Here is a 72,089-nt window from a genome sequence, read left to right on the forward strand (position 1 = left end):
CGGACGGCAACATGTTGGTCAGAAAATGCGAGATTTACTTACCTGAACCTGTCCATTGTGGGCATGGCCTTCTTGATCTGTGGTCCTCTTTGCAGACATTAAGGCACAACACTGAGGTCTATGGAGGATCCCACAAGACCCTCCATAGATAGTCAATTCCTTGCAACAATTACTGGTTATGGCTGTTGGGATTGACACCTACACCCTTAGCAGAGTTTGAGCAAGTCAAGGGGAGGAGAAATACAGAGTAATCCCTGATTGGTCTATATTCATTGACTGGGTTGGAGTTTCAGTTAAAGGACCACTCTAGGCACCCAGACCACTTCAGCTTAATGAGGTGGTCTGGGTGCCAGGTCTAGGGTTAACCCATTTTTTCATAAACATAGCAGTTTCAGGGGGGCGTGGCTAACCGCCGAGCTTAATGGTCGCTTGAACCCGAGCTCTGGCTACCAAGGCCGACAATCCACGACAATCCGAACGCTTAGGACCTGTTTATTGCTAAAAAAAGAACATGGCACAAGCTAAAACGAAGAAGAACTCGACAAAGAACGAAAAACTAAATTTCTTCAACAGCAAACAACTAGAGACCGCGGAGCAAGTGAGGCCTTCGCAAGATGGCGACGCCAGCCCGAACCCCCGAGATACAAGACTGCCTATGACAAAGGATCAACTTACCAAAGATGACTTGCAGGTAGCACTTGCAGACCAGTCCCAGAAGCTAATTATGTCTTGGCAACACTCTATGGACTCGCTTAGAAGAGAGGTCCAAGAGATCAGTAAAAAAACCACGCATGTCGAATCCAAAATGGACGACTTTGCTGTGGCGCATAATGACCTCGCGAGCCATGTAGAGCAACTGGAACAAAAACTTACGACAACGGAGATGAAATTAGCGGACCTCGAAGATCGTTCCAGGAGGAACAACCTACGACAGAGGAATCCCCGAAACAGTCGGACCGGAGGATCTGCAGGCATTTGTAAGAGGCCTACTCAAGGCATACGCAACTGATATACCAGGGGAAATGCTGCTTCTGGATCGAGTACATCGGATCCCAAAACCAAGGTACCTGACAGAAACCGTGCCGAGAGATGTACTCACACGGGTACATTATTATCACATAAAGGAGCTGATATTACGTACCAGCAGAAATATGTCGGCACCACATCCAGACTACCCAGCAGTAAAACTATTTGCAGATTTGTCCGTCACAACGTTAAAGAAAAGAAAAGACCTTGCTCACATTGCTGACGGTCTACGAGCCAATGGCCTGAGGTTTAGATGGGGGTTCCCGACCAAAATGATTATCTCCCGAGAGGGTAAACTACACACCGTATCCTCACCTGAGGAAGGGGAGATGCTCCTGCAAACCTGGGGTATAATAAGCAAAAAGACCGAAAAAGGGGTGACATCTTCACGACGCCTGCAGGTGGATTGGAATAAAATACCTGAAAAAAAATAAGATCACACCTATTGCTATACAAAGTTTGTGACCCGTATAAGAAGCCACATCAATACCACACAGGCATACGATATGCCTTGACCCTCTGGAGGATCCCTCTAAAGCACAAGCCGATAACATCTGAAGCACGACGACGATCACAACGATCAGCGCACAACACTGACAAGAAACACAGGACATGGATATCATACTCACCTTAAGAACATCAATAGACTCGGACAGATACTGTGACATTCCTTGTCATGAGTACAGCTAATGATAACACAGAGAAGCCCTAACAAGAACTGAGATCATTGAGAAGCATAAATGCAAAACAATTACTGCTTAAAGGTTCAGGTATTGTACATAAGCAGACTGCAGGCTGATATACGGTATCTGATGACTGTCAATACACTATCCCACACACATAGAGTGGTAGGATTAAGAAACATATAGTCACTGGGAGGGTAATAATTAAAAAAAAAAAAAAAAAAATTAACGACGATGACTGAACCCTAAATACTCACTTATACTACCTAATGCGAGTATGTAAATTGATAAAATGTGTTACAGTTTGGATACGAAATGCATACATTCCAAAAGTCAGACATACAATAGACAGGTATTAATACTATGTAAACTCTCTATGATGCTAACTGAAAGAATGCTTTGTTGTGCACTGATTTCCATGTTTTACGCTATGGTGTTTCTATTAACTGCTAGTAATGAGGTTTCCTCCTTGAGGTCACAATAGGATACAAATGGGTCGTCACTCACAAGATAAGGTCCTAATCTAAAAATCTAATATGTTAAGGCCGTTAGCCACCCACACAGATATTTCGATATCTACCCCCCATGGCTCCGCAGCTAGGTGCCATGACCCCAACTGGGGTAAGTTCTACAGATCCAAGTTATATACCCCCAGGTTATCCGAAACTTTCCTACCCCCCCCACATTCCCGGTAAAGATGACGCTACAACAACGTACTTGCCTTGTACTGTCTATTGCCAAGCATCACACCTGACACACTTGTGGAACGCACTAACACAAAGCAGACTAACCAATAGACATATGGTATGGGGTTCGGAACAACCTATATTACCTGACCGCAATATTTTAAAACCCACCAATGAGTGTGACAATACAATCCCATAACGTAAGGGGTCTCAACACCCCGCATAAAAGACGGGTACTTTTAGAAACAATGAATAGAACTCACACGGATATTATGTGTATACAGGAGACGCACTTTAAACATAATAAGGTCCCAGTTTTTGGCATGAAAGATTTTCCCACCCAATATCATGCAACCCACTCTTCCAAGTCCAGGGGGGTGTCTTTCCTTTTTCATAAGTCCCTCACGTTTGAACTGTTGCAACTCAAAAAAGACACACAAGGTCGTTACCTTATAATTTATTGCACAATCAACGCTGTTAAATACACGTTGGTGGGTGTATATAGTCCAAATGTACATCAGAGGAACTTTTTGCTCAAAGTCCTCAACAAGATTCCACCCACGCAAAAAACATCAATGATGCTGTGCGGTGACATGAATCATGTACTACACCCGATAGAAGACACCTCCTTAGCTCAGGGTGCTCCCAGGTCAAAGATCCTCATACAACAATGTAAAACACTAAATAAAGTAATTATGGAACACAACTTGTATGATATTTGGAGACTACAACACCCAACCGAAAGGGGATACTCATACTTTTCCCACATCCACAAAACTCATTCTAGAATAGACATGATTCTCGTCACTGCTGACCTCTTACCAAGAACAACGAATAGTGAAATAGGGGACATAGTGTGGTCTGACCACGCCCCAGTAACAGTAAAACTCCAAACCAAATATGATCACAAGGGGAAACCCCCGTGGCGCTTAAATGATGCTCTAACTAAGCACAAAGACTTCTGCACCCAACTAAGCCAGGATATTAGGGAATATTTCCATAATAATACATTACCAGAATTAGAGCCTACCACTACCTGGCAGGCTCATAAGGCAGTGGTCAGAGGGATTTTTATCAGCAGAGCGGCTTACCTAAAAAAAATTAAGGAACAAAAATACCTTGACTCATTAAAAAAATTGAGAGATCTACAAAAAGCACACCACTCAACCCCTAAGATAGACCTGTCAAAAGAAATAGCCTTAATCACAACTCAAATAAATGAACTACTCTTAGACGAAACAGCGCACATGCTTCAGAACTTGAAAATACGCACCTACACACAGGGCAATAGAGCAGGTAGGGCTTTGGCATCGCTCTTACGACAGAAGCAAGCCCAATCAAAAATCCCATATCTACATAACCGTACAGGGGGAAAAGTGCATGACCCAAGGGAAATTTTTAGTAGAAATTGCAAATTTTTACGAAACATTATACAATATAAGACAAGACTCTCAGACACCTCAACCGTCCACGCAGGATATCCAAAACTTCTTGTCTAACATTTCCTTGTCTAGCCTCACAGACGACCAAAATAAAATGCTTAGTAACCATATCACCCTGCCTGAAGTTCTACAAGTAATAAAATCGCTTCCTCCGGGCAAATCACCGGGCCCAGATGGTCTCACTAACTCTTACTATAAAACATTTAGCCATATCATAGGACCACACCTGGTAGATACGTTTAATCACATAATATCCACAGGCAATATGCCACATGAAATGCTGATGGCACATATAGTTACGCTGCCAAAGCCTGGTAAGCCACCAAATAAACCTCAAAACCTACGGCCCATATCCCTCCTAAATACGGATACCAAAATATTAGCCAAACTATATGCCACTAGAATAGCAGATATGATACCCACGATTATTAATCAAGACCAAGTGGGGTTTGTGAAGGGCAGACAGGGGGCTGAAGGAACAAGGAAACTATACAATCTACTATATACCAAGCAACACCAAGGGGAACCCAGTGTATTCCTGTCGCTCGACGCTGAAAAAGCGTTTGACAGGTTGCACTGGGGCTTCTTACGAGAAACACTACAGAAGTTCAATTTCCCACAACAATTCCTAAAATTAATCGCGGCACTATATTCCAAGCCCTCGGCTAGAGTGACAAATGGAGGGTTTGCATCGCAACCCTTCTATATTACTAATGGAACAAGGCAGGGTTGCCCACTGTCACCACTACTATACATATTGGCCTTAGAGCCACTGCTACAAGCCATAAGAGATGAATCACAAATCTCTGGCATCGTAAGAGGGGGACGAGAATACAAAATAACAGCATATGCTGATGATGTCATGCTATCATTAACAAACCCGCAAATTTCCATCCCAACCTTCAACACGTTACTAAGAGCATATAGTGCTTGCTCTTATTACAAGTTAAACGTGTCTAAGACACAAGCAATGAGTCTCTTTACAACGCCCGAAGCAACTAAATTATTACAGCAATCCACAGCCTTTGAGTGGAGACAGGACCACCTCACATTTCTAGGGATAAAATTTACGACACATGCACACAAATTGTACAAACCCAATTATGTCACACTCCTTCAATCTATTAAATCTCAACTTAGAAGCTGGGCAAACAAATATATATCATGGACCGGAAGGATAGCCGCTGTTAAAATGATGATCCTTCCCAAGCTCCAATACCTATTCCGTACCTTACCCATTCAACTGAACACGGCATACATTAAAGAAGCACAAAACACAATTAACGCCTTCATTTGGGCGAATAAACGTCCTAGAGTTGCTGCAAACATACTGTACCTATCGCAAAAAACGGGGGGTATGGGTCTCCCAAACCTAGATTTGTATTATAAAGCAGCAGTGATTAGCACACTAATAGCAGCACTACACTCCCACTCCATGCCCCCGGCGTGGGTACATCTGGAGGCCTCGCACACAGAGGGATACGAAATTACAACTTTGGCAGGAATAAGCAAAACACATAGGAAACATTTCAATGAAATTCTTCCCACAACATCCTTAACCTTAAAAGAATGGGATAAATATACCAAATTCCTGAATCTTGATAAAGAGCTGCTCCCAAACATGCTCCTACGCTCTTTTGAAGTCTTGATCCCACATCTAAATATAAGGAAATGGTCTGACACAGGCCTAACTCACGTATACCAACTTAGGGATAAAGAAGAATATATAACCTTCGCCTCACTACAAAAAAAGTATAAGTTGCCAATCACGGCGGAATATGCACATAGACAAATAATTTCATGGATTGGGAGAAATAAGGGATCAACACACACCACTGACATAAAGAGGAATATGATAGCCTTAGAACAATTATGTACTAAAACTAAAAAAACATCTGGTATACTCTCCAAAGTGTATAGCAGCTATCTACCCGAGAAAAAGATACGGGACCTGACTTTCATAAAAAAAATGGGAACAGGATATAGGGAGACAATTGCCAGAAGAAAACTGGCAGAAGAGCTTTGTGGCACACAAACACCTCACACTATCCACAACCCACATAGAACTGTCTAGAAAAATGCTGTATAGATGGCATATGGTGCCCAACAGGTTGAAACACATTGACCCGAAACAGACAGGAGCATGTTGGCGCTGTGATCACGACACGGGTGACGTTATACATATTTGGTGGTCATGCCCTGCCATCACAAAACTATGGAAGACTATACAATCCCTTGTCAACCAAATAGGAAAGGTGGACATAGAATTCAAACCTGAGATATTCCTTTTACAACACATACCACGGGACCTTTCAAAATCCCTTCAATACCTCATCTTCCATATAACCATGGCAGTATTAACAGCCATAGCCAAGATGTGGCTACAAAAGGATCCTCCATTATTGAATACAATTACCACACACCTTGACAACATTAGACTATATGAATGCACTGTCCGAGCACATAGAATGCCAAGGCAATTCTGGATAGATGCGTGGAGCATGTGGGACAAGTACAGAAACCCTGTGAAATAGGGCACATAAACAAATAAATTACAAAAGGTACAGGGAAAACCCTAGACACTAAATTGAAGAGCTAAAAAAAAAAAAAAAAAAATTCCGGGAATATGGGTCCCCCCCCCTCTTCCCCCCTTAACACTCCCACCTTCTACCCAGTATTCCTTCCCCATAGTTTCTTTGTTTTTGTTTTACTTTTTGATAACAGAAAGGTTCTTTATATATATATATATATATTCAGAAAACGGGTACAAACGGAATGATTATCATAAGTAGGAGGAAATAGGAGGAACATTACCTTCCCAGTCTATTATACAGTGATGGCACCACAGACAATAGGGACAAAGTACACTGTACTTAAGGCAGTAAGACCATTGATACTAAGCCTTCCATATGCGCCATTAGATCCTACCTGAAAAATGATGCAGCTCAGGGTTACAATAATGCAATTACTCGAATTAGGAAGGACATGCTACTAGATTCAACTCGACTTGTATTGTAAAAAAAAAAAAAAAACAATAGATTTGATGTATGTGCCTATGAAATTGGAAGACCTAAGTAACTCTGAAATGTATGGATACTTTGAAATCATAACGGATTAATTATATCTGATTTGTTATATGTTAACTGTTGTGGCCATCAATGTGTAAACTATTATATGTATACTCCAACAATGTATATTTGGTGTTTGTACCTTATAAACTATAATAAAAAAAAAAAAAAAAAAAAAAAAACATAGCAGTTTCAGAGAAACTGCTATGTTTATGAATGGGTTAAGCCTTCCCCCTATGTCCTCTAGTGGCTGTCTCATTGACAGCCGCTAGAGGCGCTTGCGTGCTTCTCACTGTGATTTTCACAGTGAGAGCACGCCAGCGTCCATAGGAAAGCATTATGAATGCTTTCCTATGTGACCGGCTGAATGCGCGCGCAGCTCTTGCCGCGCGTGCGCATTCAGCCGATGGGGAGGAGAAGAGGAGGATCGGAGGAGGAGAGCAGAAGGAGATCTCTCCGCCCAGCGCTGGAAAAAGGTAAGTTTTTACCCCTTTCCAGAGCCGGGCGGGAGGGGGTCCCTGAGGGTGGGGGCACCCTCAGGGCACTCTAGTGCCAGGAAAACGAGTATGCTTTCCTGGCACTAGAGTGGTCCTTTAAGTAAATTGAGAAGAAAAAAGTTCTAATAGGTTTATCTAAACATTGTTTTGGCATTATTAATTTTATCCATTATGAAACTGAAAGAAAGCAGTTTGTAGTGTCAAGGGAAGAGAAAAATGAAATATAGAACATTTGAGGGGCAGACTGCCCATTGAACATTTACAAATAAGAGCACAGGTTAAGAGTGCATTTCAGCATCCACAGTCTGGATAACACGAACACAAATAAGGCAGCCGTGGGCTTGCTAGAAAGAAAAATAAAAGAGAACAATTTTAGACATAAAGGGGCATGGGAACCAATACATATAAATATATATAGTTCAGACCGGCTTTGGTTATAGAAACCTATGCAAATTCAAACTTACAGCACGATACGAGATTGCACCATAAAAATATAAATTACAAAAGCAGTATTCAAATATTTTTACACCCTGAAACATGTCCATGGTTTTATAAATGGTGCTTTACAGCAGTTATATAAAGCATGCTAGATAAAACATTACTCATAGCAGTCTGAGAAGACCTGTGTGCAGTATTATACATGAGCACAATTTACTAAAATGTGTTCACACCTGTTACGGCACAGGATGACCCAGACAGGCCTATCCTTTGTTACTCTAGGTCAGGGTAAGGCTGTCTGGTACAGATGTACAGCCCAGGAGGCAGCAGCAACCAGAAGCCAGGTCCCAGACCATATGACAGTCACACACAGAACTTCACCACTTGTTATATCCGTATTGGAAGGATGCTTACAGATTTATAGCCTTTCTATAGATGGGTTTATTGGGTAAAGGGAACCACAAAAAAAAAACCAAAACAAAAGTCTATTATCTTATGGCTGTGTTTACACATCACACTAGCATGATATCTTTATGAAAAAATGATAAGTGGGTGATTGAGATGAGCCTAGAACAGAAGCATGCATTATTGCTGAAATGGTTTGTAGTCATAACATATGGGAGAGGAGAGAGGGGGGTGCAGAGTTTCAGATGCACTGTGTAGAGGGTAGTTGCTTTAAGCACCAACATAATGATCAAGCAGTCCATCTTGTTACTTACCAAATGTTAACCTGGGAACATGCAGAGTGATTCTTCAGTGAATTAAGCTACCCTAAAGAAAAAATAAAATAAAAGTAAATATGGAATAATTACCAACATTTTCTACACTAAATATTGAAGTCAGTCCATTATAAGAGCTGTGTGCAGTACTATACATGAGCACAAGATACTGTGATGTGCTCACACCTGTAACTGCACAGGTAGACGTCTGGTCTATCCTGGGATTTTATCTAGGTCCAGGTTAGGCTGCCTGGCACAGACCCACTGCCCAAAGACAGCAGAATCCAGGAGCCATGCCCCAGACCACATCTTGCTCCTTCACACCAGTATTTACCATTTCAGAGTTTATGAAGGGGTGTGGATATAGAACACAATTCTTTACATCAATGTCTCCTTTAGTAGCACACCCCAGCTTAGCGTGATACAGATTATTAAAACTGAAAAGGAACACCAAATGCAGGAGCTAGATGTTCAACAGGAACATCTGTTGGCTCTCCTGAGTTAAGCCCTGCACAGCATAAATGTTAGCCAACAGAAGTTCTATCTTAGGAAGTATCAGCTGTCTGGAGATGGTAAAAGCAGTCTTGGGCAGACCAGATAAGAGGTCCAATAATTCAAAAACATTGTAACCACTAACAATCGTATAGTAACGAACCTTGCTGTGGATTTTCCTACATACTGTCCATCATCATGAAGAACTTTCATTTAAATACATAAAGGGAATCAACATAGTAAAGGAGGAGTCTATTTAAAAGAAGAAAAAGCTACCACAACAAGGAAAGTCTTAAATTAGAGGGGCAAAGGTTTAAAAATAACATCAGGAAGTATTACTTTACAGAGAGTATAGTGGATGCAAGGAATAGCCTTCCAGCTAAAGTGGTAGAGGTTAACACAGTGAAGGGGTTGTTTAAGCATGTGTGGGATAGGCATAAGGCTATCCTAGACTTAAGATAGGCCAGGAACTAATTAAAAGCATTCTATATATCGGGCAGACTAGATCGGCCAAATGGTTCTCATCTGTTTGTCACAAGGAAGCAAGTGGGATCAACATAATTACACCATGTGCTCTAGAATAGCCTGATTTTGCAACTTGTGGTATGCATAAACGAGGGGATAAGCACACCTAAAGCTTGCCAGCTGGCGGCCAAAGCAGAGTAGGCCTCTGCTTACTTGGGCAGAAGATGCCAACTCAGTTATAGTTTCCAGGGAGAAAGCTTTAGCAGAGCAGCAAGGGAGCTGTAACCTCTGCCCTTTCAGCACGGATCCCTCTCCTTGTAATGACGCCCAGGAGCAGAGTTATGATGTTGCCACATCATTACTAAACATATGAGGAAACAGAGCAGGAGTATCAAGATGCCAGTCACTAGTCCCATGGAAATGATCAGTGGATCTCAGGGAAACGATAGCCTCCAAACAAGACCTATAACCACATAGAAAGTCATGGTGTAGAATGTTTGCAGAGGATTACACAGAATTAAACATTGGGAAATGCTCACACCTGCTACCAGATAGTTTTTGAACATAAAGCACATTAAATATTATACATACTAGTCTTAAGTTTACTCACTAAACACAGAATTTTAGCTATAACCTTCATGGTATATTTGGGGAAAACTTTTCCAATTGGGCTATAACTTGGCAATATTAGCCTGAACATATACATATGTATTACCTGCTTAGTTAGTTAATAAAACTATGTTTAAAGAACTGCAAAATCTAAAATTGCTGTAATCTCTTACCATGTTGTCGACGTCCTCCTCCTCACTAACACGTGCAGCACACTGACAATGCACTGGGACTTCCTTATTATAGCTGGCCAGCCAGACATACGTCATTACCGTGCGCCGGGGAGCAGCCAGTAGCACGCCGAGAACGACCTGCTGTCGCGACTGTGCGTTCCAAGGGGCGGAAGTGACTGCTTGATCTTGGCATTCCATGTGTTAGACAGCAGTGGTTTGTTAGGGGGGCACTGGGGGTGTCAATACTCTTCTGTAAAGAGAAATAAAGTTCAAACATTCTATCTATCGCGATTTATAGAATTCCCTAAATAATACAGGTGAGTACACATCAATTCCTGTTTGGGGGGAGCTTATTAATGGCTATCTCATGTTTTTATAAACTATGGAAGGGGATCTAGAATTCCAGATTACTGACCACTTATCTGTTGTAATCACAATCCTTTATAATTAAGAGAACATTAACTTAAGATCCAGTTTTTGAAATTTCTAACACGTGCCCCAATTTAACCCAGTTTCCTTTGAATACAATATTCTTCGATATTATTATGATTATTATTATTTTTGCATTTATGTAGCGCCAACTTATTCCGCAACGCTATACAATATTATAAAAAGGGTGAAATGTAACAATAAATGAGTCGACGTCAGAATGTTACATGAACAATAGGTTGATGAGGAACTAGAACGCTAAATGTATGAGCCAAATATTTAATTAAATAAGATGACATACTAAATTGTGTGCCTTATACTGAGTGCATTCTTTTCTATAGACTGTGAATATGACAGAGAAAATCATTGTAAATAAGGAGGACACAAGCAATTGGACAGACATTCAGGTTCAGGAGTTTGTTACCAAGGTGAGACAAGCATTACACCTACTCAAGCATGAAACTTGCCTAATTCCTGACGGAATCAAGTATGGTTTACAAACTCATTTTCCTGGCACTATAGGGTCATTAGGTCCCCCCCCCCCCCCTCCACCCTCAGGGCCATCCTCCCACTGGGCTGAAGGGGTTAAAACCCTTCAGCCACTTACCTTTTTCCAGTGCCGGGCTCCCTTGGCGCTGGTGACCTCTCCTCCCCTGCCGACGTCAGCTCCAAATGCGCATGCGCGGCAATACCCATGCGCGTATTCAAACCGCCCATATGAAAGCATTACTCAATGTTTTCCTATGGAAGTCTAGCGTCTTCTCAATCTTACGATTTCCTTTGCTGGAAGTCTTTACTCTACTAGGGATGAACATTACCATATTATCTTTGGAAGAGAAAGTGTGTGAGATATGTAAGGGATTGCCAGAGATACCTGCTGGCTTTGGTTGTATTTTTGCACACAGAGAACTTTACATCCTTTTTAATTTTCTCTTTCTTCTTCTTATCTTTTTATTGTTTTATGATTCAATGGTTTACTTTTGTAAAAGTGCTTGTGTTAGTTTAAAAATCTTTAGTATTTGTTTACTGATTGGTGAGTTTTTGTAAGTTGATTACTAACTTACAGCCCAAAACGAATTAAGGAGTTGTTGACCCCAAATTAATATTTCTATTAGAAGGGACACTTCAAACACCATCATTTCCTATGTTCTACAGAAATTACCTTTCCTTTTCCCATCAATCTGCTATCTTTTTCTGTTCTATTAATTATAGCTACAACAATTTGCCCTATAGCTATATATTTTTTTTTTATCTTTTACTGCTCATATCTTGAAGTATTAGCCTGAGCAATAATGGGCATCTGTGATTGGCTGAGAGTGTCAGCTGACTGCTTTTAGCCTGTCAGAGCTCCAACTGACGGTATGAATGGGTATGACAACAAGGAAGTGTGTAATCTCTGCCTTAGCTACACATACAAAAGGGGCTGGACTGTGGGTGGCCAGGGACTCCTATTTTGTGGCATACTGCACGAATATGGTGCAACACTGAATGGAGGGACAGTGCATGGGCACTCCAGGCACAATAACCAATTCAATGAGATGAAATGATTATAGTGACTACAGTGTCCCTTTAATAAATGAATAAATAAAACTACTTAAAAAGATCCTCCAATATTTCAAAAAAGATCTGACTGTTTTTGCTTTTCTACTTTTTACAGCTTACTGAACAAAAAGTAGTGGTGGATGAGTTATCGAACTTGAAAACGGAGCGGGTGAGTTATCAACATTTTAACCCCTTGAGATTCCCAAGCTGTCCTTTATAGCAATTTGTAAAGCGTACTGAAAATGTCCCATTTCACCCGAACAAGTTTGGCAGTAACCGAATGTATACTTTTATGTCTTTCGTTTGCAGAAGGTGTACAGACAACAGCCCAACAGCAACATTTTCTTTATTGCTGACAGGTCTCAAACATTAAGTGAATGTACAAGTAAGTACGTCCTCTTTGGAAAACTCCATCTCTGAAAGTTCCCTATTATTTCATTAATCTTGTTATTTACTTGAGACTGGTAGGTGAGAAAAGCAGTGGCCATAAGTACAAGGGGAGTCCCTACTCATTTGCTTACTGGTAAACTGGTCAGGAATTACCAGAATATTGACAAAGAGAGAGCTCCTGCAGGGACCAGGACACGGCTAATATTTAAAAGCCAGCCCTGAAATTCCCACAGGAAATGGGAGTGCTCTGCGTAAAACAGGAAAGTTGACTCAAAAGTGGTTGGGCAAGTTTGAGAGATGTTAAATTGGCTTTGTGTTTTTTTTTTTTTTTTTTTAAATAGCTGTGCAAGTACAGTGTTGTGTGTGTGCTTGTGTTTACATGCAGCTTGTACTAGTTTAGCAAACAGAGAGAGAGAGAGGTAAAGATGCTGTAGAACATGAGTGCCCAATAGGAAGATCTCCAGATGCTGTAGAAATAGAACTCCTGTGATGCTTTGTCATTCTAAAGGCATGCAAAGAATCATGGGAATTGTAGTTCTACAACATCTGGGTATCCTATTGGGCAACCCTGCTGTAGAAGACCTCAAGGATGATTGGACAGTGTAGCTGCAACACTTTTCAGTTGATCACTGCTAAGCTAACCAATAGCATCAACACAGACAGAAGATAGGAGGTCATTGCATCATAACCTATGCAGGAAGTGGTTCTAGTGCTGTTTGTGTCTACTAAAAAAACATAAAGGAATGTTCTACCAAAAACATACAGATTGTATTTAAACACACAGCACCATTTATCAATCTATATTTATGACATAGGTTATGGAGTAAAGAAGTTCCTGTCTGTCACTGAGTGGAAATTGCTGTAGGTATAAGTCAACCACCTCACCCAAAAACCACACAGGAGAAAGTCCAAACTTTACCCGTCAAGTTCTTGTATAGCATGAACTTGACTGATGGTTGCACAATATGCAAGTCTGCATCATAGTGCAGTTGCTGTCTACTTAGGTTACAGTTTTATGTTATCTGATGTATAGAACGTTTTGAAGTGCTTTCTACACGTGCCATAAACCCCCTCTAGACCTGTGTTAATGAACATGGCTGCACGGTTGTCATAAAGTGCCTGGTTTGAGTAGAGCTCACTGCAGGGAGCTGAGGATCCTTAGAGAATTTCAAAGGTCTGAATCCTGTTACATGCTGACATTTTATTTAGCTTTTTTATAATTTGTGTTCTGTGTATCATCACAGTTTATTATATATAAATGGTTGTAAAATGTTTTCTTTTGTTTGACAGAGACATTGGATGACATGAATCAGACTTATCAGGATCTCGCGAAAAAGGCCCAAGTCAAGAAATAATCTATTATTTTTGTGAAAAGAAAAATGTGTGGGATATGTTGTACTGTCAGTTTAATTGCTTGTCCTGATGACACATTAATTTCTGAAGATGTCGCAAACATTAGGCGACGTGGACCTAACAACAGCCACCACTTAATTAAGTGTGATCCTTCTAATGGCTACAGTTGTTTTTTCTCTGGACACGTTCTTCACCTGAGAGGACAACTGACTCCCCAGCCTCTACAAGACAAAGATGGCAACATATTTCTTTGGAACGGAGAGGTATTTGGTGGAATTGAAGTTTCTGATAGTGAGAACGATACTCAAGTAATGTTTAATCACCTTTCCTGCTGTAATGATGAGCATGACCTATTGACACTATTTTCCCGTGTCCAAGGTCCCTGGGCTTTTATTTTTTATCAAGCTAAAAGCCACAGTTTGTGGTTTGGTAGAGATTTCTTTGGTCGACGAAGTCTTTTATGGAAATTTAGCCAGAATCCTCAGAAAGCCTTGTGCCTCACATCTGTAACAGAGTCATTTTCCACATCTGATCCCATTCAGTGGCAAGAAGTTCCAGCATCTGGAATATTTAGATGCGATCTTCAATCTTGGGTAAATTCGAAATCAATGACACTGTCATGGTATGCCTGGGAGTCTTCATCGGTTGATGTAGTAACAAAAGAAGGAATGGTGAATGAGGAACAAAACCGTATTGCAAAAAATTTGCCATCATTTATCACTGTCCAAAAGAGTGAAGAAGAAAAACTCATGACTCCAGTTGCTTCTTTGAATGGAGAGGTCCCTGAAACATTAGCTGAACATCACTGCGTTGCTGCTTCTACCAAAGTCACTTTAGAAGACCTTAAAATGTTAATTACAGATGAACACCAGAAAAATGCCAAGTCCCTTATAGATGTATTAAGTGAGTCTGTTCGAAGACGAACTTTATGCCTTCATCGAAACAAAGACGAGCTCTTGTCAGATGCTGAAAGAAAAGCAAATGTTGCAATCCTGTTTTCTGGTGGGATTGATTCCATGATTCTGGCTGCCCTTGCAGACCGTCACGTTCCAAAAGAGGAACCTGTAGATCTTCTTAACGTGGCTTTCATGATGAACGTCCCAAATGGTATGAAACCTTGCTCCAAAAAGAAAAACAAGGTTAAAAAACAGTCTGTCTCTGCAGCTCAAACCGATAAGTTGGATCTCTCAGCTTCCTGTAACGCTTTTGATGTTCCTGATCGTATAACAGGCAGGGCAGGACTGGAGGAACTGAAATCCATAAGCCCATCAAGAACCTGGAATTTTGTGGAAATTGACATAACTCCAGAAGAGCTTAAAGAAATGAGGCGGCAACGTATTTGTCAGCTCGTTCACCCACTGAATACTGTCCTAGATGATAGTATTGGCTGTGCTGTCTGGTTTGCTTCCAGAGGTGTAGGCACACTTGCTATCAATGGGGAAAAGAAACCATATGTCAGTACTTCCAAGGTAATTGCCACTTGTATTCAGATGATGCCTTGTTGAGAACACATTGGCTTAATAAAATGGAACCTGTAATTCCTAGCAAATCCCCTTTGTCCCTCCTTGAAAGTCCTTTATTCAACTCTCCACTCATCTCCAACCTCTATTCTCTCTTATCTCTGCCCTGTACTGTTTAGTAAAGCCTCAATTTGTCAATCAATCCTCTCTTTACACTATTAACCACATGGATAAAGTGGGTCCAACCTTTACTCGTTTTATAGACAGACTAGATTGTAGGTAAACTCTTCCCGACCTGTGTAGTTGGAGGAAGTCTCACTGAACTTCTGACTTTCTTTTCTATATATTTCAGCTCTTAGATGCCGTGGAAACACACATCACTCATACTTCAGCCAGCCTTTTTCACCCTTCAGCTTGTTACATTGACCGATCACCTTCCCCTTCACTAATTTCCCACTAAAAAGTTTCAAATGTATTTCTATGGCCCGAAACAACTCAGGCTTTCCCAGCCTAAAATCTACTTTTGTACAGTTCTTGTGGTATGGAATAAACCAGGGGTGCCCAGATCCCCAGACGCTTTAAAACTGCAGCTTCCATGATGCTTTGCCATTCTATAGGCATGCAAGGAATCATGAGAATTGTAGTTCTCCAACATCTGGGGACGTACCTTTTGGGCACCCCTGAAATAAACCTTTTATTTGCATACAGTGGCGTACATACCGGGGTAGCCCTGCGACCCGGTATGTACCCAGTGTGGCCAGACTCTTCTCCTGGGGGGCCCAGGAGTTGACCACCTCAGGGCCCCCCGAGGCTGGCCCTGGTATCACCTGGCTGGCTGGCTGGCGGGCGCGCGAAGGAACACTGTCCCCCTGAGTGCTCCCTCGCACACCGCACTGATACCGGAGCCGGAAGATGACGTCATCTTCCGGCTCTGGCATCAGTACGCAGCGCGCGAGGGAGCTCAGGGGAGAGAGCTTCCTCGCACGCCTGCCAGCCAGACAGCCTGCCCGGTGACCGGCCACCCAGGAGCCCAGCAGCACCACTGGACCCCGGGGAATCCTCTCAGCACTCCAAAAGGTAAGGAGGCTGGGGGATTCAATTTAAAAAAAAAAAAAAACATGTGTGTGTTAGTGTGTTGGTGTTAGTGTGTTGGTGTTAAGTGTGTGAGTTAGTGAGTGTGTGTGTGTGTGTCTGTTATTGAGTGTGTGTCTGCTAGTGAGTGTCAGTGAGTGTGTTACTGTGTGTGTCTGTTACTGAGTGTGTTTGTGTGTTTGTCAGTGAGAGTGTATGTTTTGTAAGTGAGTGTGTATGTATGTCTGTCGTTGAGTGTGTCTCTGTCAGTAAATGTGTGTGTCTGTTAGCTAGTGTGTATGCGTCTGTTCATGAGAGTGTGTGTGTGTGTGTCTTCAGCACTTACCTTTCTCCAGCGCCGGACTCCCTTGGTGCTGGGGATCCCTCCGCCTCTCAGCTCCGAATGCGCACTCAAACCGCCTATAGGAAAGCATTACTCAATGCTTTCCTATGGACGTTCAGTGTCTTAGAATCGCGGAAGCTCCTCTAGCGGCTGTCAATGAGACAGCCACTAGAGGCTGGATTAACCCTCAGTGAAACATAGCAGTTTCTCTGAAACTGCTATGTTTTCAGCTGCAGGGTTAAAACTAGAGGTGCTGATGTGAGCTGGGTGTCTGTAGTGGTCCTTTAAGTGTGTGTGCCCTGCAACCCCTGCGACCAGGTGCCCGCCGCCATGTGTTGCGGCCCCGGCCTGCGCAGAGTAAGCGCGGGGGGGGGGGGGGGCACGGATCAATTTTCGCACGGGAGCCCCATGTGTCATGTGTACGCCACTGTTTGCATACTTGTACCTTTTATGCATTAGCAGTGTTCTCTCCTGGTTTTACTTATATTTGCAGGATTATTTACTAAAGTGATAATTCAAAGTGAATTTAAAATTTAAGGCCAGGGAAATTGACTTAGAGGATTTTTCAATTTTTTAACTATTTATTTTTACCTAAATTTGGAATTCACCTTGAATTCTCACTTTAGTAATTAACCCTGTATCTTTATTTTATTTTACTATTATACGTGACCTCAGACTGCCTTCTCGGGTATTTCACTGTCTGTGCCTTACTTGATCTTATTCATTTGGTATTTATATATTTATTTTTTAATTGGTGCACACATTCAGACTCTAACGGCTGAACAAATTGATGGGAATATAACCAAGATGGAAAGCCCCCAGCTTTGCCGCATCTTCAATCAGATGTTACCACTTAGAGGAAGCAGCACACACAAAAATAATTTTTTGGTTTCAATACTATTTCAACTTGTTTACCTTCAGCACATAAATATGGGTAGTAAGTCACACCGTACAGTCATACCATCATTATCCCACCACTATTTACAAAGAACTCTAGTATCAGTGGGACCATCATGGGATCTAAACAAGCTCATTGCAAAACCTATTGCTTGAACTGCTTCAAGAGGCTTTCCTCAAATTTATATTCTCCTGTGATCATGTGTATTGGGTCCATATATGGCGACTAAATCCCCAGGTTTATTTGCTGAAGATAAATGATTTAATGTAGCTTTGTAAGATTTAACTCCGCATTTGTTTTTTTTTTATTTTTTTGGACATGTGCTGTATGCGTGATATAAATTAAGGTCTTTACAGCAGCATCGCTAATATGAAATGATTGTTCTGAGTGTGCCACTCAGTTCCTTTTTTTAAATATGAAATCTTACCAAACCTGGAAGAAACTAAACCAGTGATGAATTTTCACTTAAAGGGTTTATTCAACCTTTTTTGTTTTCATCAATATAATGCACTATTGTTCTCAAAAGGGCAAATTAAAATACGTTTTAATTACCTTAATCTAGCATCGGGCGAAGCTCACGGCACTGTCCAGCATGTCCCGTCGGTCATCTCTGTATTCCTGATGCTATAGTCATGATGCCACTTGTCATCTAGGTCTACCCCTCTGTAAAAAAAAAAAAAAAAAGTGAAATTAATTTAAAAAAGAAAACTAATTACTACCCTTTTCTCCAGCACAGAGTCTTCATTGGCGCTGCCAAACCTCCTCCTATGGGTGTGTCATGACGTACCTCCAGGCTGATGAGCCAATCTAATGCTCTTCAAAGGGGACCATAGGCGCATGTGCGGTGCTCACTGCAATGCGCCTAAGCTTCTGTCATAGAGAATCACTGAATAAAATGACACTGCGCATGATGTCATGATATGTTATGGTATGAGAATCAGGAATTAAGATTTCCAACTCTCAGAAGCCGCGCATCCAAGCCCTATAATTAGTAAAATCAAGGATTTTGGGAGAGGAGTTGGGCAGGACTGCAACATCAAAATGAAAATGAAGTTGTTAAAATGCCTGCAGTGTCCCTTTAACATACTATCACTCTGCCGATCTTTTTCTGTAAACAGTGCTTTATGGTTACCGCAAAGGTTTCTGGGAGTTGTAGTTACATTGTCATGACATCCCACAGAGCAGTGTGTAAACCGGTGCCCGTAGTGCCTTTTTACGTTTATTCTACACTTGACATTAATCTGACAACGGCTAGCAAAGGCATTTAAGGCAAAATCTGTTTTGAACTCTGTTCCACAGGTGGTGCTGACCGGGATTGGGGCAGATGAGCAGCTTGCGGGTTATTCCCGTCACCGAGTGCGTTTCAAAACAATGGGATACTTGGCTCTGCTAGAAGAACTGAGCATGGAACTGGGTCGCATCGCTTCCAGGAATCTTGGCCGCGACGACCGCGTGATTGGTGATCACGGTAAAGAAGCAAGGTAAAAACACTTTACAGGAAGTAAGATTTTTAAAGTAGAGAGACAGAAACAACTATTAAAGAAAAGGTAAACTGTACCAAAATGAAATTTCCAAATAATGTAATAATAATGTAAGGGAGATATATTGCGCTTAAAAGAAAAGAAAAAAAAAAGAAAAAAAACACAACCCTTTTTAAAATGTTTTAATAAAATAACGAGTTTGAGGTTACATACCAAGGAATGGTCATATCAGATATGTATCTTTTTTTACTATTTCATTTTCGTGTTAAAATTAAATTGCATTAGACTCACATTCTATCGGTGTGTGATCAGAAGCGTAGTAAAGGGGGGCGAAGCCTGACCTCGGAGCTGCACAGACGTGCATGCCGCGAGCTCCTGCCGAGCGGGCGGAATTCGAGGCGAAATCAACGGCTACTGAACCCACAGCACAACCAGGGTGCTCTACCCACACTGAGGGAGCACCGCTGAACAAAATGATGCCTCACAGATGCCCTCACCGCATGCGGCCTAATGGCGATGGAGCTGGGGGGAGGCGGCTGCTCTCCCCAGGGCCAGACCCAACAATCAACGCTGATGGTCTCCTATCCCCCCCCCCCTTTGGGCCGGTGGGGGTTATCCCGGTCCGCACTGGAAGCCCAGCTCCCACCCGACCGCCACCGCATACCATGCATAGCGGACACATGGCGGAGCCCAGACCACACAAGATGGCGGAGGGCCCCTATACAGACATCTCAAAACCCCAGCCAAATGCATGAGACAAACCTCGACTACTTTGACTCCAGGCTGGAGGCAATCTTCCAAGCCTTCTGGGACAAGCTGCAAGCAAGTACCACAATCACCCACCACACAGGAGGTATGAAGAGAGGCCCACTGGGGATGGCGGGAAAACTTCCCACTGGTGGGACACTCACCCAGGCGACACAATATGCCATCCACCGTACCCCCAGGCAGGGAACTCACCCGCCGCATAGACCGCAAAAGCAGAAGATTCCTCGCCGCAAGTGGCGCCAAACACCCAGGAGACCCAGTCACACCACCTCTAGAAAGGATCCTGTCATAAGCCCTCAAGTCTGCAATTTCATCAGGTGGGCCCAATACCTCAGGACTACACTCACTCGTTTCCAAGTCTTGGCGTGGGCTGAGCGAGAGCTACTGGGACTAGGACTGACAACATGTTGCCTGCCATGGAGACACCCTATCGACAAGATCCTGACTTAATAATGAGACTCTCGTTTCCCATCCTCGGGCATAAGCTGAAGCAGGCTCGCTACCTACGGCAGTGTCACCCTCATGGGAATAACCACGAACAGCAGCTGTTAATGAGGGGACCTCTATACCTAACCCATAACTATCAGCCTACTCGTACCTCCTATATGCGTGCACACTGCGGCAGTTTGATCTTTATGTTTTATCGTTTTGTATTTTCTATGCTTTCTAGGTACATCATATATTCTAATGCTGTATAGATACAAAGCCAGTGGTCTTTACCTTCACAGAATTAATTAATGTCTAGAAAAAAACTTTCAATAACTACCCAAGGCTCAGGGTTTAGACATATATGCAATCTTGAATAGATCTCTACATAATTCCATGCCCATCTCTATATATGCTTAGAACGTAAGCAGCTCATTAGTGTGAAGGATTTCATGCAAACACCATAACCGAGCTGAACGATACTATGTACCGTACCTTAAAAGCGCCACTCTTGATCTCTTGACAAACATGTGCGCAGTTAGGCTGATATGCCTACTATGTAAATCTTAGCTAGTTAGGCAAAGCCTAATCGTTTTTAATCACCACTATGCACGTTGGAAGCATGGTATGATCCTTGCCTTAAGCTAGTCGACCCCATTGTGACCAACACAATAGACATGCAACGCTAACCTGTACTTAATATGTTTATAAACGTAAAAATGTTTCTATCTTATTTTACCTAAAAAATGTGCTGTTTATCTCTGCCATGACCGAGTATGCCTTGAAATGCCTGAAACCGCTGTTGTGGCGCTACAGGCTGGTCTGTTATGTTTTCCAATGCACAAGAAAAATAAAGAATTAAAAAGAAAAAGAAGCGTAGAAAAAAAAAAATCTGAGCAGGCTAAATAGGGCTGGGCACTGCGAATTAAGGCAACACTTTAGCGTCACAAACTTGTAATCCCTTTAAATTGGAAATTCACTTTGAATTCTCACTTTAGTGAATAACCCTGATAATCAAACTTCTCCAAAAAATTGAGAAATTACAGTAAATCCCCTAGTTTGCATGTTTTTACCGCACTTTTTGGATAACTGCTATTTTTTTTTTTTTTAAATATGCCTATTAGGTTTCCGTTCCTTGATGAAGATGTTGTATCCTTTCTGAACTCTCTGACCATCTGTGAAAAGGCAGATCTTACCCTGGCCAGAGGCCTTGGTGAAAAACTGATTTTACGATTAGCAGCGGTGGAACTGGGACTTACTGAGTCTTCTGTGTTGCCCAAAAGAGCTATGCAGTTTGGATCCAGAATCGCAAAAATGGAGAACCGGACTGAAAAGGCCTCAGACAAATGCAGCAGACTCCAGACAAATCTTACTGAATAGCAGCCTTTCATTTTCACCTTTTGGCGTTTAGAGGAAATCTCTAAATTTTACTGTGTGTTTTACTTTAATAAACTTTTTGAAATATTGCATTTTATGTTGTGTTTGTGTAGACATATGGGTGATATAGTTCCCGAGCTGCCATCAGGGACACTGGAGCGCATCAGACCCAGTTGCGATATGCTTGACTGTGGTCTCTCAGTTCTTTTTCCACTAGACCAGACTGCACCTCTCTTCTTCCAGGCAGGTATCTACTCTTCTGCCTACAGTGTCTCCAACAACTGCCTTTACAAAAGCACATGTGGCTCTCAGGCCTAGCTCTATTTTAACACATCCTGGGAATCTGGTTCCAATTCAGCCAGCCAACAGGTCTGAAGACTCTTACTAGGATCCCTGAACAAACCACACAAGACACACATTTTTTTTTTGTTTTACTTAGGGCTAGCCTATATCCGCATTATATTTAACTTCTAGTGACACACTCAATCTACATATAACCAAAACATGGGGAAAAATACAGGTACTCATGGTATACTTATAAACAATTATATATTTATAAAGGGGTGGGAAAGACAACAACAACAAATAAATATGACCCCTGCTTGCAGAAACCATAATATGCAAATCTGTCTAAGTATGCAAATTAATGAGCCTTGCTATTAAGTGCATATAGTTGTTTGAACTAACCAACAGATGGCGCTGCATGGACTCCACAGCCAAATCTACCTAGTTGGTAGAGGGTATTAGCAGAGTGTTTCTGTTGGAATTTGTACCCATTAAACCAGTAGAGCATTTGTGAGGTCAGGCACTGATGTTGGACGAGAAGTCCTGGCTCGCAGTCTCCATTCCAGTTCATTCCAAAGGTGTTCGATGGGTTCGAGGTCAGTGCTCTATGCAGGCCAGTTAAGTTCTTCCACACCAAACTCAACCAACTATGACTTTATGGACATTGCTTTGAGCAGTGGGGCACAGTCATGCTGGCTGAGTTTCTGCTGTTCCTAAACACTTCTGCTTTCCAATAACACCACTTACAATTAACCATGGAATATCGTAAAAGAGATTAAATTTCACAACCTGACTACTTGCAAAGATGACATCCTATCACAGTAGGATGCCTACTGAGCTCTTCAGAACGACCCATTTCCCCCCACAAATGTTTGTAAATGCAGACTGCATGGCTAGGTACTTTATTTTATACACCTGTGGCAATGGGTCTAATTGAAACACCTGAATTCAATAATTAAGAGGTGCGTCCCAATACTTTTGTACATATAGTGTACTCTTCATCTTTAGAGAATTACATTGAGCAGTTGTGTTACAAATACATTTTTACGGCTTGTAAAAAAAAATACATTTATTTGGTCCTTCGGCTTACTAAGCACCTCTTCTTCAAGTGATACAAATATATTCTGTGAAAAGCACTTAGTAACCCTGAAATGTCAAATAATTTATTGCCTGTATACAATTAGGACCCAGTTGCACTTCTTTCACTCCTGTTTGGTTTATGCTTAGTTATTTGCAGCAAACAGCTGCACTTTGTACCTCCTTCAGTGAGTTGCGCCTGAGCCAAAAATATATATATTTTATTATTTTCAGACTCTCTGTCTCCATTTTTTTTTCCTATTGGTGAAAATTTACATCTGCTGCTAAACGGCTTGAGATATTTATTAGCAGAATAAATTAGCATAATATTCTGTTGCTGTTGAATTCCAAAAAAAGATTGATTCGTCCAGGCAAATGTCCAAGTTTTTGAAGGCCATTTGTGAGAACATTACATAATCTTTATGCTCATTATTATCCTCGGTCTGTTAGCACAAAGGAAACGATTGATAAATTATTGGAGGAATACCTTAATAGCATTTAAAAAAAAAAAAAATATCAATTTAAAAATGATTAATGGGCTTATTTGTATGTTTATTTTTTATTATTTAAAGTGAAAAATGTAACCTGTTCATCGTGTTTATGAAATTGCCAGTAAATTAATAAATGTATAAATATATTTACCTGGAAATTGTAGACTTTATAAGTTTGAGAGCTAGTTTAGAATGCAGCGGGTGAAGTTCAGCTTGTTGAAGTGGTTTGGGTGCAGTGTCCCTATTGCAATTAGTGCAGCAATATAAAACATTGGAGTTACAAATTGCAATGTTTATATTGCAGCAATAAGTCTGCCTCTATTGGCAGTCTGCCAGACACCCACTGGAGCTGCTTCCTGGCTAATAACAGACTTTTGGTTTAGGGGTTTAGAAAAATACCCCTTTCTGTTTCATTAGAGATTGTTACCTTTAGCTGAATTAATTGTTAGTGTAGGACTCACCTAAGAGGTTTCACCCTGATGTGGAAAGTGAGCTTACACTTGAATGGCCATTGCAGTGATATTAAAAATGAAAAAAAGACCCCCCATGAGTGAGAGGAAACATTATAGGACGCAAAACGAAGAAGCTGAAGCCTGAAAAGCCAAGGACGGGCTTAAATATCCAGGACTTTCTGCGACAGAAAGATGGCCGATTACCCTGAGACATACTCCAAAATCTCTGACGACATGTCACCAGAAGAGGAGGCAGAGGATCACCCTGCAACTCCATGTTTAGCTCCAAAGTACACTGAACACGACAACTCACCAGTGACTACTGCAGTGCTAAAAGCGCTCCTGGCAGACCTCCAGAAGAGTATCCAGACGGATGTTGCACTACTCCTAACTGACTTGCAGGGCTTATCGGCCAGACTGGCGGTGGTGGAAGCTGCATCCAGCGACCAATCACAACAGATTGTCTGGCAAAACTTAGCCACTTCAGACTATAGAACCGTGTCTCTAAAGGTTGGCCTAAACACTGCTGCCATATTGTGTTTGAATGTAATTTGCATCCTGTATTGAAATGTATGATTGCCTGTATTCATATAGTATTCGTATGCTAGCAGCCGAAAGCCGTTAGCATTTACATGGTTGTTTCACGAACAGCAACTTTAACGGCTGTTCGTGAAACGAACTAAGGACCGAACCCAAGCCCACACACTGAGGGTCGTGTGGCACCAATTACCAGATTGTTGCAATCGGTAGTTAAGTGCTTTCCTGGGTGGCCGTCGTTCGACTACCGACCACGCGGCGGTCTGCTATCTTGGATCCTTTGTCTCCCCCAGCGGTGTTTTGTCGTCGAGTGCCTGGAACTGAAAACGGCTACTCGACGGCACGAACACCGCTGTACTTCCAGGCCGTTCGGGAGCTCCGGTCTTCTCCTTTTGTGGTTCCCCATCGGTGTTTTGGGATATTGCCTTACTTTTCAGCGCTTGATTGTGGATTACCTACTGTACCAGCGGAGATTGTGGATTTTAATATTGCAGCTCCGCTACAGATTGCGACGTTACAAAAGGCAGTCCAGGGGCTCCAACAGCACAGCGAGCTGGCTGAACGCGGCTTCACCGCCATCGAAGACTGGAGGCGAAAAAAAACCAATGTCAAAATATGGGGCATCTCTGAAGAGGTACCGACGGCAGAGATCCCCCATTTCCTGATGCGCCTACTAGTTAATTTACTTACCCCAAGACAGGGCAAAATGGTAGGAATCAACGGATTCTTTAGAGTGCCGAAGTCTCCCCGAGTGCCGGACAACGTGCCGAGAGATTTGGTCCTCCAGGTGCAGAGTGGTAAAGATAAGGCAGCAGTGCTGGCGGCGGTCAGAGACCACACACCATTCAAGTTTGAAGACGTCTCTCACGTTTTTCCCAGACCTGTCAGGGAGCACAGTAGCCTGGCGAAGATCGCTCCAGCCATTTACCTCTCTCCTAAGACATTAGCAGATACCGTACCAGTGGCGACTAACCCGCACCCTAATGGTCCAGCAGGGTGGAACCAAACACCTGATCCATAACCTCGCGGAAGCAGCAGCCTTACTGCCCACTCTAAACTTGCCTCCAGACACCCTGACACCAACCGGGGCTGGGGCAGCAGCCCAGACGCCGCACCAGTGGAACCCAGAGACTGTGATCCCCTTCTCCCCTCGACAGATGGCTAAGGGAGGATACGCAGCGGCCACTACCTGATAAGGGTATTGGGACTGACCACCTAATACAGCCTTAAAGCACAACCCAGGGTAGTAGAGTTAATACAGCTTACGTTTTCTAGTTTAACTTTATAAGTAATGGTTTTATTCAGCACACAAAACATGAGAGCACACTCGACTTAAACCATATCTGCGGGGACTAGTCCACCCTGATCAAGCGGGGTTCGTACCGGGAAGGGAAGCCAAAAACAACACGACTAAACTGCTCAGCCTCATCTACCACGCAAAAGAATGCGAGGACCCTTGCCTCATTCTCACAATAGACGCTGAAAAGGCATTTGACGGGGTGGACTGGTCCTTGCTGGCGGCCGCGATACAAGCCATGGGTTTTGGCCCTAACTGGCTGTCGTGGCTCTCTGCCATCTATTCCAAACCCGGGACAAAGATAAGGGTCAATGGCCAGCTCTCAGACAAGGTGCACATTTCCAACGGTACCAGACAAGGGTGTCCCTTGTCCCCCCTTCTCTTTATCCTAACGATAGAACCCTTTCTACAGGGAATCAGGGACAACCCAGACATCCAGGGTATACAAATAGCTGACCATGAATACAAAGTATCTGCTTTTGCAGACGATCTACTCTTCACGCTAAGAAACCCGGAGACGTCACTACCCCATCTAATGAAAGAGAGAGACTCATACGGCCCAGTGTCCAATTACAAAATGAATAGCAGTAAAAGTGAGATCCTACCCCTAAATATTTCGGAAAGGACCAAATCTCGGCTCAAGCAGGCATTTCCCTTCCATTGGCCACAGATGTCAGTGAAGTACCTGGGAGTCCAACTGACTGCCTCTCTAGATAAACTGTATGACCTCAAATTTCCTCCATTAGTAGCTAACATAGACAAGGATTTAAAAAATTGGAATAAACCGCAATTCGGCTGGCTCTGTAGAGTTCATATCTTAAAAATGGCCATCCTGCCAAGGTTCCTCTACATCCTACAAACGCTACCCATAAATGTTCCGGCCACTTTCTTCACAACCATAAAACGCAATCTTTCAAAATTTCTCTGGGCAGGAAAACATCCCAGGATTCCTTACACACTCTTAACAAGACACAAAACACAAAGGGTCTTGTGGTGCACCAGATATTGAAACATACCACAAGGCCACGATCCTCTCCCGAATCTATGACTGGACAAACTCGTATAATCAGAAACAATGGGTACGAATAGAAGCAATTAGCTTGAAAGTCCACATAAGTACATTACCATGGCACAAATCAAGCCTAGAATTACTGCACCCAAACCACATGAACCACCCAACGATTATACCTACACTAAACTACTGCTACCGCCTCAAGAAACGCAAACATATTGCCCCACACCCATCTCCATTATTTCCAATAACCAGGAACCCGCATTTCCCCCCGGGCCTTAGACAAAAAGCCTTTCGGGATTTTAAGACCCAATATGAACATCTACTCCTGAACGACGTTTTAAACTAAAAGGGAATTCTTCCGATTTCGGAACTCATTCCCACACCCACACACTCAGCAATGCAAAACTTCAACTACACACAGCTCTCGCACTATATTCGAACACAACCAGACCTCTGTCAGGGACTCAGACCACTGACTACATTTGAATCCAGGTCAATTACGGGGACTCTGAGAAAGAAACATATCATGTTTTTTTTACAAGATCCTGCAGATGGAAGGGGAAGATCATATCCCTGAATTCACAAACTCTTGGGAAAAATACTTAAATGTTACACTAACCCAAGACGACTGGGGAACAATATTTAGAAACATCTTCAAATCCTCTAGCAACACGACCACACAAGAGAGCAACTATAAGCGAATCTCTAGGTGGCATTTCACCCCGACCAGAATACAAAAATTCTTCCCCAACGCCTACAACATTTGCTGGAGATGCAAAACGGAAATAGGGACCCCAGGCCACATCTGGTGGTCATGTGACGTAATACAAACGTACTGGAGTAAAATTTCAACCACAGTGGCACTTATCACAGGTTACAAAATACCACAGACTCCCAAAGCACTTATATTTATGCTATACCCCACCCCCTTAGCTAAACCAACACGCTTCCTGATCAACCACCTACTCACTGCGGCAAATAGCCTCATCCCGATTAAATGGAAGCAAAACAAGCCCCCGACCATTAGGGAATGGATAACCAAAGTGGATTTCATCAGACAAATGACGGAGCTCTCATACTCTTTCTCCAACAAATATGATGAGTTCACCAACACATGGTTACCATGGGATCATTACCTTAAAGATTCTAACGTCACACCACACCAATGAAGAGACGACCACCTTACACCAAGAGATTCCCAATCTCGTCCCATACCAGTTAATTCTCTCACACACCACCTTGCTATTAGAAACACATCTCACATATATTTATTGATGATGACACCGATGATTTTACAATGCATACTATAGCATGTCTATGCCAATATATGTAACCTTTGTATTACCCACGCATGTTCCGACTTGTCACCTACTATGATACGTGTTGACTTATGTTTAAAACATTGTAACGTGCAAAGTTAAACAATAAAAAACGTTAAAAAAACCCACAAAAAAACATGAGAGCTTACACATAAACAGCTCACATTCAGATCAATTGCCAGTTTGAGCTGACCATATCCCCCCACATGCTTCCTGGGGTCAGTGAGAACAAAGTATACCTACCTGTATAGCTCCAAAAGCATCAATAAGTTGAGTACAACTTCACCCCGGAGCAAATATTATGCGTGACCTAGTTTTAAAATGAGACAGGTTAACCAACCATAATTTTGTAGGGTCCAGGCCCTATTACATTAGCGGTACTCACAAAGAACCCGGAGTTAAATAACTTGACGATATCCCCTCACCACACATAGCTCGATATACATATTACCCCCCCTAAACGATGTTAACTAAAACCAAAAAATTAGCTGTTTCTATGCATGCCATGTTAATAATCTCCTTTGAATGTCTTTACTACAGTCGGTATAGCTATTGTGGCGTACCAACCTTGTTTGTTATCACATGCACAATAAAAATAAAGAATTAAAAAACAAACAAAAAAATACTGAATATGCATAGGGAGTTGAGAGTGCGCAAGTAACTTTTTTGGGGATGCTTTTATAACCTTAAAACTTAACTTTTAATAATAAATCGAAAAAAGGTGATAAGAAACAAATCTAATTACCCTCAATGAACCCCAATATATAAACGGGGGGAAAAAAAGGGGAGAAAAATGAGACTAGAGACAAAAAGAGTCAATTAAATAAGACAGACAAATCACAGGAGTAGTAGTGGCGGTTTGTTCAACTCACGAAAAGCTGTACAATAAAGCTAAGTTAGGACCCATCTGTTATATTGTAGCAGAAATGAAAATGCAATCTAATGTTGCAAAATCGATGGTTACAAGTTGAACACTTTCCTGAATTATAACACTGTGCACAGATGTGTTAGGAAGACTAGGAAGGTTTGGACATAGTATTCTCTGGTATGTCTGCAGATATAGATATTTCTTAGACCCAAGAGAATAGATGTAACAAACCTAAATAAGTCTGTCTCTTATAAATTGAAACAATGAAAAAATAATGAATAAAAATATATCGATAAATCTATCAGCTAAAATGTAACACTTTGCCTTCCTTATCAAAGATCTGCACCTAAAGTAATAAGATACGTGATATTAGTACAGGCTTAGTGGGGAGAAAAAGAGGTAGAAGATATGAACATAAATCTAACTGTGCCTTCAAGGGCACCTGCCTCTAATACAAAAAACTGAACTAGCTGAATAGCTGGAAAAGGTATTTAAGATAAAGCCCTGGTAAGCTGTAAAAAGGAGATCTAGAAGCTCAAATGCGCATATACTAGTTCTCTAGTTCTCAAGCGCTGTGCGCAAATGCCGAAAATAAATGGCATCAATGGAGAAATATAGACATATACAGTGCCTTAGCCTAATATCGAAGATAATCAGGAAACTGCTGTGTAAGTGACAACAGATAGTTAAATCTTTTAAATCAAAGGCTAAGGCTAGGATGGTATAAATATCAGAACAAAGGTCTCCCAAGAACCCCAACCCCGACGCGCGTTTCGCCGGTAAAGCGTTTTATGTTCATATCTTCTACCTCTTTTTCTCCCCACTAAGCCTGTACTAATATCACGTATCTAATTACTTTAGGTGCAGATCTTTGATAAGGAAGGCAAAGTGTTACATTTTAGCTGATAGATTTATCGATATATTTTTATTCATTATTTTTTCATTGTTTCAATTTATAAGAGACAGACTTATTTAGGTTTGTTACATCTATTCTCTTGGGTCTAAGAAATATCTATATCTGCAGACATACCAGAGAATACTATGTCCAAACCTTCCTAGTCTTCCTAACACATCTGTGCACAGTGTTATAATTCAGGAAAGTGTTCAACTTGTAACCATCGATTTTGCAACATTAGATTGCATTTTCATTTCTGCTACAATATAACAGATGGGTCCTAACTTAGCTTTATTGTACAGCTTTTCGTGAGTTGAACAAACCGCCACTACTACTCCTGTGATTTGTCTGTCTTATTTAATTGACTCTTTTTGTCTCTAGTCTCATTTCCCCCCCCCCCTTTTTTCCCCCCGTTTATATATTGGGGTTCATTGAGGGTAATTAGATTTGTTTCTTATCACCTTTTTTCAATTTATTATTAAAAGTTAAGTTTTAATTTCTTTCCTCACCTTTCCAGGCAGTATCTCTCTTTCATATTCTGTTCCACGTTTAGGGTTAACCCCTTCACTGCCTTTCTGATTTGTTATACTCTAAGCTTCCACTTTCTTTTGTTTGCTTTTATAACCTTAGCTTAATGTAGATTATGGGATATCTTTCCTTATTTGGACATGCAGTTGTGATTTATTAAAGGTACACTCATAGCATTATAACCATTACAGTGCGCTGTGGTGGTTATGGTGTCAGGAGTGCAATGGCGACTCTCCATTGTAAGTTATCAAACCGTTTTACAACAGTTTGCGCTTCAACTACATCTGACAGAGAGGCAGAAGCTCTGGGCTAGGCCTGATGTTGCAGATGTTAGCTCTTTGGCAAGAGAACGATCAGTTGATACTCTCAGCCAATGAGCTAGCTTAGTTCAGAAGAGCTAATGGAAACTCCTAAGGATAAGCTTCTGCCTATTTGTTGGATTTAGTAATGGCTGGGAGTGGTACCCAGTGGGCTCCAGGTAAAAAGTGAAACCCTTTCGAATCAGTTTCACTACTTACAATAGAGGAGCCCAACATTCCCAAAACATTTTGATGCATTAAAGGTAAACTATAGTGCCAGAAAACAAACAAACTTGATTTCCTGGCACTATAGCTTCCCCTCCCTCGCGCCGCCCCCCCCTTGTACAATAGTTTCCTGTGGGGTTTTGGGTGACTCTGGATGTCCCCATGCATATTGTGAAGACGTCCAGCATCAGTTAGGCGACTAAAAGCCAGAAAGTCCCTCTAGTGGCTGTCTGGTAGACTGCCACTAGAGGTGGAGTTAACGCTTAATGGTAATTATTGCAGTTTCTTAAAAACGTCAATAAGTACCTTTAGCAAGGTTAAGGAACCTGGGACACTGCAACCCGACCACTTCAATAAACTGTAGTGGTCTCGGTTCCTATAGTCAGAGCCGCCATCAGGGGGTGACAACGCTGTGCTGTGCGCTGTGGCCGTGGTATAGCGCGACTAGGCCCCTTTAAAAAATAAAAAATAAATCAGCCGCAAGTGCTACTGGGAAGAAGTGCTCACTTCCTCCCAGCTCAGTCCGCGCGGGAGGAGTGCGCGCGCCAGTGAAGAGGGAAAGCCAGGCAGTGAAGAGGGAGCCACGCCGACTCCCATCAGCCCCAGCCACCCGCCTGCAAAGAAAAGGTAAGAGACAGGAGGGTGGCTGGAAAATGAGCTGTGTGTGTGTCTGTATGTCTGTCTGTATGCATGTATGTGTATGTATGTATGTATGTCTGTATGCATGTATGTCTGTGTATGTATGTCTGTCTGTATATGTATGCATGTATGTATGTATGTATGCATGCATGTATGTCTATGTATGTATGTGTCTGTATGCATGTATGTCTGTGTATGTATGTATGTCTGTCTGACTGTATGCATGCATGTATGTATGTATTTCTGTATGTATGTGTATGTATGTGTATGTCTGTATGTATGTATGTCTGTATGCATGCATGTATGTCTGTCTGTATGTATGTCTATGTATGTCTGTATGTCATTATATATGTATATATGTATGTCTGTATGTCAGTATGAATGCATGTCTGCATGTCATTATTGTCTGTGTGTATGTGTGTATGGATGTCTGTATACATGTATGTCTGTCAGTATGTCTGTATATATGCATGTATGTCAGTCTAAATGTATGTATGTATGTCTGTATGCCATTATGAATGTATGTCTGTGTATGTCTGTATGCCATTATGAATGTATGTGTGTATGGATGTCAGTGTCTGTATGAATGTATGTGTGTATGTATGTATGTATATATGTTGGTGTCTGTATGTATGTGTCTTTATGTCCTCATGCATGTGTGTCTGTATGTATGTTAGTATGTGTCTGTCTGTCACTATGTATGCCTGTGTGTATGTCTCAGTATGTGTTGGTCAGTATGTATGCCTGTATGCGTGTATGTCTGTTTCAGTATGTGTGTCTGTTAGTATGTATCTGTGTCCTTTTGTATCAGTGTGTGTGTGTTTGTGTCTGTGTGTGTATTCCTGTGGGCGGTATTTGGAGGCGGGCCCCAGAGGCCCAGACCCTCAGCTGAGTTAGGGGCCCCAAAATTTCTGGTGGTGGCCCTGCCTATAGTGTCCCTTTAAGAAGAGGCCACAAATTTAGCACTTACAGTAGCTAATGTGTAGTTTAACCTCAGGAAGAAATGGAGATCAGATACAAACCCCAAGAACTCTCTCTACCGAGTTTCACAATGGAACAAGTTACAGTCCACCGGCAGATTGATTTTAACTCCTACTAACATGGGGCAAGTGTGATGAGGGATGAAGTCCAAAAATAGCCATATGGGGGCTGCAAACTGTCTGATCCTGTGACAGACCATCTCAACACAGTAAAAAGACACATGCGGCAGATTGACAATTTTACATTTGGGCTGCTTTGTGTTCCCCTTTGGAGAACAGATGATTTATTAATACCTATATACACTTTACTGTCCTCATCAGTTGTAAAAGTATATTTTATAACTGTAATAAAACAAAGTAATGGGGCACATAACAAGTAAATCACTAAACTCCAAAATATGCAGCAAACCTAGACCAGAATGACAACAAGCAAACCTAAAAATAGCTGGGACTACTGCTAAGCTGGAGGAAGTTTCCAAAATCCGCTAATTAGCCTATATTTTTGCAATTCAGAGCCTTCTTTAAAGGGACACTATAGGCACTAAAACAACTTTATCTTAATGAAGTAGTTTTGGTGTATAGATCATGCCTCTGCAGTCGCACTGCTCAATTCGAAGGAATTAAATCACTTTGTTTATACAGCTCTAGCCACACCTCCCTGCATGTGACTTACACAGACTTCCAAAACACCTCCTGTAAAGAGAGATCCTTCCTTTATTGCACATTCTGTTTAATTTAGAATTTCTGGTCTTCTGGCCTGTTATTATTATTATTTTATTATTTATATAGCGCCAGCAAATTCCGTAGCATTGTACAATGGGTTTATTAGCTTTCTAGACCCTGCAGGAGCCTCCTGTGTGTGATTAAAGTATAATTTAAAGAACAGGAAATAAAAAATAAATAAAATATTTTGTTTTCATGCAGGCTGTGTCAGTCACAGCCAGGGGAGGTGTGGCTAGAGCTACATGAACAGAAACAAAAGTTTAACATTTAACCCCTTAATGCCGTTAGTGCGTTAGCCTAAACGCCGTTAGTGCGTTAGCCTAAACGACGTTAACGCGGCACAGTACGCCCTAATGATTGTCAGCTCCCCAGTCCCTGCAGACTTACCTGGACCAGCGATCCGCGGTGATCCCGGTCCGGGGGGGCGGCCTCAGGAGACAGGCAGTCCCCCTGTTTCCATTTCGGCTCACCAGGGCCATTTGATCGCGATGGACATCGCAACCACATGGCCACAAAGCAGTCTATGAGACTGCCTGCAGGGGAACTGCCTGAGTGTTCAGGCAGTCCCTCTTATGCCTGAAAATTAAAAAAAAGTTAAACACACACACTCACACAGTATATTATACATGTATTATATATGTATAATATATGATAAATTAATTAAAACTGCTTAGCATAACATACATATATAACACATATATAATTTAATAATAAGTGTATTTTGGTATTAATATATATATTAATACCAAAATACACTTAGAATTAAATTATATATGTATAATATATTAATTAGATGATTTAATTAACTTATCACATATTATACATGTATTAATCAATTATATACATAAAATAATAAAAAAAATATATGTTATATCATAATGTATCTTGATATTATATACAAATATGTATACATATATACTTGTATATCAAAATACACTTAGAATTATATTTTATATATATATATATGTGTGTACGTATGTATGTGTATGTATGTGTGTATGTACGTACGTACGTACGTACGTACGTACGTGTGTATGTATGTATGTATGTATATATATGACGTGTATATTTATCAACTATTTTTACATAATTAAGTCATTTCATTAAATTAATGTCCAGCTAATTTAACTTACAAATTCTATATTTAACCCTGTAACTTTCCAAAACCCCATAAAACCTGTACATTCGGGGTACTGTTATACTTGTGCGACTTCGTTTAACATAAATATGAGTGTTTGAGAACACTAAAACTTGTAATGATGATGATATCATCAGTAAAAGCACATTTTTTGTGTAAAGAAATACAAAAAAATTTAATTAAATCAAAATTCGTGCATCGGCATCGTGCATCGGCAAGCGTTCATGCCGATGCACGAATTTTGATTTAATTTATATTCACCTGGGTTCCTGTCTTGTTCGGGTCTATGCTGAGGGCACTTGCTAGAGCTAGAGGGGGTTCAGACAGTCAGGCTGCCTCGAAGCAGCAGTGGGGAATATCTGATTAGGTTTTCCACTAGCTCTGTAAACTATACAGCTAGATAGGGACTATCAGCTAACCATTCTGCAAAATCTCGAGTAGACAGCCAGTTTTTGGGTTTGTTCTCCCGCTGACTGTATAGCTATTTGACTTGTTTATACGTTTATAGGTCTCTGCACGACACTCAGCATGTCATGCTTTTAGCTAAAACCACACTAGGATTTAGCTTTGTTCCGGGTTGTGAATACTGTTTAGAAACTTAATACTACCCCTACTAGGGCTACTTTTATAAACTAATACCCTAGAATTGGGAGCATTTATTAGCTACCAGTCCTCCAGGCTTGAACAAGACCACAAAGGCAATACCTTTCCAGATACCTGTGGTTAGATCATTTATATATGATTTAAATCCAACAACTGTGCTTTTGGGCCCGGATTCTTTTCATTTTTTGTTTCCTTATTGTTTTGTTACTTTGTTCAACTCCTCACAATGTTATGGAGCTGATCAGATACTAAGCTTGATATTACCAACCCTGTTCCCCTCGCTTGCATCCCATATAGCCTGTATATCTTATAGACCACAAGAAACCACTATATCTGTACCTTAGAGGTATCTACATGTCCACTAATCCGTTCAAGGATAATTACTGTGTGTATTAATGGTCCTCTAGTACTTTACTGTGGTACTTATAGTTTCTATACGGTCCATATACTCTCTAGACCCGAATAACCACTATACCTGTATTATAGAGGTCTCCACATCTCAACCTAATCAGTCTAAGGATAATTATTGCATGTAATTTTGGCCCTCTAATACCGAATCGTGGTATCTAGGACAGATTTATCCAAGTTTTCAAAGGTGTATCACTGTTTTTTCTTTTTTTTTTTATATTCTTTATTTTTCACTCAATAGAACATAGCAAGTGTACATTCCCTTTGGGCGAGCCAATGGTTCAACATAAATACAATTCTCAAAAAACTTAAAGCATGTCAACAAAATACAATACATGCCCATACATTATAAAACCTTCGGTACTTGCCGCCCATTGAGGGGTTTTTACAATAAAGGACAGGCATTTAGGCGATACCAGTAGCCCAGTCTATTCGAGAACTAAACTTGTTCGTGTGCTACCTTGTTCCTCCAACCATATAATCATGCCTGGAGAAAAAAAACAAAAAAAACACACTTTCCGAGGCAGAGCCCGGGGAAGGGCTATAAAAATAGAAAAAATAAGAACACAAAAAAATGAGACCGAATATGCCTGAAAATCTAGAGATAAGGAAGAGATAAAAAAAAAGATGTAGTCAAAAAAGGGAGAGCAGAGAGGATATGAAGAGGAAAAGGAAGAAAAGGATGGGAAGGAAGGCGGAGGGGTGGGAGGGGTGCTATATTTACACTGCAGGGTTAATCCAGCCTCTGGTGGCTGTCTCCCTGATGTCCTCACAAAGTCTCGTGTCAAAAAAGATCACCATAGGAAAGCATTGAGTAATGCTTTCCTCTGGGCAGGTTTGAATGCGCGCTGCGCATGCGCATTCGGCTCCACTCGGAAGCTGACGTCGATAGAGGAGGAGAGGTCATCAGTGCCGAGGTTAGCCCGGTGCTGGATTACGTTAAGCAAATAAATGGTTAATTAACCAGTTATTTGCCGCGGAAGGGGCTCTATAGCGTTAGGAATATATATTTGTATTCCTAACGCTATAGTGTTCCTTTAAGGGGTTAAATGGAAGAGAATAGAGCAGTGAGACTACAGGTGCATGATTTATACACAAAAAACTGCTTCATTAAAGGGGCAACACTGACCCAGGAAGCACCTTTTAGCGACCGTCTGAGGAGTGGCCACTAGAGATGTTCCAAGGTTGTAATGTACATACTGCCTTTTCTCTGAAAAGACAGTGTTTACTTTAAAAAGCCTTCAGGGGCTGACTATATTCACCAGGACAATAACAATAAGCTGTAGTTGTTCTGGTGACTATTGTGTCCCTTTAAGTTGCTTTGAGACCTATAGTATTCCTCTAATACCATTTGTAGCCCAATGCATAACCTTGACTGAGCAGAGGTTTTTTTTTTTCAACTTTCAACTCTTAGTTTATTGAACAAAATCCATGATGTACAATGGTACTTACTCACCTTGTTACTGCCCCTCCCTGAGCCAAGCTATCTACTGATATGGTTTTCTCTGAAAATAAAGGTCACATTCTCGCACAGCATTCTATGAACAGTTATTGATCTCTGTGACGATAATGGCTCAAACAAGAGCCCCCTATTTTTTAGCTGCACGATAGAATAAGTATATTGAAAGATTTATTGATGACTGCTGGAGAGATAAGAAATGTGCTTTTATAATTTGGTTCCAATAATGTAACCTTTGATTCCAATTATATAACCATCAAAATGTGTTCTTGTAACATTCAGCTTGAACTTTGGAAAAAAAAGCGCAGTTTTTTTCTTTAACTCTAATAGTGATATTTACTTGCACGGTTAACTGCTATGTACTATAATGGACCTGTCACATCCGTAGTCAGAGCATTTTCTCAAATGTCATCCATTCCTATACTTAAAGGAAAACAATAGGGTCAGGAACACAAACATGTACTCTTGCTCTTATAGTGATAAAACCACTATGTAGCTCCCTCATTACCCGCCTTAAATAGGGTGAAAAGTCACCTTATTTTCAGCACTGGTGTTTGGCTCCGCCCACGCTCAGCCTTCTTGGCTGACCGAATCGATGAACTCAGCCTATCACAATGCTTTGCCGTAGGAAAGGTGGGATTGGGGCCAAATGCCCTGCAGGCCAATCAGCATCTCCTCATAGAGGTGCATTGAATGCAGTGCTGGCGTGTCCTGTAGGCCAATTAGGGAGCTTCTTCTTTTTTTTTTCAAATTCTTTATTTTTGGAGTGACGTATTTCTGCGTATAGCACAACACAAGTTACATGACAAGTTCCTCTGGGTACATTGGTTTGGGTACAATTGGCACTGGAACATACCGCGTCCGCGGTTTAGGTATATTTTCTCAGGTTTGTTAGTGTTAGCTAATTGGTGTCACAGTTAGACATTACGTACATTGTACATAGAAATAGTACAGTGAGAAACGAAAATATTTAAGAAAGAGAACGACAAAAAGAAAACATATTAAAGGTGCACGATATAGAGGAGCATAGTTAAACTTGATTAAACCATGTAGCATCCAGCCCGGAGGGTCGAGCCACGTAGCCCAAACCTGTGCTCCGAGTGTGGGGTATCCACTCATGTATCATCAAACCCTGCTCGTTGGCTGGACACTTAATGAGTAAGTCCTCTCAATGTTGTGGATGAGTAGACTTAGTCTGTTGCCCCTCATCTTCTCCAATATGAATAAACAGAGGGGGGGGGGAGAAGGATAGTCTAGGGGGGGGGGGAGGGGCGGATTCTCATGGTGAGAGTCGGAGCGCCGTGTAGGAGGTGGTTCCCTTTTTACAGTCAAGTGTGGTGTCGGTTGAAGGCATTGTGTCAGTGGGGTGGTCCTAGTATGGTCTACTTATGATCCCCAGTCACCAGCCATCCACATTTCCCAGATTTTTTCGTAGGATTTTATATTACCTCTCACTCGTGCTGTGAGGTCATCCATAACCCGTATGTCCTTTATTTTATTAATTACTGCGGCCACCTGGGGGATTTCTGGTTTAAGCCATTCCTGTGCCATGGTAAGTCTGGCCGCTAACGTGATTTTATGAAGCAGTTTTTGTTGCTTCCTAGGCCAATCGTCTAGGGTTCTCGAGAGCAGGAACACCCATGGGTCTATATTTATGTGCCTGTGAAATACTTGTTGCAGTAGGTTCCCTATATCTCTCCAGTAAGCCTGTGCTTTAGGGCATTCCCACCACATATGGATGTAAGTCCCCTTATGCCCGCACCCTCTCCAGCACAGGTCGTCTGGTGTTTTTCCCATGCGGTATAGTTTTACCATCTCAGCATGGTCTTGTAGGCCTGCTCTTGTTGGGTGACGCATATTGAGACAGCCTTGTTCGCTTCCCAGATTTCTCTCCAGTCTGTGCCCTCTAGTGTCTCATTGAGGTCGGTTTCCCACTGTGTGGTGTAGGGGAGGTTGCCCCAATCTGTGCTGTTTGTGCATAGGTGTGCGTAGAGGTTGGATATCAGCCCCTTTGGGGCATTTTCCTTGAGGCACATTCGTTCGAAACCTGTGAGTGCAGCGGTTGCTGCCGTTTTTGCTAATTTATGTTGCGCGAAGTCTCGAATTTGCATGTATCTAAAGAAGTCTGAGGGGCCTAACCTGGTCCTTTCTGTCAGCTTGTCGAACGTCACCAATTGGTTCCCTTCATATAAGTGTATCGCCCTCTGTAGCCCCGCTTCCTCTACGTTTTTAAAATCTTGGGCCCTCATACCTGGTAAGAAAGCTCTATTTCGAAACAGGGGCATCATTGGGGAGGGGGTCGTGGTTAGTTTGAATTTTAGGGCCGTGGAGTCCCATACCCGTAGGGAGTTTAGTATGGCTGGGCAGCCCGTGCGCAGGATAGCCCTGTGTTCTCTGGGTACCCATATGTAGAATTGAGGCAAGTCGGCTCCTGTTAAGCCAGCTTCAAGGTCTGCCCATCTGCGGTTCCCCGGCGTTGAATGCCACATGGCCACTTGTGCCAATTGAGCCGCTAGGTAGTAGTTGTAAAGATGGGGTAACCCCAACCCCCCTCCGTCTTTGGGTCTGTATAGTATGTTGCGGGCCACTCTATGACGTTTGCGCTGCCATATAAAGTCTCCAATTGCCCTCTGTAAGGGGGCCAGGTCTTTTTTAGTGACTGGGATGGGGAGGGCTTGGAAGAGGAAGAGGAGCCTGGGGAGTATATTCATTTTTATCGTGTGCACTCTCCCTATCCAAGATATGGGCTTATCTGTCCATTTGTCAAGGTCCGCGTCCAGGGTCTTAATAAGGGGGGTGTAGTTAGCTCCGTACAGCTTTCGGGGATCAGCCGTCAGATGTATCCCTAGATACTTGATCGTGGTATGTGTTATGGGTATGTGGTGATGGTTCCTAATGTGCATCGTGTCGTTTGCTGTCATGGCTATTGGGAGGGCAGTGGATTTTGATAGGTTGACTTTATATCCTGAAAGGGCTCCGTATTCTGTCAGGTCTCTGTCAAGTGCCGTCATCGAATTTCCTGGATTCGTAAGGGTGAGAAGGACATCGTCTGCATATCCCGAGACTTTATATGTTTGGTCGCCCACTGTGATTCCCTCTATGGCCTTGTTTGTTCTGATTGCTTGTAGCAAGGGTTCTAACGTGAGTACGAACAGGAGGGGTGATAGTGGGCAGCCTTGGCGTGTGCCGTTATGCAGGGTGATGGGGGATGTCTCGGCGCCAGGGATCCGTATGAGTGCCCTGACGTCGGTGTACATGGCTTGGATTGTTTTTATATATGAGTCTGGGAATTGGAGATGTCGTAAGAGTTCAAACAGGTATAGCCAGTTAACTCTATCGAACGCCTTTTCGGCGTCGAGAGATAGAACGAGCGTTGGGGTTTGTGAAGTCGTCTGTGTCCAAATAAGGTTGATGTTACGTCTGGTATTTTCGAATAGTTGGCGGTCGGGGATGAATCCCACTTGGTCGGGATGAACTAATTCATGTATGTGTGGGGATAGTCTGTCTGCTAGTATCTTGGCTAATAGTTTTACGTCATGGTTGATCAATGATATGGGCCTGTAATGTTCCGGGTATGATGTGTCCTTCCCCGGTTTAGGTATCAATACAATGTGAGCTGTTGACATATCTGGGTCGGGGCGTCCGCCCTGCATCAGGTGGTTAAACCATCCTAGCAGGTGGGGTATCAGTTCCTCCCGATACGTCTTGTAATAGCTGCCCTCGTAGCCGTCTGGGCCCGGGGCTTTATGTCCTTTAAGTCGAGTGATGGCTCTATCTATTTCGTCTGCTGTGAATTCTTCCCCTAGGGCTTCTGTGATTGAAGGGGTCAGCTTTGGGAGGTTGAGTTTGTGTAGATATTGCCTAATCTCGTCTTGCATGTGCGGGGTCTTGTCTGCGTCTGTGGGTGTGTGATTGTATAAAGTTTTAAAGAAGTCTGTGAATATTTGAGCTATGTCGGTTGGTGCTGTCATTGTCTGACCTGCGTGGTCTCTAATTGCCGTGATATGATTTTGTTTTGGCCGCGGGCGGAGAGTTCGCGCCAATAGCGTGTGCATTTTGTTGGCTTGTTCATAGAAATTTCTCTTGGACCAGGTCATTGCCCTAGCTACGTCATCTAGTAGGGTTTCCCTGATGTGGCGTCTGGTAATTTGTAGGGCTGTGAGTCCCTCGGGGGAGGGGTTAGTTTTGTGTCTCTGTTCTTGGGTGTGGAGGTCACGTAAAAGGGATTTTAAGTGTGTCGTTTTTCGTATCTTTTTTCTGGTCGCTTCTCTAATCATGACACCTCTGATGACCGATTTATGAGCGGCCCATATGGTGGCCGGTGTCAGGTCCTGAGTGGTGTTTAATTGGAAATATTCTATTATCTCTTTGCGAATAGTCTCTTTGATATCTGGGTCTTGCAGAAGGGAGGTATTTAGTTTCCAATTCCATTGGGTTCCTGCGCACAGACTGCCCAGTTCTATGGTGATGTCCGCATGGTCAGACCAGGTTATAGATCCTATTGATGTCTTAGTGGTTCTCTGGATGGTTTGGCCATTAACTAGAAAATAGTCTATGCGGGAATATGAGTCGTGGGGCGCTGAGTAGAATGTATAGTCAACCTCCCCTGGGTGTTGGGCTCTCCACGCGTCTATCAGACCCGACGAGTTTATGAAGTCGTGTACCAGTCTATCTTGTCTCCCTCTACCGTGCGAGCGTGGTAGACCCCTTACGGTCCCCCTATCTGTAGCTGGGCACGGAGCAGCGTTAAAGTCGCCACCCATTATGATCATGCCGTGTTGTAGGGCACGTAACTTGTCAGTCATTTGGTCCCAGTATTCTCTGGTTGGTTCGTTAGGTGCGTATATATTTATCAGGTGTACGGTGTGTGCATATAATGTCCCGGATAATATTATATATCTCCCGTCTGTATCCTGGTTGACCCCTGTGACCCGTAGTGGGCAGCGTTTGTGTATCAGTATCGCAACACCGTTGCGCTTGGAGTGCGCTCTAGCCTCATAACCCGTGTTGTATATATGGTCTTTGAGGGAGAACCCTAGAGATTTTGGGAGGTGAGTTTCCTGTAAGAAGGCTATGTCCGGGCCTAGTCGTTTAAGTTCCCTGTATAGGAGTCTGCGTTTTTTAGGGGCGTTCAACCCTTTAACATTCAGGGAGTTAATTCGTGTGGTCATGGTGGTGAGTGGGTTGCGTGCGTGTGAGTTGACTTACGGGTGTTGCCTTCCTGCTGATTCTAAGGTGTTGTCTTTGGGGTGTCCCAATTCCTTGCTGCCTTGACCTCTTAGACTGAGACGCTCCGGTCACCATGAGGGGGAAGAGGGAGGGGAGGGAAAGAGAGAAGTTATTCATTTTACCGTGCACATCTATACAGAAACAAATACAAATAACGTATAAGAAACATAGTAGAAGGATAAACCGTCTGGTCTTAACGTTTGCCAGACTCGTGTGGGGCGTCTGCATCGGAGCTGCTGACCCTAAGAGAAAAAAAATGGGTCCAGTGCACCGATACAAGGTCCCGAACTTGTAACAATTTGTCCATTAGGCCCTGTGGTAATTGCATGAGCGCGGCTGTGGGGTTGTCTCAGCGCTCTGGCAGTCCTGCCCGCCGGCCTGTGTGTTGCTCTCGTGGACTTTCCGCTGTTCGTCTCTAACATGGCTGGGTAATGTTCTTTTGGGCATCCCAACACCCAAGAGTCTCCCTATGTCTGGAAGAGGGGTGGTGAGCCTCCCAGCCCTGTCATGGATGCAGTCCCTGTCCAGCGACACAATTCCCCTTACCCCATCATACCCCCCTTTCCCCCACCCCAATCAGGCTGGGATCAAGTGTCTAGGTGGCCTTCTGTCTTTACAGTTTAGCTGTGGATCACCTCTGCCATTTGTCTGGGTATTCTATCTCAGTTTGATAGTGTTATTGCTAAGAGTTCGTTCTTGGATGTGGGCATAACCTTTAATAGTCTCATCAACCTTCATGTCCACGTTTTTTTTTTATTTTTTATTTAAAAATTTTTTTTCAAATTTTATATAGATAGTTATCTTGCTGTATCCGTTAAGGTCATGTTGGCTATCTTGATATTTTTAACGAGTTCGTAATTTTATATTTTGGTTTATATTCGCTATATTTTTTTTTTTTTATTTTTTTTTTTATGGGGTAAAATGGGTCATGTCCCGCCGTCGTGGGGTTGGTTACTCTGGGGAGAGAGGTGCCCTTTCCCCACTTTCCAATCTCTTTTAATTATATATTTAATTACATCTTAAAGATTTATGTCTCTTTTTTTTTTTTTTTTTTTTATTAAATTAATTTGTAATTTTTTAAATTTTTTTTTTTTTTTTTTACATTTTTTTTTTCTTTCCTTTTTTTCCTCTATAGTACTGATATTATTGGGGTGTTTGGGGGGGAAGAGAAAAGATTGATCTAGGAGGGGGGCATGATCGTCCATGGAGTCCCTGTTTACCTCACCCTTCCTAGGATGTACGTCCATGTGGGGTAGGTCTCGATGACAGGGAGCAAGAGCATAATTAGTCAGTGATGAGGGTCGCCTCCTCTATTCCCCGACTGTATACCACTCTCTGGGTAGCTGCTGCAGGTCCGTCGGGTTTGCGGTCTGCCATTGTAAGTTCGGCGGGGCCTGTATGTCCAGTGCGTGGAGGAAGGCCGTTGCGTCCCCATCAGGCGCCAGCGTCTTCGGCCTTCCATTTTTGAAGGCCATGAGCTTGAATGGGTGTCCCCAGGCATATTTTATGTTGTGGTTTCTAAGTAAGTCCGTGATCGGCCGCCATTCCTTGCGTCTCTGAAGGGTCTCTGGGGCCAGGTCTTGGAACAGGAGAACTTTAGCCCCTTTATAGGAGACTGGGCCTTCCCTGCTGCACTTCATTATGGCTTCCTTTGTTTGAAAGTTTTGGAACCGCATTATGATATCTCTCGGTTGTTTAGTGTCAGCTTTCCTGGCGCCTAGGGCTCTGTGCACCCGATCAAGTTGCCAGAGGTGGTCAGGGATGTTTGGTGCAAGGGGCTTTAAGATTGCCATTACTATGTCTTGTAGGTTTCCCTCCCCCTCACCTTCAGGTAGGCCTCTCAGCCTAATATTATTTCGGCGTGAGCGGTTGGCAAGGTCTTCAAGTGCGATTTCTGCAGTCCGCAGCCTCGTGGTGAGGTAATTTACCTGGCAGGTGACCTCATTATGTGCTCTGACGGTGGTCTCCTGCCTCTGTTCCAGGATGGCCGTGCGGTGCCCCAGTGCCGCGATCTCGGCCTTTACCTCCGCTGTGGTTCTGTTGATCTCGCCTGCCAGGAATGTTTTCACCTCCAGCAGTTGCGCGATGATCTGGGAGGTGTCCCCTTTCGGTGAGCTGGGGCTCCGTGGGGACTCCGGTCGCACCGGCGTCGAAGAGGTCTTAGGGCTGTGTCGGCCGCCATCTTGCTGCTCCGGCTGGGCTGCACGGGAGGCCGCGAACATGTCTGCCACGGACGTACCCGCTTCTGTCGGCTTCTTGTTCAATTTCCGCTGGAGCCTTCTATCCATGCCGCTGCACAGGGTGAGTTTTCGGTGTTTTTTTTTGCTCGTTTGGTAGCGATTGTGTGCTTTGGGGCCCAATGTCGGCGGGAGCTCAGCTTACATGCGTCCACTCGGCTTCACGGTCAGGCCACGTAGCCCCAATTAGGGAGCTTCTTAAGCAACTGTTTAAAGATTATAAAGAGCAGGCTGCTGCTGCCGCCGGCCACGTTACCAGGCGCTAGGGGGCACTTACTTGTAGACTAGGGCCCGGTAGAACGTCGGTCCGGCATTAACCTCCCAGACAAGCACTCATCATTCACTTGCTCCCGCCCCTTGCCCTGTACATGCAGGAAAGGTGACAGGAGTGAAGAGGAAAGTGCAATGAAGGTAAGAGAGAACTTGCGGTGTGTGTTTCAGAGAATGTGTGTCAGTCTGCATGGGTCTGTGTGTGTGTGTCTGTATGTGTGTGTGTGTGTGTGTTTGTCTGTATGCTTGCATGGGTCTGTGTGTGTGTATGTATGGGTCTGTGTGTGTATGCATGGGTCTGTGTGTGTATGTATGGGTTTGTGTGTGTGTGTGAATGTATGGGTCTGTGTTTGTATGCATGGGTCTGTGTGTGTATGTATGGGTGTGTGTGTATGCATGGGTCTGTGTATGTGTGTATGGGTCTGTGTGTGTATGCATGTATGTATGGGTATGTCTGTGTCTACGTGTGTGTGTGTGTATGGGTCAGCGTTTGTGTTTATGGGTCAGCGTGTTTATGGGTCTGCGTGTATGGATTTGTGTGTGTGTATGGGTCTGTGTGTGGGTCTGTGTGTATATGTATGGGTCATTGTGTGATTGCATGGGTCTCTGTGTGTGTGTCTTTATGAGTCAGTGTGCGTGTGCATCGATCAGTGTGTGTGTGGGGAGGTCACTGTGAGCTTGTGTGTGTATGTCTTTATGGGTCGTGTGTGTGTGTGTGTATGGGTCAGTGTAGATAAATCTGCATGAGTGGGTGGAACGAATGGGGCGGCAACATTTTGCTTTGCCTAAGGCAGCAAAAATCCTTGCACCGGCACTGATGGAATCAATGCTGTAAATGCTGTCAGTGCAGCACTGACCCAAGAAGGTGTTCCTAGGCAGTAAAGGAGGTGTCCCTAGGCAGTAATGTGAACACTACCTTTTCTCTGAGGCAGTGTTTACAGCAAAAGAACCTGCAGGGACTGGCTATACTTAAGCTGTAGTTGTTCTGGGTGTCTATAGTGTCCCTTTAAAATTAAAGCTTATTAACTATCTTTAGTGGGAGAAGGGGATTCTAAAACTTAACAGAATGTGGTGGTGTAGTTATAGGCATCATTTGCTGGTTATGTGATGGTGTATGGGTCAACGCAGGTTGAGTGAATTGAATAAAGGGATTGGGGACCTTAGCTGAATGGCAAAATTAAAGGAACACTACAGTGTAAGGAATACAAAACTGTAATCCGAACACTATAGTGGAGCAACCCCCCTACCCCCCCATTTTTTTCATTTTAGAGAAAAAATAATAGGTCTGGTATTATTTAGATAAACAGTTTGGATTCTTACGTTTTGCTTCTGTACTCTCAATAAAGTAGATTAGTCTCTTACACAGAATCTATTAGCGATAATTATTGTAACTTTAGCATATGCTCATTGCTTTTTTACCTGTACAGTTTTGTCAGAGATAGTTGAGGGGATAAGGCCGGAGAAAGAAGAGATTATGAACAGAACTCTTACTGGACCTTTGCCTAAGTTCTCACTAAGTTCTCACTAAGTTCTAAAGCCATATGTGACCCAAATAAACTCTTCATTGTTATGTATCTTTTATATTACAGGTTTTATTAGTGTTCATTAGTTGGTGTGGGTGTTAGTTTAAGAGTTAGTATTGGTGGTAGTGCATGTCCCAACAACACTGTTATCATGCGAAGCAGGACACCGGTGGAAGGTGCTATGGCCGAAGGGGGCATGTCCTCCTTAATTACTGGCAGGTCAGCTTGGTATGAATGCATCCCAAGCTACATGCCAATCGAGAAGGTAAGCCCACCGAGGGCGGATCGTGCAGAGAGCACTGTTTCCCCATCTAGTGATGCATTCACGATACACTTTTTGGGTACAGTGCCCTGTTCTCTCCAAAAGCAGGACACCAGTGAACAAAGTCAGGACAGCAGGATAGGACCGAAACATTGTGACTGTCCCTCCGCAATCAGGATGGTTAGATGGCATGATTGTTTTAGGGTAAGTGTTAATTTACCCTTAATGCGTCCTATTACATTTCTATAATTGTAAAGTGCTGTAGAATATGTTGGTGCTAATAATAATAATAATATGTGTGGCTTTTTATGTATGTATCAGTGTGTATGTTGTTGGTTATATGTGTGTGTGTGGCTAGGTATGTGTGCATGCATGTAAAAATGTGTATGTTTGTACTCACACATTAACAGAAATTACGCACAGATGTGAAAAAGGGTAAGGGAGGTTGCGTTGTCTGGGCCTAGGATATGCAGAAACCTGTCACGAGATTAAGTCAGATTTACGCAAGTTCCGTAGGATAACCAGGTCATTGTGAAAAACTAAGCTGAATACGAGAATTTTTAAATCTGCCAGTCAGGATATTAAAATGCTGTAAGTGGGGATGTCACAAAACAGATAGACAGCGGGAAAGCAAGGCAGAAAAGTTGTAAATAGATTGATTGCAAAAAAAAAGGTCAGCACTGTCTGAGACGAAGTGGAACATGAGTCAGAATGTGTGAAATCTCAAAAACAGAATTGAAGAGAGGAATCAAGTAACCATTAGGGTAAAATTAAATCAGCAGTATTAAAAATTCTAAGTGAATTCAATGGAAATTAAAAATTTAAGGAATGAGCAGTGGTGGAACTACTGCTGGTGCAGCCTGTGTGGCTGCACCAGGGCCTGCATGCGTAGGAGGCCCATTGGCTGGCCCATGCACTTAGGGCCACCTGGTGGCAAAGTGTTGACATGGTCTCGGTCGTGCTCTAAAGGCTCTTTAACAGCATGCCTGGTTCCCTGTTTTAATCTCAGACTAGATGGGCCGAATGGTTCTTATCTGCCGTCACATTCTATGTTTCTATATGTTTCTATAACAATTTTCAAGTCCTTCTCGTATGTTGTTATCCCTAATTTGCTTCGATTAAGGGTTAAGTTGCTTGTGCATAGTGATGTCGCGAACCCGAAATTTTCGGTTCGCGAACGCGAACTTCCTCAAATGTTCGCGAACCGGCGAACCGCGCGAACCGCCATTGACTTCAATGGGCAGGCGAATTTTAAAACCAACAGGGACTTTTTCTGGCCACAAAAGTGATGGAAAAGTTGTTTCAAGGGGACTAACACCTGGACTCTGGCATGCCGGAGGGGGATCCATGGCAAAACTCCCATGGAAAATTACACAGTTGATGCAGAGTCTGCTTTTAATCCATAAAGGGCAGAAATCACCTAACATTCCTAAATCACAATGGATATGGATTGACACCTGACATATGACATATTGACACCTTGACATATGGATTGACACCTTGACATATGGATTGACACCTGTCCTCAGAGACCCTGATGCACACAGACACAGAGCAGAATAGGGACTGTTCCCCCTACATAGGGTCACTTGGCAGATATGGCGTGGTCGTGGGAGGAGGAGGAGGATCACTTTCACCTCTTCCCCTGTTAGATTCCCGTTGTGCTGTGACATCACCCTTATAAGCTGTGTAAAGCATACTTTTAAATTTATTTTGCAAATGCTGCATCCTTTCCGACTTGTAATTCGGTAACATTTCCGCCACTGTCTGCTTATACCGGGGGTTTAGTAGCGTGGACACCCAGAACAGGTCGTTCTCCTTCAGCCTTTTTATACGAGGGTCCCTCAACAGGCACGACAGCATGAAAGACCCCATTTGCACAAGGTTGGATGCCGAGCTAATCATTTCCCGTTCCTCCTCCTCACACAGAGCAGAATAGAGACTGTTCCCCCTACATAGGGTCACTTGGCAGATATGGATTGACACCTGTCCTCAAAACCCCTGATACACACTGACAAAGAGCAGAATAGAGACTGTTCCCCCTACATAGGGTCACTTGGCAGGTATGGATTGACACCTGTCCTCAAAGCCCATGATACACACTGACACAGAGCAGAATAGAGACTGTTCCCCGTCCACAGAGACCATGATACACACTGACACAGAGCAGAATAGAGACTGTTCCCCATGCACAGAGACCATGATACACACTGACACAGAGCGGAATAGAGACTGTTCCCCGTCCTCAGAGACCATGATACACACTGACACAGAGCAGAATAGAGACTGTTACCCCTACATAGGGTCACTTGGCAGATATGGATAGACACCTGTCCTCAAAGCCCCTGATACACACTGACAGAGCAGAATAGAGACTGTTCCCCGTCCACAGAGACCATGATACACACTGACACAGAGCAGAATAGAGACTGTTACCCCTACATAGGGTCACTTGGCAGGTATGGATTGACACCTGTCCTCAAAGCCCATGATACACACTGACACAGAGCAGAATAGAGACTGTTACCCCTACATAGGGTCACTTGGCAGATATGGATTGACACCTGTCCTCAAAGCCCCTGATACACACTGACACAGAGCAGAATAGAGACTGTTCCCCGTCCTCAAAGCCCCTGATACACACTGACACAGAGCAGAATAGGGACTGTTCCCCCTACATAGGGTCACTTGGCAGGTATGGATTGACATCTGTCCTCAGGGACCCTGATAAACACTGGGGGGGGACCCTACTGTCCTCCCCCACCCCTGCGCGGTGGGTGGGGGCCATAAATCACAATGGGGGGACCTACTGTCCTCCCCCCCCGGCCCCCACCCCTGCGCGGTGGGTGGGGGCCATATATCACAATGGGGGGACCTACTGTCCTCCCCCCCAGCACCCACCCCTGCGCGGTGGGTGGGGGGCATAAATCACAATGGGGGGACCTACTGATAGGAGTGGAGTATTGTTCTGATCAGTTTAATACCTTCCGTGTCTCCTATCAGTGGACGTGTATATGGCAGCCATTTTAGGAACCGCACACCTGGGACCCGAGCAAGGTCACCTCGTTCAAGCTGCTCTGGTTCCTTGATGAGCCAGCTGCCTGTGAGTTAACATGTCCCGTGGAGAAGCACTCTGTCCTGTAAAGCCTCACCACAAAAAATGTAAATAAATAACAGCACTCGGAGTGGTGAGTTTAGTAAATGTTCATATCCGTTTAATACCTTCCGCGTCTCCTATCAGTGGACGTGTATATGGCAGCGATTTTTAATTGTGGAATCACCTCCCCTTTTTAGGTTGGAAGATGCTTAGACCACTGGTATATTGGTGCCATCTTGGAGGATTTTTTTTTGGTCTGGTTTTTGAAGCCACAGTGCTGCACCAGTGGGCCTAAAAAATTAGGCATGTACACATGCCTGAAAAATTTGGTATTGTTGCAGCCGCTGTTTGTTTCACAGGCAGAAAGTGCCCTAAAACATGGCGGCTTGAACCCTAATTGGTGGCGGATAAGTCACGCAAGTCAAACGTCATTCAGAGCTAAAATACAGCAGCGTGTGGACCATTTTTAGCCCAAAGCAGCTCATCTCATCAGGCCTATTTTAATCGAATGTATCGCCCAGTGTCAGTCCCTTCAGGATCCATCCCTCATTCATCTTAATAAAGGTGAGGTAATCTAGACTTTTTTGACCTAGGCGACTTCTCTTCTCAGTGACAATACCTCCTGCTGCACTGAAGGTCCTTTCTAACAGGACACTTGAAGCGGGGCAGGCCAGAAGTTCTATCGCAAATTGGGATAGCTCAGGCCACAGGTCAAGCCTGCACACCCAGTAGTCAAGGGGTTCATCGCTCCTCAGAGTGTCGATATCTGCAGTTAAGGCGAGGTAGTCTGCTACCTGTCGGTCGAGTCGCTCTCTGAGGGTGGATCCCGAAGGGCTGTGGCGATGCGTAGGACTTAAAAAGGTCCGCATGTCCTCCATCAACAACACGTCTTTAAAGCGTCCTGTCCTTGCCGGCGTGGTCGTGGGAGGAGGAGGATGACTTCCACCTCTCCCCCTGTTAGATTCCCGTTGTGCTGTGACGTCACCCTTATACGCTGTGTAAAGCATACTTTTTAATTTATTTTGCAAATGCTGCATCCTTTCCGACTTGTTGTAATTCGGTAACATTTCCGCCACTTTCTGCTTATACCGGGGGTCTAGTAGCGTGGACACCCAGTACAGGTCATTCTCCTTCAGCCTTTTTATACGAGGGTCCCTCAACAGGCAGGACAGCATGAAAGACCCCATTTGCACAAGGTTGGATGCCGAGCTACTCATATCCCGTTCCTCCTCCTCACTGATGTCATTGAAGGTATGTTCTTCCCCCCAGCCACGTACAACACCACGGGTACCAGATAGGTGACAACGAGCACCCTGGGATGCCTGTTGTGTTTGGTCTTGCTCCTCCTCCTCCTCAAAGCCACATTCCTCCTCTGACTCCTCTTCCTCACAATCCTCTTCCAGCGTTGCCGCAGGTCCAGCAAGCCATGCTGATAAGGCTGTTTCTGGTGGTGATGGTGACCACAACTCTTCCTCTTCCTCTTCACGCTCATCTACGGCCTGATCAAGCACTCTTCGCAGGGCACGCTCCAGGAAGAAAACAAATGGTATGATGTCGCTGATGGTGCCTTCGGTGCGACTGACTAGGTTTGTCACCTCCTCAAAAGGACGCATGAGTCTACAGGCATTGCGCATGAGCGTCCAGTAACATGGCAAAAAAATTCCCAGCTCCCCAGAGGCTGTCCTAGCACCCCGGTCATACAAATATTCATTAACAGCTTTTTCTTGTTGGAGCAGGCGGTCGAACATTAGGAGTGTTGAATTCCAATGTGTAGGGCTGTCGCAAATCAAGCACCTCACTGGCATGTTGTTTCGCCGCTGGATATCGGCAAAGTGAGCCATGGCCGTGTAGGAACGCCTGAAATGGCCACACACCTTCCTGGCCTGCTTCAGGACGTCCTGTAAGCCTGTGTACTAATGCACAAAGCGTTGTACGATCAGATTACACACATGTGCCATGCACGGCACATGTGTCAACTTGCCCAACTTCAATGCCGCTATCAAATTTTTTCCGTTGTCACATACCACTTTGCCGATATCCAGTTGCTGCGGAGTCAGCCACTTTTCCACCTGTGCGTTCAGGGCGGACAGGAGTGCTTGTCCGGTGTGACTCTCTGCTTTCAAGCAAGTCAAACCCAAGACGGCGTGACACTGCCGTATCCGGGATGTGGAATAGTACCTGGGGAGCTGGAGGGGTGCCGTTGATGTGGAGCAAGACGCAGCAGCACAAGAGGACTCAACCGAGGAGGTTATGGAAGAGGATGGAGTAGGAGGAGTAGAGGAGGTGGCAGCAGGACTGCCTGCAAGTCGTGGCGGTGCCACCAACTCCTCTGCAATGCCACGCATTCCATGCTTGTCAGCCGTCAGCAGGTTTACCCAATGCGCAGTGTAGGTGATATACCTGCCCTGACCATGCTTTGCAGACCAGGTATCAGTGGTCAGATGGACCCTTGCCCCAACACTGTGTGCCAGACATGCCATGACTTCCTTTTGCACATTCGAGTACAGGTTGGGGATTGCCTTTTGTGAAAAGAAATTCCGGCCGGGTACCTTCCACTGCGGTGTCCCAATAGCTACAAATTTTTTGAACGCCTCAGACTCAACCAGATTGTATGGTAAAAGCTGGCGGGCTAATAGTTCGGACAAGCCAGCTGTCAGACGCTGGGCAAGGGGGTGACTTGGTGACATTGGCTTCTTACGCTCAAACATGTCCTTGACAGACACATGACTGTGGGCAGATGAGCGGGAACTGCTCAAGGCAGGAGACGGAGTGGAGGATGCTTGAGAGGGGGCAAGGAGGACAGCAGTGGTTGACGTGGCTGAAGATGCTGGACCAGGAGGAGGATGGCGGCTTAGAGTAGGCGTGCTGCTTGTACTCATGTGTTGATCCCATAGGCGTTTGTGATGTGAGATCATGTGCCTACGCAAAGCAGTTGTACCTAGGTGGGTGTTGGACCTCCCACGACTCAGTTTCCTTTGGCACAGGTTGCAAATGGCATCGCTGTTGTCAGAGGCAGACACACAAAAAAAATTCCACACTGCTGAGCTCTGCAATGATGGCATTCTGGTGGTGGACACAGCATGCGTTGATTGGCGTGCTGTCGGGCTGACCCCGGGTGCCGATGCATGCTGTCTGACTGTGCCACTAGCTCCTTGCGACGACCCCCCCCTGCTTCCAACTCGTCTCCTCCTCCTCTCTGTCTCCCCATCTGAACTTTCGCCCTGTTCTTCTTCTTGCCGAGCGGGCACCCACGTGACATCCATGGACGCATCGTCATCATCAACCGCTTTGCTTGTATCTGACAGCTCAGAAAAGGAAGCAGCAGCGGGTACAACATCATCCTCATCACACCGTACCTCCATGTGTTTAATGCTGCCTGCCTGAGACATATCCCTGTTATCTACATCCTCTGGCAATAATGGTTGCGCATCACTCATTTCTACAAACGGGTGTGTGAATAACTCCTCTGACATACCAAGTAAAGCGGCTGTGGTGCTAGTTTTGGTGGTGGTGGCAGGCGGGTGAGTGGTATCTTGAGAGGTGCCTGAAGCTAATCTGGAGGAGGATGGTGCGTCAAGGTTCCGAGCGGAGGCTGTAGAAGATTGGGTGTCCTGTGTTAGCCAGTCAACTATGTCCTCAGAACTTTTCAAGTTCAAGGTAGGTGGCTTCTGAAAACTGGGCATTATTCTAGGGCAAAAGGGAATCACAGCACCAAGACCACGACGGCCCCTGCGGGGTGGCCTGCCTCTGCCTGTCATTTTTTGGGGGATTAGTGGTACTATGCGTGCAAGCTACTGTGAGACCAGATATGAGTGGCAATGTGCACTGGCACCGGTCTGCAGAGCACACACTGTAGGCCTGACAGAGCCGCTTGAAGGACACTGACTGGCTGCTATTAGCTTAAACTGGAAACCTTTTTTCTGTGTAAAAGCACGCTATAGAGACACCAGATATGAGTGGCAATGTGCACTGTAACAGTTCTGGAGAGCACACACTGTAGGCCTGACAGAGCCGCTTGAAGGACACTGACTGGCTGCTATTAGCTTAAACTGGAAACCTTTTTTCTTTGTAAAAGCACGCTATAGAGACACCAGATATGAGTGGCAATGTGCACTGTAACAGTTCTGGAGAGCACACACTGTAGGCCTGACAGAGCCGCTTGAAGGACACTGACTGGCTGCTATTAGCTTAAACTGGAAACCTTTTTTCTTTGTAAAAGCACGCTATAGAGACACCAGATATGAGTGGCAATGTGCACTGTAACAGTTCTGGAGAGCACACACTGTAGGCCTGACAGAGCCGCTTGAAGGACACTGACTGGCTGCTATTAGCTTAAACTGGAAACCTTTTTTCTTTGTAAAAGCACGCTATAGAGACACCAGATATGAGTGGCAATGTGCACTGTAACAGTTCTGGAGAGCACACACTGTAGGCCTGACAGAGCCGCTTGAAGGACACTGACTGGCTGCTATTAGCTTAAACTGGAAACCTTTTTTCTTTGTAAAAGCACGCTATAGAGACACCAGATATGAGTGGCAATGTGCACTGTAACAGTTCTGGAGAGCACACACTGTAGGCCTGACAGAGCCGCTTGAAGGGCACTGACTGGCTGCTATTAGATTACGCTGGAAACCTTTTTTCTTTGTAAAAGCACGCTATAGAGACACCAGATATGAGTGGCAATGTGCACTGTAACAGTTCTGGAGAGCACACACTGTAGGCCTGACAGAGCCGCTTGAAGGACACTGACTGGCTGCTATTAGCTTAAACTGGAAACCTTTTTTCTTTGTAAAAGCATGCTATAGAGACACCAGATATGAGTGGCAATGTGCACTGTAACAGTTCTGGAGAGCACACACTGTAGGCCTGACAGAGCCACTTGAAGGACACTGACTGGCTGCTATTAGCTTACACTGGAAACCTTTTTTCTTTGTAAAAGCACGCTATAGAGACACCAGATATGAGTGGCAATGTGCACTGGAACAGTTCTGGAGAGCACACACTGTAGGCCTGACAGAGCAGCTTGAAGGACACTGACTGGCTGCTATTAGCTTACACTGGAAACCTTTTTTCATTGTAAAAGCACGCTACAGAGACACCAGATATGAGTGGCAACTGTCAAAGTACGCTGGCACAGGTCTGCAGAGCACACGCTGAAGGAGGCCTGACACCCAGACGCTTGCAGACAACTAACTGCTCTTCTATTACAGTGAAAAAATATATATTTTTTTAAATCTAAAGCTTAAGCTATTGTCACAACAGATATGAGTGGTGGCACTGACTGTGCAAATGGGCACAGCATCCAGCCTGACACAGAAGATGGCAGGCAGGCAACTGCTCTTCTATTACAGTGAAACATTTTTTTTTTTTAAATCTAAAGCTTAAGCTATTGTCACAACAGATATGAGTGGTGGCACTGACTGTGCAAATGGGCACAGCATCCAGCCTGACACAGAAGATGGCAGGCAGGCAACTGCTCTTCTATTACAGTGAAAAAAAATATTTTTTTTTTAAATCTAAAGCTTAAGCTATTGTCACAACAGATATGAGTGGTGGCACTGACTGTGCAAATAGCATAGCATCCAGCCTGACACAGAAGATGGCAGGCAGGCAACTGCTCTTCTATTACAGTGAAAAAAAAAATATTTTTTTTTAAATCTAAAGCTTAAGCTATTGTCACAACAGATATGAGTGGGGGCACTGACTGTGCAAATGGGCACAGAATCCAGCCTGACACAGAAGATGGCAGGCAGGCAACTGCTCTTCTATTACAATGAAAACAAATATTTTTTTTAAAATCTAAAGCTTAAGCTATTGTCACAACAGATATGAGTGGTGGCACTGACTGTGCAAATGGGCACTGCATCCAGCCTGACACAGAAGATGGCAGGCAGGCAACTGCTCTTCTATTACATTGAAAAAAAATATTTTTTTTAAAAATCTAAAGCTTAAGCTATTGTCACAACAGATATGAGTGGTGGCACTGGGCAAGTGGGCACAGTATCCACTGTGAGCCTCACACAGAAGCTGGCAGGCAGGCAACTGCTCTTCTATTACAGTGAAAAAAATATATATTTTTTTAAAATCTAAAGCTTAAGCTATTGTCACAACAGATATGAGTGGTGGCACTGACTGTGCAAATGGGCACAGCATCCAGCCTGACACAGAAGATGGCAGGCAGGCAACTGCTCTTCTATTACAGTGAAAAAAAATATATATTTTTTAAATCTAAAGCTTAAGCTATTGTCACAACAGATATGAGTGGTGGCACTGACTGTGCAAATAGCACAGCATCCAGCCTGACACAGAAGATGGCAGGCAGGCAACTGCTCTTCTATTACAGTGAAAAAAATATATATTTTTTTTAAATCTAAAGCTTAAGCTATTGTCACAACAGATATGAGTGGTGGCACTGACTGTGCAAATGGGCACAGCATCCAGCCTGACACAGAAGATGGCAGGCAGGCAACTGCTCTTCTATTACAGTGAAAACATTTTTTTTTAAATCTAAAGCTTAAGCTATTGTCACAACAGATATGAGTGGTGGCACTGACTGTGCAAATGGGCACAGCATCCAGCCTGACACAGAAGATGGCAGGCAGGCAACTGCTCTTCTATTACAATGAAAACAAATTTTTTTTTTTAAATCTAAAGCTTAAGCTATTGTCACAACAGATATGAGTGGTGGCACTGACTGTGCAAATGGGCACTGCATCCAGCCTGACACAGAAGATGGCAGGCAGGCAACTGCTCTTCTATTACATTGAAAAAATATATATTTTTGAAAAATCTAAAGCTTAAGCTATTGTCACAACAGATATGAGTGGTGGCACTGGGCAAGTGGGCACAGTATCCACTGTGAGCCTCACACAGAAGCTGGCAGGCAGGCAACTGCTCTTCTATTACAGTGAAAAAAATATATATTTTTTTAAAATCTAAAGCTTAAGCTATTGTCACAACAGATATGAGTGGTGGCACTGACTGTGCAAATGGGCACAGCATCCAGCCTGACACAGAAGATGGCAGGCAGGCAACTGCTCTTCTATTACAGTGAAAAAAAATATATATTTTTTAAATCTAAAGCTTAAGCTATTGTCACAACAGATATGAGTGGTGGCACTGACTGTGCAAATAGCACAGCATCCAGCCTGACACAGAAGATGGCAGGCAGGCAACTGCTCTTCTATTACAGTGAAAAAAATATATATTTTTTTTAAATCTAAAGCTTAAGCTATTGTCACAACAGATATGAGTGGTGGCACTGACTGTGCAAATGGGCACAGCATCCAGCCTGACACAGAAGATGGCAGGCAGGCAACTGCTCTTCTATTACAGTGAAAACATTTTTTTTTTAAATCTAAAGCTTAAGCTATTGTCACAACAGATATGAGTGGTGGCACTGACTGTGCAAATGGGCACAGCATCCAGCCTGACACAGAAGATGGCAGGCAGGCAACTGCTCTTCTATTACAATGAAAACAATTTTTTTTTTTTAAATCTAAAGCTTAAGCTATTGTCACAACAGATATGAGTGGTGGCACTGGGCAAGTGGGCACAGTATCCACTGTGAGCCTCACACAGAAGCTGGCAGGCAGGCAACTGCTCTTCTATTACAGTGAAAAAAATATATTTTTTATAAATCTAAAGCTTAAGCTATTGTCACAACAGATATGAGTGGTGGCACTGGGCAAGTGGGCACAGTATCCACTGTGAGCCTCACACAGAAGCTGGCAGGCAGGCACCTGCAATTACATTACACAGAAAAAAAAAAAAAGCAGCCTGATGTTCTAGCCCTAAAAAGGGCTTTTTGGGGTGCTGTCCTTACAGCAGAGATCAGATGAGTCCTTCAGGATTGTAGTGGACACTGAATACCCTAGCCTAGCTATCAATTTCCCTATCTAATCAGCAGCAGCTAAACTTTCCCTCCTCTCACTAAGCATGCAGCTTCAGAATGAATCGAAAATGGATGCTGGGAGGGAGGTTGGAGGGTGTGGAAGGGAGGGAGTGCTGCTGATTGGCTGGAATTTGTCTGCTGACCGAGAGGCACAGGGTCAAAGTTTGCCCAATGATGACGAATAGGGGGCGGATCGAACCGCGCATGTGTCCGCCCGCCGTGGCGAACGCGAACACGCTAAGTTTGCCGGGAACTATTCGCCGGCGAACAGTTCGATACATCACTACTTGTGCATTCTTTACGCCGAAGTGCATAACTTTGCATTTTTCTACATTAAATTTCATCTGCCATTTGAGTGCCCAGTCCCTCAGTCTATCTACGGTAAATCCATTTTCAGCAAAGTAATATCCTGCTCACATTGTATTATTTTACAGAGTTTTGTGTCATCTGCAAACACTAAAACATAACTTTCAATGCTTTTTTAAAGATCATTTATAATATATTTCTATAGCTCTTACAGATTGCTCCAAACCTGCCTGCTCATTAATAGTTTTGTTGCCATTATGGAGAGCCCAGACTTGGTTCCCCACTCTTCTGGAACTATCTGCGGATTATCCCATCCTGCTACCTTGATCCATCCATGTCTTCAGGGACCCAGTGGGCGATTTCCATCCACTCGCCCTACAGGGCCATCTTCACATTGCAGCTTGGACAGTTTCAGGGGATCCTGGCATGTCGCAGGACTTTCATGCACAGCTCAAACACTCCTTTGGGATTCATGAGCCCCGGGAACCAGATGAACCTATCTCTCCGCATGGCAGATTTCGGTCAGTTGGTGTCTGGATAGGGTTATTGATCCCATTTCAACACCTTGTCACGGTACCTGTTGTCTCTACCTCAGAGGAGGTGAGATACTTAGACGTTCATCCTCTCAGAGGGGTTGACTCACTCGTTCCTCGCAGTTCTCTCGGCCGTTTACACGCCGGCCGCGAGGGACCCGCTTCCTTTTATGACGCGGCGCTCAGTAGCCGACGTCATGACGACAATCCGTTCCGACCTGTCAATCAAGCCCCGACCACGAATCAGGACTCGTCGGGGGCGTGATTACCTATCTAGAACCAGGGTATAAAGTAGGGCTTTATGCATTTGTTCTTTGCCCTGTCGTGGTTCTAGCTTGTCTAGTCACTCAGTGCTCTTGTTATCTATTTGTCTCTTTGGTTTTGACCCGGCTTGTTTGTTCTACCCTGCTTACCTCTATTACCTTTTGACTCGGCTTGTCTCTCGCTTATCTGCTCTCTCGTTCCCTCGACCTCGGCTTGTCTCTAGACCATTCTTTGCTTACTCCTTACGTTAGTCCGGCCATTCTAAGGTCCGGTATACGTACCTACCTCCTGTTTGTACTTTGCGTGTTGGATCCCTGTCCCGATCCTGACACACCTCTTCCATCCATTTTAAATTTTTTATCCTCTCTCTTTGATCAAGGCAAATCCTATTGATCAATTAATATTTTTCAATCCGCCATTTTGGCGGCCCATGATACTATTGATAATTCATTAGTAGGGAAGCATCCTTCCGTGTGCAGACTTCTATGGGGCATACATTTGACAAGACCCCCTATTGCCAGATATTCTTATTCCTGGGATGTTTCTCAAGTTTTTACTCTGTTGGAATCCTGGCCTTCTAATGAGGCATTATCCCTACGCCAACTTTCCTCTAAATTGGCCCTTCTTTTGTGTCTGGTGTCTTTCCGCAGAGTTTCAGATGTTCAGGCCTTCGACTTTCATGCTTTGGCCTTCGCACCAGACGTAGTCAGATTAACTATTGTCAGGATCCCGCGGGCGGCTGCGTGGGGCGGCTGCAGTCCGCTCGCGGCACTCACCCTCCAGCCGCCCGCGGTCCCCTTCCCAGCGTACGCTCGGCGGGCGGCATCCTCCCAGCCTCGGATGCCGCCCGCGTCTTCCTCTCCATCCCCCAGCGGCAGCATGCATGACGCTGCACGCTGGGAGACCGCCCAGTTTTATAAACGCCGGGGTCAGCCACCTGACCCGGCGTTAAAGGCACAGTGCCTCAATCACAGTGGGAGGTATAGATATCTCCTATGTGTGATTGTTAATTCTGATTGGAAATTATCCAATCAGAATTAATCAATGGGTTTATATACTTACCTTTCCTGTCTCTCTCTGCCCTGTTGTGGTCTTTGCTTGCTAGTATTGCTACTGTATTTGTGTTACTCTCTGGTTACGTACTCTGGCTTGTTTATCTGACTTTGTGACTTTCTCCTACCCTTTGACCTCGGCTTGTCTCTCGTTATTCTGTCTTCTGGTTCCCCTTACTCGGCTTGTCTCCTGAATATTCTTTGTGTGCTTAGCCCGGCCACTCTAAGGTCCGGTACTGCACCTTTTCTGTGTGTGTTAGCGTGTTTGGTTCCCGGAATCGTGACATTACAACAGGGCCAAAATGGAACCTGCTGACATTTCACAGTTATTGGTTAATCAGGGAGCTAGAATGGATGGTTTAGACCACCGTATGGACCAATTTGCTCAGGCTTTACCAACCATACTGGCTCGTACTGCTCACTTGCAGCCTGGTGTCCAAGAAGCAGTTACTACGATGCCAGTACCTGTTCCTGCTCATGTAGTGCATATGACGCCACCACAGCGTTATAATGGTGATCCGGCATTATGTCGTGGTTTCCTCAACCAAATTGATATCCATTTGGTGATGAATCCTCGTTCCTATCCCACTGATAGAACTAAGATTGCTTTCCTTATTAACCATCTTTCCGGGAGAGCTTTAGCATGGGCTAATCCCATATGGGAGAATACGTCCCCTACCTCCTTTGCTGAGTTTTTGACAGCCTTTAAACATACTTTTGATCTACCCAGTAGGGCTGCTTCTGCTGACAAAGCTCTGCTTAGGGTTCGACAAGGGAACAGATCGGTAGCGGATTACACTATTGAATTCCGCACTTTAGCAGCTGAAGTGGTTTGGTATAATGACGCTCTCGTAACAGCATTCCAGGAGGTTTTGGCCGATTACATCCTGGATGAAATAGCGTCCAGGGAATTGCCTGTCCTTCTGGATGACCTTATTGATTATATCATCCGTATTGATAATCGTATTAGAGAGAGACATAGTCAGAGGCGTATGAATACACAGGTGGTACCTGCTTTGACCAATACTGCGCTACTAGCATTACCCCCTTCTAGCCAACCTCCCACTGAACCCATGCAATTGGGTGCTACTGGGTTAACTGAGGTTGAAAAATCATATCGAAGAACGGAAGGGTTATGCTTTTACTGTGGGAAAAGGGGACATCTTCTAAGAACCTGCCCTGAATTGCAGGGAAAACTTCAGCACCTAAGGCCTAAAGAGGGGTTGGCCTCGGGTGTTATGTCCTTTTCCCCTCATGTAATTGATATAGATTATTTTAAGCAAACAAATATGTTTGAATGACTATCTGTTCCTGTCCAAATTTGAGATGATTAAATTGCGTATACGCAGAAGTAAATTCACACTGACACATGCAGTTCAGGTTAAAATAACTTCAGAAAATTTAATGGCATCTGCAGAAAAAACGGGCTCGCAGACCCTTATAAGAGCAAAATTACATCATCATTGAATATCAAGATAACAATAAATAAACATCATTAATTGGTCTATGTATTAAGTGGTAAGTTAAATGCCCTCCCATTTGTATTAGTAATTGGCTTAGGGATTTGAGTGGCTAGTGGGGCATCCTCCCATCATGGGATGTCGTAATTTCTGACAAGGATGAGACGAGATTCAGTCGCCATTGCTCTTTAGCACGAGGCTCCCTCGATGGGAGGGGGAATCTGGCAGCTAGCCATTTTGAGTACTTGGCACCGTTTTGGGTAGTTAGTGATGTCAAACTCGAGGTCAGGTTCAGGGTCTTTTTTATGAAAGAACATTTCATTAGTGCAGCTTTCTCATGGCCTAGCTATAAAATACATTGTTTCATATTACAGGAATTTGATAATTCCGGTGTTAGTCATATTCTTCTAGAAAATACATTCTCTATTCAGTATTCTAAATGCTGTTAGCAAATCTTGTCATGTAATGAAGTTAAAATGGAGTTAGTACAAAAATTCAATACTGGTTTAATAAAGGTTTTTAATAATTCTACATCAGTCCCCCCTATGAAATGTTAGATTCTAAAAAAGATAAACTAACTATTGGTTAGTTCCAGAAGACATGTTAGCCCAAAGGCACAAAACCCTATGAAGTAACGGTTCTTAAAGTCTTCTTAGTTCTTCAGAGGGACATCATAAAATAGACAAGCTTACATTGCCATATGGACCTGTGTTATCTGGAGTATAGGCACAACAAGTCATGGTGACAGGTAAACGTTGTTGGTTGCAATAGATATAATAAATGCAAATCAAAATATTATTATTAGCAGTGACGGTTGGGAAAATGGACTCAAACTTTCCTTTAACTGCGAAATCATCTGGTACCCCCCCCTTGGCACACCTATGGCATCAATATATATATATATATATGTGTCAAACTTCCCTTTAGAGGGGTGCTCCTCTTTGTGTTCTGAAGCATGAATGTGGTGTGTCAAGAGTACCTTGTCATGTATTATGTGTATGGACATAATAACCTTGGCTAGGGCACATTTGCTTATTCATCATATTATTAAACCTGTCCCACGCTACATCAGTGTAGGTGGACTCAGATCATTTAGTCAATATTAATATCACCACAAACTCAGGATGGGCAAATAATCCTGAGGAAGCTTGGCGTTTGGATCTCTTTAGCTTCACGAGGTCTCCTTTTGGGGTCCTCGGCTTTCCATTGATGGCAGGTGGTCAGGCATTATTTTTTTTTTTTTTTAATTCTTTATTTTTGTAGTGCAGGGATACAATACAAGTTGGCAAGAGGTGCCCCAAAAGCAGTCCTCCGGCTTCTCCACGCGTAACATGCGGGGAACATGCATAACAAGCACAATTTTTGTTGTTTAGTCAGGTTTAGACATGTGAAGTGATACTTAGAATGGAAATATGATTAAGTGAGGACAGTGTAACAACCATGTTGTGAACATTCAGATTAATGTGATTAAGTTAGCAGGTAGATTTAATAGCGGACCTTGCGCTTTGTAAGATGAGTGTGCACGCTAAGTAGATACTGTTCTAGCACGTAGCTGTGTGAACCATAGAGTGAGAGCACTAAGTTGAAAAGCGCAAATAAAAGTGCTGAACGTTATTCGCAAGGGTGTCGCTTGTAAGTAAATTGTACGTTAATTTATGCTATTCTAAGCTGTAGTCTGTTGTGTCAGGGAGGATTTCAAGTGCAGGTGTGTACATAGAGTGGTTTACTGACATATGAGAAACTATTAAAATAACATGCTCAGCTGAATCAAGCATTTAAAGCAAAACAATATTAGAGTGTCCACCCCATGTTGGGCCAATACAGTTAGTCATGCTTCCTTGCCGGGATGCCGGATGATCCATCTGTTGGTAGTGCGGTCTGCCATAGTGGGATGAGCGAATTGTCCGTGCAGGGAGACAATCTTCCACCCAGGGGTACGTGTTGTCCAGCCTGATGCCCGCCGTGTACAGGGGGAGAGAGTTGTCGGGCAGTATGTTCCAGCCCCTCTGCGTTGAGTGAAGCGGTTCAGTAGGGTAAGTTAGGGCCTTATACCATTGTCCTGTGGTGTGATCAGTACCCGCTGATGCTGTGGGTGGTAGTGCTGCTCCCCCCTGGCCTGTGGTACCTTGGAGTTCAGTCGTTGGCTCCTGTTCATTCAGATCCTGTAGTCCGCCTATGTAGTAAGAAGGGGATGCATCCGGCAGAGTCGCCTGCCACGCGGTCTCCGCCATCTTGGAAGCGGACCCTCAGCAAGTTAGTGGCTCTCCGGTGGGACACAGGGTGGGGGCCGGGATCACCCCCGCCGGCCCATAGGGGGGGGAACAGGGCCGGACCCGCCCAGCTTCTCGGTTCCGCTGTACCTCTGGCGGGCAGGATAGCTGGGCAGCGGCCGTCCACCCCGCTCACCGCCCGGGCGGTCTCCATCTTAACTGACAGGGATCGCCCACCGAGGGACTAAAACCTCTTGGCAAGCCTCTCCCCGGTACCAGGGTCGCCTCTAGTGTTGTGGCACTGCTTCCAGTTGCTGGGGGAGAATTTTGCCGATTTTCAAGGGCTAAAAACTAGGTAGCTTGTCGGGAGCCATTCTGCTGTGCGTCCGCTCGGCATGGCGGTCCGGCCCCGCCCCCCGGTCAGGCATTATTATGGCCATCAACCACCTACTTGTTGATATCTTTTTGTCTTCTAACAAGTAATTTTTCCTTTAGAGTCAAAGGTTTGTCAAAATCAACACATGTTACTTCCCATGTTGCAGAGAGAGTCTTGAATCTGGAACAGTGAATCCACTGAGTGATCTCTGCAACTTTCACAATGCACTATTGGGTATATGGTCTTGGTTGTCACATTGATGACCGGCTAGGCTTCTGGCCATCCTGACAAAATGTCTATTATAACTAGTGCATATTTGACCCAGCAGCTCTTTGGCACCTGGATATAGTCACTTGGATTCTTGAAAGGGATAGTGAGAGTTAGCTAGGTGCTTAGGATTCTCCTCCTCTTCTGCCTGAGCTGTCCTTGGCACAAATGACACAGGATCGGCAGTAACTGATGATTAGAGGAGTAATTCTAGGTGCTTCAGAGTATTTAGGGATCAAAGAGTTCATGAGGGTCTTGGATAGGTATAAAAAAAAATCAATGGGCCCACTGTCCAGTACATGTTTTTGGGTAAACAGAACTTGAGAGTGTTGGAGTACAGCCCGTCTTCAAGGGTTGCCCCTTTCTGTTTTCCAGCTTTGTATTTCTTCAGGGTCAGCAGCTGCTTGTCATTCTTTCAGAAGCTTGAGATCTGTGGATAGGATCTACATGGTGAGTATAGAAGTTTCTTCACCCTTCTGTCCACTTCCCTTGGTGCACTTGTGGCTTGGTTGGCAGCTTAGTCAGCTGAGTGGTGCTTCTTATCTTCCAGATTTATCCAAAATCATGTGCCGCACCCAGGGCATATCTTGAGTCAGTGTAGGTATTGGCATGCCTTCCTACAGGCATTTTGCATGCCACTGAGAAGGCTGTCAATTCAGCGTCTTGAGCAGATGTGGGTGAGGAAAGTGAAGATGCTTGACGTACCTGATCTTCTGTTACAACAGCAAATCCAGTATGGTACCTTTCCTCTTTATCCGCAAACAGAGTGGAGTCAGGATCTGGTAAAGCTACTGCATACCCTGTTGAGAGGTGTCTTGCTTGTTCTTTCATCTGTTCAAAGCAACCATGAGGAGCAGTAGAAGAGGTTTCCTCACCTATTTCTGTGTGAGATTGGGGTATTTGTCTTTCTATTTACAGTTCTCTTGCTGACCCCCCTCTGTAGAGAGCTGATATCGATTGTTAGTGTTTCATGTTTTTGTTCTAATGAGTCAGGTTCCTTTCATGAGATTTCTGGGGACTTAGTGAAGAAAACATGAGGGACAGCCACCTCCCAGTGATGATACAGGTGTCTTACTTCCATGGGAATCTGGGTCAGGACCGCACTATTTCCTTGAGACTGCCCAAAACCTTCATGATGAAGTGCACCTCCACCAGTCTGAATAATTTTTCGTTAGTGTGGTATTCCCCCCTGGGAAGTGGCGGAAGAGTGGCCAGAGCAACTTTTCTTCAAAATATAATGTTGTCAGGTAAAGGCAGAGTTGTCTATGGGCGGAGGAAATTGGTAAGGAATAAGAAGGGAGGAAGCATATAAAGGATATAGATATGGTGCTGGGGAGATGGCGGAATGAGTAGTGGATGGAGCGAGAGGGGGAGAAGGTGGAGTAGGAAGCACAGGAGAAGTAGGAAGAGGAGAAGGTGAAGTAGGAGGAGGAGAAGGTGGAGTAGAGGGAGGAGTAGGAGGAGGAGAAGGTGGAGTAGAGGGAGGAGAAGGTGGAGTAGAGGGAGGAGTAGAAGGAGGAGGAGGGAGGAGTAGGAGGAGGAGGGAGGAGTAAGAGGAGGAGGAGAAGGTGGAGTAGAGAGGAGTAGGAGGAGGGGAAGAGTAAGAGCAGGAGGAAGGAGTAGGAGGAGGAGAAGGTGGAGTAGAGAGAAGAGTAGGAGGAGGAGTAGAGGAGAAGGAGGAGGAGAGAGGAGTAGGAGGAGGAGAAGGTGGAGTAGAGGGAGGAGTAGGAGGGAGGAGTCGGAGGAGGAAGGAGTAGAAGGAGGAGAAGGTGGAGTAGGAGGGAGGAGTAGGAGGAGGAGGGAGGAGTAAGAGCATGAGGAAGGAGTAGGAGGAGGAGAAGGTGGAGTAGAGAGAGGAGTAGGAGGAGGAGTAGAGGAGAAGGAGGAGGAGAGAGGAGTAGGAGGAGGAGAAGGTGGAGTAGAGGGAGGAGTAGGAGTAGGAGGGAGGAGTAGAAGGAGGAGAAGGTGGAGTAGGAGGGAGGAGTAGGAGGAGGAGGGAGGAGTAAGAGCAGGAGGAAGGAGTAGGAGGAGGAGAAGGTGGAGTAGAGAGAGGAGTAGGAGGAGTAGTAGAGGAGAAGGAGGAGGAGAGAGGAGTAGGAGGAAGAGAAGGTGGAGTAGAGGGAGGAGTAGGAGGAGAAAGTGGAGTAGAGGGGACTGTAGATGAAGGGGAGGGATCGGTGGAAGAAGTAAGCGGGGGTGGGCAGGTAAGGGAGCAGACAGGTGATGTAGCAGTGGAGGATACATCAGAAATCAAGACTAGGTAGAAATTAGGAGGCAGGTAGGATTCTCTTCCGCTATGGAGGCTGCAAATAGCCCATGTACAATAACTATTAACTGACCCTATGCTTTCCCTAGAGAAAAATAATAAAAGGCTAACATGCTCATCTTGTCTGCACAGGCCTCGAACGCTTCACTCCGTGGGTGCCCCGCAGTGGCTAACCCACTACATCTCCCACACCAGACTTGTGCCCGTGGAGACAGACGCTATCCCTGACTCTCGTTCTTTATTTTATTTATTTATATCTAACTTCTCAAAATGTAATTCTTACTTATATCACAAATATACATTATCACAATTTTATGTCTGGCAAATGGGATAAAACTTATTCTACTCTTCACTGACAAAGTATTTTTTTTTTTAACCCCTTAAGGACCAAACTTCTGGAATAAAAGGGAATCATGACATGTCACACATGTCATGTGTCCTTAAGGGGTTAAAACATACAAAATAGACAAATAACATTGTCTTCTGTGAAATAAATGAAAAAGATAATGGAGATTTTGTTAAGCTTATAAATAGCTATACTTTAATTCACCTTTCTTGTTTTCCAGTTTCTGGCTGTTAATGACAATGTACAATGTAATAGAGCAGCAGGAAATGCTAGCAGAGTGCTTGGTTGCATAGGGAGAGGTATTAGCAGTAGAAAGAGGGAAATGCTCATGCCATTGTACAGAACACTGGTGAGACCTCACTTAGAGTACTGTATACAGTACTGGAGACCATATCTTCAGAAGGATATGGATACCTTAGAGAGAGTTCAAAGAAGGGCTACTAAACTGGTTCATGGATTGTAGGATAACATTTACCAGGAAAGGTTAAAGGATCTTAACAGGTATAGCTTGGTGGAAAGACGAGACAGGGGAAATATGATAAAAGCATTTTAAATACATAAAGGGAAACAACACAGTAAAAGTGGAGACTATATTTAAAAGAAGGAAAACTACCACAACAAGAGGACATAGTCTTAAATTAGAGGAACAAAGGTTTAAAAATAATATCAGGAAGTATTACTTTACTGAGAGGGCAGTGGATGCATGGAATAGCCTTCCAACTGGAGTGGTAGAGGTTAACACAGTAAAAGTGTTTAAGCATGCGTGGGATAGGCATAAGGCTAAGCACTTGCTGCTAGTAACAGATCTAGAATCAATACACTATAATGCCCAAAGTCTCAACTTCTATGCATATGCAACAATAAAATATCTGGGCTTACATCAAAAATTATGTTAGTCAGTTATTGAATCTTGGAGGCTATCATTATCCAATAAAGACAGATTGGAGCACACTCCCCCCTTATCCATTTGTTAATAGTTAGGCTTATAATGTTTACTGGTTCCTTTTCAATTAGATTAAAACATTTTGAAACCAATCCTTAATTGTATCACCATTTGTTCAAGAATTCTTTGTTTATTAGAAATTTCTTTTAGTAAATATTCTTTAAGATAACCCTTCTTCCAGCATGTTATCAATTTTCTGTACACAAAGTTAAAACACATTTGTTACTTACACGTGAATCGATATATATATATATATATATATTCTATCTACATATTAACCATCACTTGTCACAGACACTTTCCTGATATAGGGAAACTAATAGCAGGATTATTATAGTAATTGTAACTTTCTTGTTCATAATATGTGGGATACAAGGAAAACAGTATGTCTTAAGATAGGATGAGCATGATAGGAGTAGGTCTCATGATCCAGGGCGGAAATGACTTCACTGATATGGTAAGGGCAGAAGTGAGGGCAGGAGTGCTGTCACTTAAGGACAACCTTCTTTTGTTCTAGGGGCCATTTTCCTTTAGGGCATTTCAGCTTTACACTAAATTATAGCCTAATAAAATAAATCAGAGAAGCAACATTCTGTTCGGCAAAATGAAATACTAAACTATGGACAGACTTGACGGATTAAATAAGACAGTTGAAAACATTATACATTTAACAGCCCGTGAAGCTGTCTCTATACTTTGAAACAACATGATCCCCCATTATTCACCAGCCATTTCTAATTCTCATCGGTAGTTATGAATAACTTTCACTGAAAAGACAAATCTGAACCGCAAGCATGCCACCCCCCTCACCCCTCCCCCCCCTGCACGGAGACCAGAAGCAAGAGAGAGAGAGAGAGAGAGAGAGAGAGAGAGAGCAAGCATGTCCCCCCTCCTTCCCTCCCCTCCCCTCCGGCCAGAAGCCAGAGAGAGAGAGAAGGAGGAGGGAAAGGGGAGAGAGAGACAGGCATAAGATTTAACCATGTCACTGCTGTACAGTAACAAGACAGAAGGATAGTTACATTACAATTATTGCAAAAGCAAAGAGACACAAAAACACAACATTTAGTAATACTCTCAGTGAAACTCAATACAAAACTCCAACCCTCTACTAGGGTGGGCTTCTACCATCTAATGGCTAACACAAAATACAAAATACCCACAGCATTTAAGATTGGATGGGGATGGTGACCGTGGTCAGCTACATTTCGGTCATTACTGACGGGATGATGGGAGTGGTCACCTCCTGGACGCCATGACAGGGCTCTGGCTGGGAGAGCCTTCCAGTAACACAATTATTATGATATACATACATTCTTAACCCTTTGTGATCTAGTTCTTCCTCAACCCAACCTTCCTGCTGAATAGCTCTTGCTACTGTACCAGGCTTCTGCTTGTATGAAGCAAATCATTATCTGTAAGCTTGCTTTCTTCTCTGTTAACAATCTGCGCCAGCTCTCTGGCTGTAATCTACCACATGAAGGTACAGCAATCTTACACACCTTAGCAATCTTTTCAACTCCTTTAACCATCTCTTCACCCTCTCTGTCTTCAACTAGGTCACACGCTAATCAGCCCTTATTGGGCTTTTCTAATCCCTGTCCCATTCCCCCTATAAAAGGCGTCCCAGATATAGAGGAAAGAAGGTTTTAAACAGAGTGTCTACAATGCTGGACTGCCACTTGAGAGGGTGGGTCCCCCCAAGTGCGTCTTCCCAAAATGTAGACTAGTCACTAATTCCGCCTACCCGAGGTAGCCACGGATTGGAGCGAGGTGAGAAGTGTGTGACCAATCACTTCTCTCACAAGAGAAATAGGAGTGTAAAGTGTAAATAACACAGGAAGTAGAGTAAAAAGTAAAAGTAAAGTGAAAGTAGAGACAGACACAGGAGTTTGAATGACTCCCAATTAAGACAACAATTCAATTGAAATACAGTGCATGCATCACAGTTCAAATAAATTCAACAGTAATCCCTTTCCTTTCCTTTACTCATGTGGCCAAAGCCACCTCCCTCAACCTCGTAGTGTCCCCGCTCGGAGAACAACTTTCGTAAGTCTCACTACCAGCGGCCAAGGATAACAGCTAACACCGGCCCGAAATCCATATGCCTCCCTCGTTACAGCAGTCCACTAAGTGTGGCCACCACTATCCTCACCCTCGTAGCGCCCCTATGGACCCACCCATAAGTCTCACTACCCCGTGGTGATGGAGACAGCAATGCCTGCCCGAATCCATGCACCACAAATAAAATTGGAATGCCACCAGCCTCAGCGCTCGAAGCTGGAGGGTACCACCTCTCTGCAAGCAGAGCTATGTGCACAATGAGGCTAGCTAGGCTATCAAAGTGACACCAGGGGGAATCCCCAGGAAACAGTGCGTCTACACCCCTCCACAGATCCCCCCACCTTTTTTTCCTTACTGCTGCAGCTACCCAGCACCTAAAAGAGGTAAACAGGCAAAGAAGACCCCCAGGAAAACTTCCACAGGTCCACCCCCCTTTTTCCCTACAGCCACAGCCACGTGGCTCCTAAAAGGAGTAAACAGGCAACAGAGGACCCCCAGGCAAACACCCACAGGTCCACCCCCCTTTATCCCAAAAGGGGTAAACAGACAAACAGAGGACCCCCAGGCAAACTACCACAGGTCCACCCCCCCTTATCCCAAAAGGGGTACACAGATAAACACTCTACCCGGGCACTTAAGCTAAAGACAGAATGACTATCTGTTCCTGTCCAAATTTGAGATGATTAAATTGCGTATACGCAGAAGTAAATTCACACTGACACATGCAGTTCAGGTTAAAATAACTTCAGAAAATTTAATGGCATCTGCAGAAAAAACGGGCTCGCAGACCCTTATAAGAGCAAAATTACATCATCATTGAATATCAAGATAACAATAAATAAACATCATTAATTGGTCTATGTATTAAGTGGTAAGTTAAATGCCCTCCCATCTGTATTAGTAATTGGCTTAGGGATTTGAGTGGCTAGTGGGGCATCCTCCCATCATGGGATGTCGTAATTTCTGACAAGGATGAGACGAGATTCAGTCGCCATTGCTCTTTAGCACGAGGCTCCCTCGATGGGAGGGGGAATCTGGCAGCTAGCCATTTTGAGTACTTGGCACCGTTTTGGGTAGTTAGTGATGTCAGACTCGGGGTCAGGTTCAGGGTCTTTTTTATGAAAGAACATTTCATTAGTGCAGCTTTCTCATGGCCTAGCTATAAAATACATTGTTTCATATTACAGGAATTTGATAATTCCGGTGTTAGTCATATTCTTCTAGAAAATACATCGTTTTGGGCTTCCCCTGGTTGGTTAAACACAACCCAATGATTGATTGGGGTTGTTTGGAGATTCTCTCCTGGGGGAAATCTTGTCAAAGAGATTGTATGACCCGTGTTTGTCCTGTTAGCTTGCTTAATGTGCCCACAGCTAAACCACTTTCTGTTTCTGTCCCTCCTGTGTATGCAGACCTAGCAAAGGTCTTTGAAAAAAGGGAGGCAGATAAACTGCCCCCGCACCGTGAATATGATTGTGCCATAAACCTCTTACCGGGTACTATGCCACCTAGGGGTAAGGTATATCCTCTTTCCGAAAAAGAGAACCAGGAAAGAGGATATACCTTACACAGGATGCCTTAAGTAAAGGTTTTATCAGAAGGTCCTCCTCTCCTGCTGGGGCTGGTTTCTTTTTCGTTGCCAAAAAGGAGGGTGACCTAAGGCCATGTATAGACTACAGGGGTCTGAACAATATAATGGTGAAAAACACCTGCCCTATCCCCCTCATCACTCAGTTGTTCGATCGTGTTAAAGGTTCTAAGTACTTTACTAAATTAGACCTCAGGGGGGCTTATAACCTTGTCCGTATAAAGGAGAATGACGAGTGGAAGACAGCGTTCAATGGGCATTACGAATATCTGGTCATGCCTTTTGGACTGTGTAATGCTCCTGCTGTGTTTCAGGACCTCATAAATTATGTCCTTAGGGATCTATTGCATGTCTGTGCCGTGGTGTACCTTGACGACATACTTGTATATTCTCCTGATTTGAAGTCACACCATAATCATGTTAGGATGGTGCTTAAAAAGTTATTAAAGGGGGCGTGGCCTGACCGGGTATGGAGTAAGTCGCATCTCCCTGCTGCTCCTAGGCCCCAGCTCACCAAAAGCACCGATACACCCGCATAACGAAGCCCAGGATGGGGAAAACCAGACGCCCAAACACCCCTGGCCCTTCCCAGACAGGATCGCCAGGTCGCAGCACGGGTCCCATAGACGGGTACTTCAACACACCGCGAGACATGCGGTCGGCCCAGGCCGCGCCCAAGATGGCGCCGGCATCCCCAGACGCGAGCAGTAATGATAGCCTGCCACAAGATCCAGGCAGGGATAACTCCCTCTCCAAAATGGCTGCAGACCTGGCCACTATTTCGGCAAACATGTTGTCCAGAGCAGACAAGACAGAGATGCTGGCTGACAT

General features: G+C 43.9%; 1 protein-coding gene and 2 non-coding genes across 3 annotated transcripts; 1 reads left to right on the forward strand and 2 right to left on the reverse strand.

The window, feature by feature from the left end:
• Window positions 1–8,022: 8,022 nt before the first annotated feature.
• Window positions 8,023–8,196, reverse strand: LOC134566255 (small Cajal body-specific RNA 16). Its single transcript, XR_010084007.1, has one exon. It is a non-coding gene; the product is annotated as a small Cajal body-specific RNA 16 (non-coding RNA).
• Window positions 8,197–8,694: 498 nt separating this feature from the next.
• On the reverse strand, window positions 8,695–8,866 carry LOC134566256 (small Cajal body-specific RNA 16). Its single transcript, XR_010084008.1, has one exon. It is a non-coding gene; the product is annotated as a small Cajal body-specific RNA 16 (non-coding RNA).
• Window positions 8,867–10,460: 1,594 nt separating this feature from the next.
• ASNSD1 (asparagine synthetase domain containing 1) lies at window positions 10,461–21,928 on the forward strand. Its single transcript, XM_063425499.1, has 7 exons — window positions 10,461–10,615; window positions 11,069–11,155; window positions 12,385–12,438; window positions 12,579–12,654; window positions 13,950–15,481; window positions 19,084–19,265; window positions 21,584–21,928. Exons 5-7 carry the CDS (start codon window positions 14,039–14,041, stop codon window positions 21,837–21,839), a joined length of 1,881 nt encoding a protein of 626 aa, XP_063281569.1. The 5' UTR covers window positions 10,461–10,615; window positions 11,069–11,155; window positions 12,385–12,438; window positions 12,579–12,654; window positions 13,950–14,038; the 3' UTR covers window positions 21,840–21,928.
• Window positions 21,929–72,089: the final 50,161 nt, after the last annotated feature.

The sequence above is a fragment of the Pelobates fuscus genome, chromosome 6, assembly GCF_036172605.1.
Source record: "Pelobates fuscus isolate aPelFus1 chromosome 6, aPelFus1.pri, whole genome shotgun sequence".
NCBI lineage: Eukaryota > Metazoa > Chordata > Amphibia > Anura > Pelobatidae > Pelobates > Pelobates fuscus.

Excerpts from the sequence above, each read along its gene's own strand:
- ASNSD1 (XM_063425499.1), top strand. The coding sequence starts at position 14,039 with ATGTGTGGGATATGTTGTACTGTCAGTTTAATTGCTTGTCCTGATGAC. Across the intron at positions 15,482-19,083 it reads CATATGTCAGTACTTCCAAG|GTGGTGCTGACCGGGATTGG; the intron begins GTAATTGCCACT and ends TCTGTTCCACAG. Across the intron at positions 19,266-21,583 it reads GATCACGGTAAAGAAGCAAG|GTTTCCGTTCCTTGATGAAG; the intron begins GTAAAAACACTT and ends TATGCCTATTAG.